The sequence below is a fragment of the Lotus japonicus genome, chromosome 3 (genome assembly GCF_012489685.1).
Source record: "Lotus japonicus ecotype B-129 chromosome 3, LjGifu_v1.2".
NCBI lineage: Eukaryota > Viridiplantae > Streptophyta > Magnoliopsida > Fabales > Fabaceae > Lotus > Lotus japonicus.
This window is the reverse complement of record NC_080043.1, coordinates 42,728,787-42,800,626: the sequence shown is the minus strand read 5'-3', so window position 1 is coordinate 42,800,626 and position 71,840 is coordinate 42,728,787. Positions and strand designations below refer to the sequence as shown.

General features: G+C 40.7%; 4 protein-coding genes and 1 long non-coding RNA gene across 6 annotated transcripts; 2 read left to right on the top strand and 3 right to left on the bottom strand.

Annotated features, from left to right (window-relative positions):
• Positions 1-20,435: 20,435 nt before the first annotated feature.
• On the bottom strand, positions 20,436-21,065 carry LOC130744183 (uncharacterized). Its single transcript, XM_057596374.1, has one exon. The coding sequence runs from the start codon at positions 21,063-21,065 to the stop codon at positions 20,436-20,438; it is 630 nt and encodes a 209-aa protein (XP_057452357.1).
• A 7,160-nt stretch (positions 21,066-28,225) lies between these two features.
• Positions 28,226-28,739, top strand: LOC130744182 (uncharacterized). Its single transcript, XM_057596373.1, has 2 exons — positions 28,226-28,324; positions 28,413-28,739. The coding sequence occupies exons 1-2, from the start codon at positions 28,253-28,255 to the stop codon at positions 28,737-28,739; spliced, it is 399 nt and encodes a 132-aa protein (XP_057452356.1). The 5' UTR covers positions 28,226-28,252.
• A 1,569-nt stretch (positions 28,740-30,308) lies between these two features.
• LOC130742829 (uncharacterized) lies at positions 30,309-34,107 on the bottom strand. The gene is made up of 2 exons (XR_009021277.1): positions 33,617-34,107; positions 30,309-32,498 (listed from the first exon to the last, which is right to left on the bottom strand). It is a non-coding gene; the product is annotated as an uncharacterized LOC130742829 (long non-coding RNA).
• An 11,793-nt stretch (positions 34,108-45,900) lies between these two features.
• Positions 45,901-47,839, bottom strand: LOC130742828 (sm-like protein LSM36B). The gene is made up of 3 exons (XM_057594930.1): positions 47,566-47,839; positions 46,187-46,300; positions 45,901-46,099 (listed from the first exon to the last, which is right to left on the bottom strand). Exons 1-3 carry the CDS (start codon positions 47,675-47,677, stop codon positions 46,053-46,055), a joined length of 273 nt encoding a protein of 90 aa, XP_057450913.1. The 5' UTR covers positions 47,678-47,839; the 3' UTR covers positions 45,901-46,052.
• Positions 47,840-49,018: 1,179 nt separating this feature from the next.
• On the top strand, positions 49,019-54,763 carry LOC130742827 (uncharacterized). 2 transcript variants are annotated; one of them, XM_057594929.1, is made up of 7 exons: positions 49,019-49,086; positions 50,235-50,336; positions 50,732-50,782; positions 52,817-53,169; positions 53,269-54,009; positions 54,101-54,199; positions 54,306-54,763. In XM_057594929.1, exons 2-5 carry the CDS (start codon positions 50,309-50,311, stop codon positions 53,953-53,955), a joined length of 1,119 nt encoding a protein of 372 aa, XP_057450912.1. In that variant the 5' UTR covers positions 49,019-49,086; positions 50,235-50,308; the 3' UTR covers positions 53,956-54,009; positions 54,101-54,199; positions 54,306-54,763. The 2 variants fall into 2 exon arrangements, with proteins under 2 accessions (XP_057450912.1, XP_057450911.1); XM_057594928.1 differs by lacking the exons at positions 52,817-53,169; positions 53,269-54,009; positions 54,101-54,199; positions 54,306-54,763 and adding exons at positions 51,097-51,725; positions 51,812-52,037; positions 52,135-52,719 and having other exon boundaries at positions 49,047-49,086.
• The last annotated feature ends 17,077 nt before the right edge of the window (positions 54,764-71,840 follow it).

Here is a 71,840-nt window from a genome sequence, read left to right as displayed (position 1 = left end):
ATCACAAAGGATTTCGAAGCATCGCAAGAAGGCCCAGCTGTTGGGATGGAGTTGACTGGGGGCGACGTTGATATTCTGGAGAACAGAACAGATGAAAGGGGAAAAGGGAAATTTGATTCTCAAGCTCGTGAACATATATCCGTAGGCGTAGAAAAAGTGAGGAGCACCCACGAAGCGATCTGAGGGATGGAGCCAAGGGCGTTCAGCGGGCGAGCAAGCGTTGAAGCGCATAAGGTTGTCAAGGGGGTTTTCATGGCAAAATCCACCAGATTCTAAGGAAACCTCCCAAATAGACGATTCCTGCTCTATGCTGGAGCGGTGGTTGGGCATCCCGCCGGGTAAGGCCATCAGGGTGAGGGCCTTCGGAAATTCCCAGGTCTTTATCCGAAAATAAGCGATGTCCTTTTCTTCAAGAGGGGCACCCCCCGGAGAAGGAACATACCGTAGGGGAGTGGCAACGGTGACGTCACGCTTGGAATTCTTGGTCGGACGTTTCGGCATCTTTACGAGAAGATAGTGAAGCGTGGAGGTCGCTATAGCAGCTGAGAGGGAGCGAAAGTGAAAGACTAAGGTTTGGGTTCTTTGAAAAGGGTTTAAATTTATGAAGGAGATAGGGGGGAATAGATGAGGTAATGATTCTGGAAGCGGGAGGTGACGTGTCAAGGAAGACGTGGGGGCAAGAAGAGGGGGATCGTGCCCCATGACGTCAGGAAAGGACATAAGGGTGGTTGCGAAATTTTGGGGAGTGGAAAGAATGCATTAAAAGAAAAGCTGCAACCGTCAACGCTGATTGGTTCGAATTCAAACTGACAGGTTCTGAAATGACCTGAAAAGACGTTCCAAAGATGGTGGGTTAAGTTCTGTGGATTTGCTGACTTTCGCATCATTTCAAAACGTAACGCGTGGCGCCACCTCAGTCTGTGATCGAAGTCATAACTCAGAACATATGCGTGGTCATGTTGGGGCGAATGGTACAAATGTTATCGCCACGAATGGATCAAATGTTATCGCCACGATCGGATCGCCCAGAAGAAGGGGGCGCGGCTAGAAGTCTAAAGCATAGGTTGTAGAAAGTTTTATTTAAAGGCCATGTTGGCCATAGATCTTAATTTTTTAAACATTAATTTCTAGTCTCGGTCGAACTTCCTTAGGGTTGTCGCCTCAGTTTCTACTTAAAGACACGCTCAGCTCTCATGCTTCGAGCTCGGTGTCTTGTGGACTGGGCGAGGCCCTAGGGTCCCTCGCCCATAAGGCTCAACCTTAGGCACGAGACGAAGCCAGGTCCTTTGGGCCCTGCATCCCGAGGCCCAACTGGCCCATTTGAATAGATAGAAGGTACGAAGGCCCAACCCCAAATCTATAAATAGGGGACGGTTACCAATTGTAAAGGACTCTTCGCTCATTTGTGCAATAACAACTTGGAAATTCAGTTATACTCTCTCTCTAGGTAGTTAAGAGCTTCTTTCTCTAAGAATTCACATCACATTCCACACACTCTTGGCACTATGCCTTGACTCTATGTTCCTGGAGAGAACAGCGGTTTCGGTGGAGGCGGAGACACAGCATCGGCGAGAAGGAGACATGTCAGTGCAGTGACCTCGGTGCAACAATACCAAGTTCCTTTTGGCTTCCAACATCCAGACATAGTAATCTCATCAGCGGATTTTGAGGGAGTCAAAATATATAAGGATGATCCGGTAGTCGTTATGGTTCGGATCAACAGTTTTAATGTTCGTCGGGTACTTTAAAATCAAGGCAGCTCCGCCAATATCATTTATGGGTACGCATTTGATAAGTTAGGATTAACACATAAGGATTTAATGCACTATACGGGGACACTAGTGGGGTTCTCGGGCGAGCAAGTGTGATTAGAAGATAACGCCAAGCTCCTTCGCGTAAGGTACCTAGTGATACAAGTTGTAGCTTCATACAACGTTATCATTGGGAGGAATACCTTAAACCTTCTGTGCGCCATCATTTCAACAGCCCATCTTGCAGTAAAGTACCCACTGCTTTGTGGAAAAGTGGGAAAAATCGTGGTTGATCAAAGAAGGGCGAAGGAATGCTACAATAATGGTCTCAGCATGTACGGGAAGAAAGGAGCAGGCGAAGGACACCGGTGTCACGAGATTGAGATCTAAGAGGAAAGTCAGGACAAGCAGAGTAAGTCAAGGTACGGGACGCAGGAGATGGTACGCGGAAGGGCGAAAAGACAGAGGAATAGCCAGAGACTGGTTAGGGAAGAAGTCGAGAGGACAGAGTGGGATGGACCATTCACAGACATTACAGCGGAGGAACGTTGGGCAGGCATAGTGGATGACTTAGAAAGGTACTAATTCAGCAGGGGAGTGTTGGCAATTGAGCCTAGGCTCACTCCTGAGCAAGAGAAGCGATTGGAAAAGCTGGTATAGGGCAATTTTGACCTCTTCATCTAGATTCCGAAGGACGTAACAATTTGGAACCTTCCGCGATTCAAGACACCAGCTCTTTTGAGCAAGGGACCAGGCGACTGGAAGGGGAAAGCGGCGATGAGCCGGTATGTGGACTCGTGAATTCCTCAGAGACAAAGTTGTGACCAAGGGTTAAGCGAGGTGCTTGGTCGTGCCCGAGAAAAGAAACGTTCAACACGCCGTGGCAAAGGCAAAGGGAGAGCTGAGGCGAGGGGAATGACCCTCAAGAGCAAGAAGGTCAAGGGGAATAAGCAAAAGAAAGAGTTTGAGGCGAGCCAGCACGTCGCCAATGAGTGGATAGCAAGTACTTCAGGGACAAAAGACGAGGTGCTGGGCACGATACTTTGATGTGAGGAATGAGCAAGTAGGACCGCGGCAGGCTGGATGGCGAGCAGGACTGATAAAAAGTAGGACCAAAAATAAAGATGCACTCTTTTTCTCCGACACGAGAGTTTTTTAACGAGGCATCCCTCGATGTAAAATTCAAACAAATCAAATACAAAAGGATATTCATTAGAAATACTCCTATCTCAAATTACTCAACTACGTTCGCCCGGTGGAAAAAATTCCCCGAAGGTGGCAATCCCAACACGACCTTGATGTCTGGGGATTGCTCCAGGAAAGTCCGGCGCGAACCAATGCTACTCAGATAGCAAATTCGATCATTATGTCACGTTCGCTCGGTGGGAAAAATTCTCCAAATGTGGCAATCCGAGCACGACCTTGATGTCTGGGGATTGCTCCGGGAAAGTCCGACGTAAAGCGCTGACCTCTCGTTGGTGATGTGTGCGGGAAATCGACTTATTCCCAAAATGGGGTGAGTCCTTTATCCCCTTAGTCTCCCCGAAATCTGGGAATAAGAGGCCTCCCCGAAATATGGGCGAGAACATAAACTAGGGGTAAGTCTGGGTAAACCCATATGGCCATTGGGCCCCCAGCAGGGTAAGCCCTTGACGGGACAAAACCGCCAAGGCCGCACCTGCTCTTACGGGAAATATTGGTGCGAGGGAAAGCCTTGGTTCAAAAACTGAGCAAAAGTCCTAGTTTCTTTGGCACACCTTCAAAATCGCTACACGAACGCACAAAGGAAAAACTAAGCCTAAAAGGCGAACGACGGACGCAAAGGAAAAACTAAGCCTAAAAAGGCGAATGATGGACGCAAGGCGAAAGGACTTAAAAGACGACGACGGAAAATCTACAACAAAACTATGCACAAAACAAGTTAAAGGAACATAAAAGTGAAAGTTAATTGTGAAAAAGAAAGAGTACATGCAGTTGGCGCAAATATAATTATGTTACATTAACAATTTCTCTCATTCTTATCTTTCTCAATTTCAGCAAAGCGCTCGACAGTGTAACCAGGAAGATCGTTAGGGCCAACGAGCCCATGTGGAGTGACTTTATTAAAAGCTCCCATACCCTCAAGATTGATTCCTTCGTAAAGATGTTGAACTTGAGCTTTGGCGAGGAAAAAACCGCGACCTCGCTATTCCACGACTTCGGCAGCAACGCCAGCCACTAACCTAGCTTGAGAGGTCTTGATTTTAGAGTCCATCTCCGCAAGGGCCCGGTTCTTTTCCTCGAGCCGCAACCTCACATCAGCAAGAGACTCGTTCGTTTCCCCAAGATCGCTGAGTAGGGATGCGATCTCTCGATCTTTGATGATGCAAGTAGCTCTACTGGCGTTAATCATCTCTGTTTTTGCACCGACTTCCTGTTGCAGTTCAAACCAATCCAACTCCAAATCTTCCATCCTGCTTCCACAAGCTGACAATTCTTCCTCGTGACGATTCAGCTCTACACCCAAGTTTGTTAGTTTCCTGGTTTGAGCCACCATTTGGGACAACATCTGGTCATACTTGTGGTGCGCTTCCCGCGCCGCTGCCTGGTAGCCTTCAACCTCCTGCTTAAGTCTCTCCATCTCTTGAGACAGTTGGGCGAAGAGGCACCCTGCACGCAGAAGGTAGGTAAGGGCTTCCTGCGCAGCCTGGTCAAGGTCAGGAGTCTCGGCCCCTCTCGTGCTCCTGAAGAAAGTGTCAGAAAGGACGAACTCAATAGGAGAAGGCCGTTGGTTTAAAGCGGAGCCTGTTTGATCATCAGTTGAAGTAGGATTGGCATCGAAAGAGGGTTGGCAGGGAGAAGGCGGGGTGCGAGGAGAAGGTTGGCCAGCAACTTCCGGCGCTGGGACGGTACCCGGTGTGGATCCTCTTGGCAGAGGAATGGTCGTCGCCACCTCAGTAGCAGGAGCAGAATCAGTCGAAAAGGATCCCCTGACTTTCTTCGGAGGAGGGGCAACAACCTTGGCGTCAGAACCAGCCACAACGCGTTTCCGTTTCAATCCTTCGGTGTTGAAAACGGGAGGAAATTCAGGGGAACCAGCGGTCAAAGCGCGTTGCAACGCGACTTCAGTAAAATGTACCCCCTCCAAGAGTGAGCGGAGGAAGTTGCTGCTGATAGCCTCCAACAATTGGGAGCACTCAAGAATGGGAAGCCCGACGAAAAGGCCGATGGTAGCTTTGTCCTCGTTGCTCAGCGACGAGTCGCTAGGTGGGGGAACATCACGAGGAATCTTAGTCCAGTAAAGGGGAAACAGAGTGAATCCGTCCTGACGAGTGAAGGCCTCAGGATACGATGGGTGTATGATCACACGGAAGTATCGACGCCCGGGCCCCTTTTTGACGTTACTCTTGTAGAGGTAGAAGCGTTGCCGACCTGGGCGAGATTTCAGGGAAATCCACTCGGGAGTTTCCGTCTTCAAGCATTTTGGCTCCACGCCATAGAAGTAGAAAAAGTGGGAAGCCTTCGCCTCGAGGCTGATGGTGTCACAGAGGATCTCAAAGCACCGAATGAAGGCCCAATCATTCTGATGAAGTTGGCAAGGGGCCACATTGATTTCCCTCATAACCTGGCAGAGGAACGGAGAAAAGGGTAGTTTGACTCCTAACTCAAGGTAGAGATATTCATAGATATAGAAGAAATGTAGATGGTTTGCGCCTTGTTCGACCCCGCGACACCTCCAGGGGCGACGGACGTCCAAACCCCGACCGGTGATAAGGACATCCTCCAAAGATTTCTCACGGCAGAGCCCTCCAACTTGGCGAACTGACTCGGCGATGGACTCATCGGTGGACAGCTCAGAAGGTTGACCGTGGACGGGGGAAGGGTGGTAAATATTCTTTGCCAAAAGGCATTTCTCTCATCTTCGTTGAGGGGAGATCCCCCGGCAGGAAGAGTAACCATTGGAACAGGAGCGAGGGATGCTTGGACATCGCTTCGGGATTGGGAGGACCCTTGAGTGCAGCGTTTGGGAGTCATCTTTGAAGGGAAAGTTGGGAAGGTAGAAAGGAGAATGCTAAGTTGACGATTCCTGAATGTTTGTTGGGTGTTCAAGTATGGCGAAGGTGGAAGAGAAGGGTTTAAAAGTTAATATTAAGAGACGGTTAAGAAATCGAGCCCATCATGACAAAAGTGGAATGATTACTTGGGAGAACGTGGCATTAATTTCGGGAAAATAAAGACAGCGCATTAGGTGAAAAATTGTAACCGTTGATGCTAATTGGTTCGAATTCAAAATGACAGGGTTTGATGCGACTTGAGAGGACGCTCCAAAGTTGGTGGTTAGGATTCTGCAGATTTTCTTACTTACGTATCACTCCAAAGCGTGACGCGTGGCGCAAACCCGACACATGCCAAAGGTCATGATTCAGATCGCGTGTACAACCATACCAAGGCGAACAGGTTATATGTCATTCCCGAGAGCCTGCTTGTGGACTCAGATCGCCTAGAAGAAGGGGGAGCGGCCAGAAGTCTAAAGCATAAATTGTAGAAAGTTTTATTTAAAAGGCCATGTTGGCCATAGATCTTAATTTTTTGAACATTAATTTCTAGTCTTGGTCAACTTCCTTAGGGTTGTCGCCTCAATTTATACTTAAAGACACGCTCAGCTCTCATGCTTCGAGCTCGGTGTCTTGTGGACTTGTGGACTTGTGGACTGGGCGAGGCCCCAGGGTCCCTCGCCCAGGAGGCTCAACCTTAGGCACGGGACGAAGCCAGGTCCTTTGGGCCCTGCATCCCGAGGCCCAACTGGCCCATTTGAATAGATAGAAGGTACGAAGGCCCAACCCCAAATCTATAAATAGGGGACGGTTACCAATTGTAAAGGACTCTTAGCTCATTTGTGCAATAACAACTTGGAAATTCAGTTATACTCTCTCTCTAGGTAGTTAAGAGCTTCTCTCTCTAAGAATTCACATCACATTCCACACACTCTTGGCACTATGCCTTGACTCTATGTTCTTGGCAAGAACACATTTGGACGTAAATGACTCAGCAGTTCTAGAGGAATTCTTTCCCAGGAAAAAAAAGAAAACAGCTGTAAAGGGCAAAGGAAAATGAATGGAGTCCGAACCAACTGCTTTCCCCAAGGAGAACGAAACTTCAATTTCTAAACAGTTGGCACCGTCATCGTCTAATATGCAACCTCAGCCACCTAGTCAGCAAGTTCCAAAGATAAAAATAACTGCTGGTGGAGTTCCTTTATCAACTGACCAACTAGTGTCGACTAGCTCGTTCTGGACAAGCCTCCCTAAGAATCTCAATAGTCCCACCAGAGGTGTCAAGCGCAGTAAAGAGAAAGCAACCTGAAAATCCAACTATTGCACCGTCTGCATCGATGAAAATTAAGAGAGTCATTTTCAGAGATGAAAAGGGGTACGTGTGAAAGTAATGCTGCTCAACCCTCAATTTCTGCCTCCAAAACTGAATCTGTAAGACCCAGATTTTTAGTATTAGAATTAATATTAATTCCGCCTGACGCCTATGTTGTTACTTTGTTGTCTTGCATTTTGCCAAAAACAACCGGATGTCGAAGCAGATGTCGTGGCATCTGATTCTGTGTTGCTAGGACATCCGTCCTCTGCTTGAAACGTGATAGTGGGCCCTTGAAGATTTTATGAAGATATATTTTTTTAGTTACTTGAGGTTCAAGTATCTATACCAGAAGGGTTTGATGTGTGGGTTGTTACTTGTTGAAACAATCTTTATTAAAAGATTGGTTTCTATCTTTACGTTTGAATTTTGCAACAATATCTTGGAGATTCAGTTTTGATTTGTTGATGCAATCTGTTAGTTCAGCCCAAGCAAACCCTAGTGCCCAAGCCACCGCTGCTGAAGTTTATAAAAGGACAAAGACCTAAAGTTGAACACTACTGAAGCTAATAGAGAGATCAAGTATTTTATGATTGTTATTGTTCTTTGTTCTTTGTTACTTGTGATCATACTTTGCTCACTGATTCTATAAAGCAAGGTTACGATCCGTGTTGTTTGAATATTCAAACTCTGATTGTTGATTGTTAGTTACCAGTCACTGAGGCAGTGATTGAAGAAAGTGAGAGGGGCTCTCATACTTAGGTTGAGATACTAAGTAGAAATACACTGGGTAGATTAGGAAATGAACTGTGAACTGTGGTGTTCATGAGTGTCTGTAATTCCTGAATCTAGAGATAGTGGATTTCCTTTCTTTGGGTGCAAACCCTCCAGACGTAGGTGAAGTTTTTCACTGAACTGGGTTAACAATTCTTGTGTCTTGTTTACTTGTGTTTTTAATTACTGCTGTTACTGTTAGACGCTTGTTGAACCTGTTGTCCCAGCATCGCGCAGGACATCTGGTCTTAGGGAACCTGAATTTCAGCCTAGGATTCTATGTAAGCGTTAGGGGAACTTTGACAAGTGAATGAAAAAACTGACAAGTGTAACAATGTAGAATATTCAATATATGTATAATTATGGAATTATAGTTATTTTGAATGATAGTCTGAGTCGTATTCACACCCGACTAAGGTTTGGAGTATTCGAAAAGGGCTTTTCCGCCACTAGAACATTGTTTCACCCAGATTTTGAATCGGCATGAGAGTAAGACCCTTAGGGTATTTTCTATGAATGTGTGTTCTATTCTGGAACTTTCGACTGTAAGATCGATAGGGTTCGCATTCCGGAAACCCGATAAAGCTATACTTAATCTCCGAAGGGAATTTAGTAAGCCCTTGGACCAAAGGATTTTGTGTTCGGAGCTCCTTACGGAGTTTTCGTTCGTGTTGTCTTAATCCCTACTCCTCTAGGAATCTTTTCCGTGTAGGAAGTTTTCTCCTCTGACGAATATTTCCTTAATCAATTCTTCGTCAGATATTGGAGCAGGCTGCTCCTGAAATTCTTTTCTCACATAAATGAACCCGGGGAAAGTATGGACCTTTTATGGAGGGATACTTAGCTTAGATACATAATTTGACAACGTCATATTTGTTCTAATTGTCTCACAATTATTCTTTAGCTCAGATTTTACTCATTCCTTGGTTCATGGATCATTTTAATTTTCTCAAAGTAATCCTAATTTATATTTTATTATTTCATAGAACTTCGTGAATCATTCTGCTAGGCACATGCGGTATGTTCGATACGATAACATTTTTTATGACAGCGGTGTGAACATCCTTGTGGAGGTGGTAGGAGTGTCCTATGTTTTGGATGGTTTTCCTTCTTAATCAAATAGCTACGTTGAGCGTGGCTTCATTAGGCATTTGCCTCCACCTGTTCAATTCAGTGAAAGAGACCTTCCATTCGGTCTCTGCGTTGCTGTGGATCGCGAGGAGGCTTGGTGGGAAGGGGTTGTATTCGATCACTCTAATAGAGCCACGTAGATGAGTATATTCTTCCCTGATTCGGGGGATGAAATCAAAGTCCAAATTGATCAACTTAGGATCACTCAGGACTGGGATAAAGCCACCGATAATTTGGAGCAGCGAGGGAATTGCGTGCTGCTTGAAATGTACGAGGAGCGTTATAGGGAATCCGATGCTCCTTTCACTATCAAGCAAATTTGGTACAATGTGAGGACAAGGGAGGATTTTAGCAGCATAGGAGAATAAAATCAAAATGTGAAGGAATTGTGGATAGACCTGTGCGGGAGGTTATTGATTTTTATTTTGAGATCACACTCAAAGAGCTTTTGTCGTTGTTAAAACAGGATTTCTCCAAAGAGACAGCAGAACCAGAATTATTATCTGAACCTGTTGATAATGTTCATGGTGATGGTGGTACTTGTCGTGGAAATTTTCATAGTGGTTCTTCTGTCATTAGAGCATCTCAAATGCCTGAGGAAAATGATGACACATAAAACTTACTTGATATCGATCAAACCTATGGTGATAGTCTTAAAAATGTACTCGGTTCTGACATTCGATTATCTCAAAGGCCCGATGAAAATGGCGACTGGTCAAACTTTCTTGAAATTGATCAAATGTGTGATGATAGTCTTAACAATGTGCTTGGCTCTGACATAGGATTATCTGAAAGGCCTGATGAAAATAGAGACTCAAAGAGATCCATGGAACAAGTCTAGAATCCAATAAAGTGTTCATCAGGCCTTTCAGATAATCCATTGTTAGAGCCAAGCAAATTGTTAAGAATATCACCGCATATTTGATCAATTTCAAGAAAGTTTGATGAGTCGCCATTTTCATCAAGCCTTTCAGATAATCGAATGTCATAACCAAGTACATTGTTAAGACTATCACCACAGGTTCGATCAATGTCAAGCAAGTTTGATGTTTCACTATTTTCCTCAGGCATTTGAGATGTTCCAACGACAGAAGAACCACTAAGCATATTTCAACGACTAGCACCACCATGACCATGAACATTATCAGTAGGTTCATAATATGATTTCGGTTCCGCTGTCGCTTTTGAGAAGTCGTGTTTTAACAATGATATAAGATCTTTGAGTGTGATCTCAAAGTAAAAATTAATAACCTCCCTCACAAGCATTCTCCATAAATCCTTCACATTCCGAGTACATTCTCCTATGCTGGTAAAATCCTCCCTTGTCTTCACATTGTATCAAATTTGCTTGATCGAGACAAGAACATAGGATTCCTGTAACGTTCCTCGTACAGTTCAAGCAGCTTCCACGTCCCTCGCTACTCATAATTCTCGGTAGCTTCATCCCAATCCTTAGTGATCCTCAGTTTATTAATGTGGACTTTGATTTCGTCCCCCAAGTCAGGGATGAATGTACTCCTCTCCTTGGCTCCATTAGATTAATAGAATAGAACCCCATCCCACCAAGCCTCCCCGTGATCCACATCGACTCAAAGACCGAATGGAAGGTCTCGTTCATTTAATTGAACCGGTGGAAGAAATGGCCTAATAGGACACCCTCACTACCTCCACAAGGTAGTTCACTCCGCCATCATCAAGAATGTTATCGTATCAGACATACCACCAGTGCCTAGTGGAACGAATCATGGTTTCCAGGTGCCACGAACCACGAAATCCTTCCTCTATACTCCTCACCTGAAAATAAAATCAAACACAAGAAGAAAATTAAAATTTTTTTACTAGAAATGTCAAAAGACAACACAAGACTACCACCACATTCATGTTTAACATTAAGGAATAATTAAAAAATGCAGATTGGAATAATGGAAAAAGTAGGGACCTACAAATTCACATTGAAGAACTTAGTGACCCACCACCATAAACTAGTATACACTTGCAGGAATGGCATAATAGGGCTAATGAGAAAGCCTACCAAATCACGAATGGGGATTAAATTACAAAACCAGTGATCAGAGTGGATACAACAACCAGAATGATGAACTCGACAACATGAAATCGCTAACAGAAAGAAACAGAGACAATGATAGGAAGGCATGAAAGCTTAAAGCTTGATTATCGATAAAAAAACAACCAGGTAATCAATTGAATAAAAAGAGAAACGAATCCAATCAAAAAACCCAAAAGGAAACATAACATCACATAAATCAAAACGATATCAACAGCCCAAATATTGAAACACGAAAATGATTACATCCTTAATACACAAAAAAAAAGATCTTGTGTAGTATTATTACCTCGAATTTCTCATTGAGGAGAATATTTTTTTCGTAAATCCTTTTTGACAAATCTTGTTTCCGGTAATCTTCCCAACACAAACCCCCATTGGAGGTTAATTCAGAGATGGGAAAATTCAGATAAAAACACAAAATTCTATCTACGTAGACATACGTTTGGATTGAATCGAATCAAAGAATCAGAAATGAAGGAAAAAACTGGAACGAGAAAATTTTACTACGTTAATCAAAGACACCCATTTCGGGTGCTGTGGATGTCGTCGTTGTTCATGTGTTTGTTCGCGTCAAGGAAACAAAACACACACGAAGAGAGAGAGAGAGAGAGAGAGAGAGAGAGAGAGAGAGAGAGAGAGAGAGAGAGAGAATCATAGGAGAATGGCTCCTATCGTACCAACTATTCGTTGAATTTAAAGAGAAAGAGTTAGAATAGGGCGTGGTTCGCTGTGCTGAGGTGCATGGTATTTATCCGGCACGGAGGCCACGTGTTATTACCAAATTGATTCTAAGTCAGTGATGGACCCCACTAGCGCCTCCTACAACGTACTTTTTTTCTTAAAAGGTACAATGTACCTAAAGTCAAAGAAACGTTTTTTTGCCTTTATCATGTGGGTCTTATCATCCACGTAATTCTCAACAGAAATTTAGGTAAAGTTACTTTGAGATATGAATACAATAAATTCATTCATTAAATAGAAAATTACTTTATATCTTTCGTTTTTACTATATTTCAAAGTTCATAACTAATTAATAAACCAACATTTGTATCTTCAACATTAAAAAAAAAACATATGTATAGATCAGCTAACATAGAGTTTTTCTATCTTATGCAAAGAGGTCTCAGGTTTGAGTAACTGTGTGTACTCGTGCGTTAAAAATGGTCAAGGCTAAAAAGCACAAATCACAAAGATGTACTCAACATTGTACAGAATCAAAAAGTGGCAACACCATGAAAGAACAGTTTTTTGCAAAGTAATCCTGTAATTAGAATTGAAGCAATAAGAAACAACCAACAATGCAAAAATTAAAAATACAAAATACAATTTCAACAGAATTGATGAAACACAACAAACATAAGAAATGAAAAAATGAATAGCAAATTTGGTATAAAATGACAATTCCTTTGGGAACTCCTTTACAAATTTGTTATTGAAAACTACTGCAGAATGAAGAAGTGAATTTCAAATTTAAGGCAAAGCAAGTGTGAAAAAAAAACAAATGAATAATAAAAACTATAGATTGAGAGTGTGGATTTCAACTTTGGTTGTTTGACTAAAATAAATTAGACCAGTAATTCCTTTCCACAAAACTTCTGAAGCTCTCGGACAAGCCTAATATGAATCTTCTGGAGACTCTCCTCAACCTGTAAGGGATATTGATAAAAACAACCTTGTGGTTCCTAGAAATATCAATTTTTCCGCAGAACAATAGTCATAGTTCATCAATTCCATCACGATATCTTACAACATATACATCTAGATGATTGCATAATTCCATCCAAACGTAGTTAAATATAAAGATTTTAAATACCCAACAAGTTGATCCAATAATAGTCTTGAAATGCCTGTTGAACGTAGTATATGAACAAAATGCAAATCAAATGAATGAAACTATATACTCAAAATTGCAACCAAATCAAGATAAATATAGTTTTCAAAAGATATTCAACCTCTTCAAATACAAAGTACAGTATTACAATTACTATTATGCTAAAGGTTGATTAGTATGATAGTGGGTAGATGAGTCACATCTAGTGGGTTGCTGCCCCTCAAAAATCATCAGGACAAGAGTGAATAATGAAATCGTTGATTTTGTAGTTCAAGAAGTTGTTGCTTCCTAGACTGGGTGAGGCCCCAGGGGCGCTTATCCAGGGCGACGCGCGCACCAGGAAGTTGAGCCTTCTCCCAGGAAGCCCAACTAGCCCACTAAGGATAGTTCAGGACACTAGGCCCAGCCCAAGTCTATAAATAGTGGACGGTTACCAATTGTAAGGGACTCTTAGCTCATTTGAGAAATAACAAGCTTGAAATTCAGTTACTTTCTCTCTCTAAGCGGTTACGCTCTAAACTCTCTCTAGATTCTCACATCACGATCCTTTCATTCTAGGTATCATACCTCATCTCTATGTTCTTGGATAGAACACTTGGCGTCGTCTGTGGGAATCGGTAGATTTCAATTCCCGGACAACGAGGATTGTGATTTGGTTGAGAGAAGTTTGATTTTCTGTGCAATTTTCTTCGATTTTCGGATTTTCGGTTGGATTCCTAGCTTGTGATTGGAATTTGATGGAGAAATACAGTCGAAAATGCTACAAAAGGCTGGAGAACGTGCGCGATCCACCACCACGTCATAGGGAAGAGCAGGAGTCTCCAGTGCCCTCGCTGGAGGCCTCAGACAGTGGATTTTTCGTCGTCTCGGGTGTTGTTCTCTCACACGGATTGGAGCCGTCTAATCCGCGACGTTGATAGCCGTCTGGAGTGGCATGGTGGAGAGATGCGGGAGGCTGAAGTTGTGGCGGAGCTCGAGCCGACTAGGGGAAAACGCCAGCAGAAGTCGCAACGGAAACGGAAACTTTCCCCTCGGGAAGGAAAGCCAATATCTGTGGAGAGCCCGAGCCAAACGGAAATCTTCTGAGTAACTCAGGCGAGGCGAGTGGATGGCGAGCCAAGGACACCCGGGCACCCAAGCAAATGGTGTAAATACCATCAGGTGGCGGGTCACGCTACGAAGGAATGCCAAGCTTTACAACGCGGGATCGACAGGTTGATGGTTGTAGGGAGGCCCGTGGGAACTCAGGGCGGTTACATTGTGACGTCTGAAGAGGTGAACACAATCGCCGGAGGCTTTGAAGGAGGTGGAGTCACAAATGCGGCGAGGAGAAGATATTCCAGGGCGGTGAATGCTGTTATAGAGGTTCCTTTCGGTTTTCTGCATCCTGACATTACCATTTCGTCTGCTGAATTTTTAGGGATAAAGCCACATTTTGATGACCCCATTGTAGTCCGGCTCTGTGTAAACCAGCTCAATGTACATCGAGTACTTTTAGACCAGGGGAGCTCGACGGACATCATTTACGACGACGCGTTTGATCGGCTTGGTTTGGACGAAAGAGACCTCACTCCCTACACAGGCTCTCTTGTGGGGTTCGCAGGCGAGCAAGTGTGGGTAAGGGGCGTCCTCGACCTTGATACTACATTTGGCGAGCTAGAGAGCGCTAAGGTGTTGAAGGTGAGATACCTAGTGAAATTCTAGTTCCCTTAGGACAATGGCGTACGCGATGTCAGGACAATCGATTATAACAACAATTACTCAGTATCAGTAAAGACTCAAACACAAAAGTAACAAGACACAAGAATTGGTAACCCAGCTCGGTGAAACTTCACCTACGTCTGGAGGGCTAAGCCCAAAGAAAGGAAATCCACGATCTCAAGATTCAGGAACTACAGACACACATAAACACAACAAGTTCATTGTTCTTTTCCTAATCTACCCAGTGTATTTCTACTTAGTATCTCAACCTAAGTATGAGAGCCCCTCTCACTTTCTCTCAATCACTGCCACAGTGATTGGTGATAACAAATAACAAAAGTGTTTGAACAACCAAACTCAACACAGAACACAGTCTTGCCTTATAGAATCAGAGAGCAAGACCAGTTCACAATTCACAAGAACAAAGCACAACTCACAATCCTAAAACAGTTGATCTTCAATCTCAGCTTCGGTGACTTCACGTTTTAGGTATTTGTTCTTTATATACTTCAGCAGAGGCGACACTAGGGTTGGCTGGGCCGAAGAACATGATTGATCCACACAAATTCAAACGTAATCTTCCAAGATATGATTTGCGTAACAACCAAGTAAAAGATAGAAACAAATCTTCAATCATAGATTTATTCCAACAATAAGCAACCCGCAAACAACTCCCTTTAATCAGTTACTTGAACCTAAAGTAACAACAACAAAAATCTTTAAACAGATAACAAAAGGGACCCACTTTGCACGTCAGTCAGTGGATGGATTGTTATGTTATGTAGTCTATTTGTAGTCCCCCATTGCTTATGTAGTCTATTTGTAAGTCCCACATCGCTTAGAATAAGGAGGAGGTTGACTTACTCCTACTATATATAGGCACCTCATTGTAAGCATTATACACACCAAAGAAATATTACTACCTAGTGTAGCCGTGGACGTAGGTACACACTGTGTTCTTAACCACGTTAAAAACTCCTGTGTGATATTTCTTTCTCTCTTCTCTCTTTTCTATTATTGCTCCCAACAACAGGTATCAAGAGCTTTTGGTTCGTGGGATAGATCCTCAGTTTAGAGGAAGAAGTGGGAGCAATGGCCCTGGAAGAAGGGAAGGTGAAGATTGAGAGGTTTGATGGCAGAGACTTCGGGTTTTGGAAGATGCAGATGGAGGACTATCTGTACCAAAAGAAGTTGTATCAACCCTTAACAGGGAAGAAGCCAGACGACATGAAGCAGGAGGACTGGGATCTGTTAGATCGACATGCCCTTGGTGTGATCAGATTGACGTTATCCAAAAATGTGGCGTTCAACATAGTGAATGAGAAGACTACTGCAGATCTGATGAAAGCTTTATCAAATATGTACGAGAAGCCATCTGCCGCCAATAAAGTACATTTGATACGACGTCTATTCAATCTCAGAATGGGAGAAGGTAACTCTGTAACTGATCATATTAATAGCTTTAATACAATTATTTCGCAGCTATCGTCAATGAAGATTACCTTTGACGACGAATTGATGGCATTGAGTCTGTTACAATCCTGACTGGATAGTTGGGCTGCAACTGTCACTGCGGTTAGTAACTCTGCAAGGGATAACAAGCTGAAGTTTGATGACATCAGAGACCTGATCTTAAGCGAGGATATTCGCAGGAAAGATTCAGGAGAGTCTTCAAACACTTCCGGTTCAGCATTGAATAATGAAAGTAGAGGAAGAGGTAGCCAGAAGAGTCACAATCAAGCCCAAGGCCGATGCAGATCAAAATCAAGAGGAAGAAGTCAGACAAGAGTCAGGAATGACATCACTTGCTGGAATTGTGACAAGAAAGGTCACTTCACCAATCAATGCAAAGCCCCAAGGAAGAAGAAGAATTACCAAAAGAGGCAAGATGATGATGAATCTGCTAATGCAGCAACTGAGGAAGTAGCAGACGCATTAATTTGCAGCATGGATAGTCCTGTTGATTCATGGTTTATTGATTCAGGTGCATATTTTCATACTATTCCTTCAAAAGAATTATTATCTAACTATATCTCTGGAAAGTTTGGAAAGGTTTATCTTGCAGATGGAAAACCACTTGATAGTGTGGGAAGAGGTGATATTGATATCAAATCCTCTAATGGAACTCTCTGGACATTGCATAATGTCAGACATGTCCCTGGAATAAAGAGAAATTTGATCTCCATATGCCAGTTGGATGATGAGGGTTACCACACCACTTTTGGCGGTGAAGCTTGGAAGGTGACGAAAGGCAATCTGGTTGTAGCTCGAGGAAAGAAACGAGGCTCCCTTTATATGGTTGCAGAGGAGGACATGATAGCAGTAACTGAAGCTGTCAATAGCTCATCTATATGGCATCAAAGACTTGGACACATGAGTGAAAAAGGAATGAAGATCATGGCATCAAAGGGTAAGGTGTCAAATTTGAAGCATGTTGATCTTGGTGTTTGTGAGCATTGCATTTTGGGAAAACAGAGAAAGGTTAGCTTCTCAAAAGCAGGCAGGAAATCAAAATCAGGAAAGCTCGAACTGGCGCATACAGATGTGTGGGGTCCAGCCCCAGTGAAATCTCTTGGAGGCTCACGCTATTATGTCACCTTCATAGATGACTCAACAAGAAAGGTATGGGTTTATTTTCTCATAAATAAATCTGATGTGTTTTCTGTGTTTAAAAGGTGGAAACAGAAGTTGAAAATCAGACAAGCTTGAAGATTAAGAGTCTGAAATCTGATAATGGCGGAGAGTATGACAGCCAGGAGTTCAAACAGTTTTGTTCAGAAAATGGGATCAGAATGATCAAGACCATACCAGGTACACCTGAGCAAAATGGTGTCGCGGAAAAATGAACAAGACCTTGAACGAAAGGGCTAGATGTATGCGAATCCAGTCCGGGTTGCCAAAAATGTTTTGGGCAGATGTCATTAATATAGCAGCTTACCTGATAAATCGAGGACCATCTGTTCCTTTGGATTATCAATTGCCTGAAGAGGTATGGTCTGGAAAGGAGGTAAGTCTTTCACATTTGAAAGTCTTCGGTTGTGTCTCTTATGTTCTCATAGATTCCGATAGGAGAGATGAATTGGACCCCAAGGCCATAAAATGTTTCTTTATTGGTTATGGGTCTGATATGTATGGCTACAGGTTTTGGGATGAACAAAACAGGAAAATCATTAGAAGCAGAAATGTCACTTTTAATGAAAGTGTGCTTTATAAAGGCAGGTCTTCTGTAGAATCTATGAGTTCAAGTAAACAGTTGGAACTTTCTGAAAGAGTGGCATTGGAAGAAATTTCATAAAGTGATGTAGCCAAAAGAAACCAGATTAATCCCGAGAACGAGGATGATGGGGTAGAAGTTGAGCTAGAACAAGAGCCAACAACAGTAATTGAAACTCCTATTAATCAAGTGAGGAGATCTACAAGAACGCCGAAAGCACCACAAAGGTATTCTCCTTCGTTGAATTATTAGTTGTTAACTGATGCTGGAGAGCCAGAATATTTTGGTGAAGCTATGCAGGGGAATGACTCTATCAAGTGGGAGTTAGCAATGAAAGACGAGATGATGTCCCTTCAAAAGAATGGAACATGGTCTCTGACCAAGTTACCAGAAGGAAAGAAAGCTCTATAGAACAGATGGGTCTATAGACTAAAGGAAGAATCTGATGGCAGCAGAAGGTACAAGGCAAGACTTGTAGTGAAAGGGTTTTAGCAGAAGCAAGGAATTGACTTCACAGAGATTTTTTCTCCAGTTGTCAAAATGACCACTATAAGAGTTATCCTGAGTATTGTAGCTGCAGAGAATCTTCACTTGGAGCAGTTGGATGTTAAAACTGCATTCCTACATGGGGATTTGGAAGAAGAGATTTAAATGACACAACCTGAAGGTTTTGAAGTTCCAGGCACGAAGAATCTTGTATGCAAGCTTCACAAAAGCTTGTACGGTCTGAAACAGGCACCGAGACAGTGGTACAAGAAGTTTAATGAGTTTATGAGCAACTCAAGTTTTAGTAGATGTGACATGGATCATTGTTGCTATGTTAAGAAATTTGCTGATAGTTATATAATTCTTGCTTTGTATGTTGATGACATGTTGATAGCAGGATCAAATATGATTGAAATTGACAGGTTGAAGCAACAGATGTCAGAAAACTTTGAGATGAAGGATCTTGGTCCAGCCAAACAAATCCCTGGTGTGAGGATTTCCAGAAATAGATCAGAAGGTGTTCTGAAGTTGTCTCAAGAGAAATATGTTGAAAAATTACTTGACAGATTCAATGTTGGAGATGCCAATACCAGAAACACCCCTTTGGGAAATCACTTAAAGTTTTCAAAGAAGTAGTCCCCAAAAACAGATGAAGAAGAAAATCACATGTCAACAGTTCCATATGCATCTGCAGTAGGGAGCTTGATGTATGCTATGGTTTGTACCAGACCTGATATAGCACATGTAGTGGGAGTTGTCAGCAGATTCATGTCAAACCCTGGGAAGGAGCATTGGGAAGGTGTAAAGTGGATACTGAGATATCTGAAGGGTTCTTCAAGAATGTGTCTATGCTTTAGAAGAAACGATCTCACTTTACAGGGCTTTTCTGATGCAGATCTAGAGGAGACTCGGATGGTGGAAAAAGCACCACAGGTTATATTTTCACTTTAGGAGGAACTGCTGTGAGTTGGAAGTCTAAACTTCAAAATAGAGTTGCTCTCTCAACCACTGAATCAGAATATGTTGCCATTTCAGAAGCAGCCAAGGAGATGATATGGCTGAAGAATTTTCTCAAAGAATTGGGAAAAGAACAAGATGTTCCTCCATTGTTTAGTGACAGTCAAAGTGCTATTTGCCTTGTAAAAAATCATGTCTTTCACTCCAGATGCAAGCACATACAGATGAAGTATCACTTCATCAGAGAACTTATCAATGATGAAGAATTATCTCTGTTGAAGATCTTAGGATCAGAGAATCCAACTGATATGTTGACCAAGACTGTTACAGCTGATAAGCTGAAGCTTTGCATTGCTTCAGCTGGCCTTCGAGGATAATTGAAGACGAAGGCGCTACACTAGGTGGAGAGCAAATTAGCTTATTGCTTACAAGAAGTACTACATTTAGACTCCAAGTGGGAGAATTGTTATGTTATGTAGTCTATTTGTAGTCCCACATTACTTATGTAGTCTATTTGTAAGTCCCACATCGCTTAGAATAAGGAGGAGGTTGACTTACTTCTACTATATAAAAACATAATTTCTCAAAAGAGACAGCGGAACCGAAATCATTATCTGAACCTGCTGATAATGTTCATGGTGATAGTGGTGCTAGTCATGGAAATGTGCTTAGTGCCTCTTCTGTCATTGGAGCATCTCATTTACCTGAGGAAAATGGTGACACATCAAACTTGCTTGATATTGATCAAATCCGTGGTGATAGTCTTAACAATGTACTTGGTTCTAACATTGGAGTATCTGAAAGGCCTAATGAAAATGGCTATTTATCAAACTTGCTTGAAATTGATCAAATCTGTGGTGATATTCTTAACATTATGCTTGGCTCTGACGTTGAATTATCTGAAAGGCCTGATGAAAATGGAAACTCATCAAACTTGAGGAAACTGCCATAAGTTTGGGAATAACAGTAAGCATAAAGTGGTATAGCTAGCTACTAGTTTGAGGAAGCCAATGGTTTGGTTTGGTTATATGATAAAGAGCTTGTTTGGATATAGGCGAAAGAGCATGGAGTAGCAACATATGCAGCTGGAGGTTCAGCAGGTTTCATCTTAGCCATACCGGCTTCCTCCAAGGTAAGCATGGAGCGAGCCTGATGAAATGAGGGGAGCGGATTGCTCTAACGAATCAAAGTAGCAACACCCTTATAAGCGTCAGTGAGGCCGGAGATGAGCTGCAAAACTAGACGGTGATTATTCACCGGAGCACCGACATCACGGAGCTGGTCAGAAAGCGTCTTCAGACGCTGACAGTAGGCGGCGACAGTCGGAAATGCCTCCATGCGAACATTGGAGAAATCCTGCTCTAGGGTGACAGCACGAGCGTTCTGATTATCCCAGAAAAGATCAGCCAAACGCGTCCAAGCAGTAAGAGCGGTGGAGTCAGGCTCCATGATGGTAGTCATCAGGTCAATAGAGATGGTGGCATAAATCCACTGAAGGACAGTGGCGTCCAAAGTGGTCCACAGCTCGTAAGTAGGGTCAGTGAGAGGCGGAGGAGGCTTGTCCGCAACAGGGACAATGTGGTGCAGAACCCGGTGAGAACGAGCATGTATGCGGAAAAGCTCCGCCCAGGTGCCATAGCGATCAGTCTCCACGTCAAGCATAATAGGAATGTGATTCCTAATGTTCGTAACAGTAAGCGCCGGGTGAAAATCAGGTTTAGCCGGCGGGGCAGAGGCCACGGTGGTGACTGCCGGAGAAGTGGTGGCAGCCACGGAGGTGCTGTCCGAGGAGGCTTGAGAAGACATGACGGCGATGAGGTTGGTTGAGAGTAAAGGAAAATATGGGTTTTTTTTTTTTTTTTTTAAATCTCTGGAACCGGTCTACCTGAACCGGTCTGGGAAGGCGACCGGCTGGGTTGACAAAACGCTGGTTGGACCGGCTGGAAGCTTATCCAGGAAGAGGGAGCGCCGGGTCGGGTCGGACCTGTTTGGCTGCGCGCGGATCTGGGGTGACGACAGCGGATCCGGCGGCAGGAGGGCCAAGGAGGCGCGAGCGGATGGCGGCGGCTCGGGTGGCGGCGGAAAATGGCCGGAACGGCGAGGAAGATGGCGCAGGTGGAAGCGCGTGGAGAGGGCAAGTGCGGTTGGAGGGCGCACTGAGGAAGGCAGCAATGGCGTGTGGGGAAACGCGGTGGCTGCGATGGAGTCCGGCAGCGCTGAAGAGGGGCGGCGGGACGGTAGCGGCGGCGGCGGCACAAGGAGAGGGGAGTGCGGCGGCGGCTGCTGTAGGTGCAGAGGGAAGAGGAGGGAAAAGAAAAGGAATTAGGTCAGAAAAGGGATCAAAATACTACTGATACCATGTAAGATAATAATATGATTTCAATGGTTGATTTCTCATTCATCAGAAATAGGTTTATATACAAATACAATACTATCAAAGTCAACTAGCTAATTATGTAAGACATAATTACAGGGATCTAATTGCTTAATTACAGGAAAGGAATATATGCATATCCTATTCTATCAGAGCACTTATTGAAGCTTATCTACTACTAAAAGCAGTGGATAAATGCTAATAAGTGTGCTCCTTGGTCCGCATCCAAACGGGCTCCAAGTTTAGAGTCATGTTCATTTAAGGGGTGGTAATTATTGTGTTCTTAAATAAGGAGTTACTGGTGTGGTAAACTGTTGACTGAAACCTGTTTCTCAACTTCATTTACCATTCAATTCTAGCAAACTAAAATCTATTTTTTCACATTATTGGGTTCTAGACTTGTTCCGTGGATTTTGTTTTATTTGTTCTAAGTTTAGTTTTGTATAGATGTTATTGAATAACCTTTGTTTCTTTTATTCTATGTCTTAATTTTATTCAATTTGGTGGCTTAGACTTTGAAATCCGCCAAAGACTTCTCTGATGAATCTTTCTTCTTTGGTTCCATTCTAATAAAAACGCACTTAGCTCTTTCTATCTTCTCTTAGATTTTCCTTTCTACCACTGTTTTGTTTGGGGTGTGAATTGATAAGCAATATGGGGTTCCATTCTTTGGTTTTGTTTCATTCTATGCTTGCAGTATTTGAGGTTTTTATTCCAGGTACCAGGATGGGGAACAATGATGTATCCATTCCCTGTGATAATTATATGTACCCTTTTGCCAATTTGTCCACATGTTGCAGGAAAACTAGTTCATTCAAGTATTTTTTTCATTTAATTGTATCTGTGCAGTGACAAGGATGCTTTGTTAAGTTAAAACGTGCATACAGGTTTCCTTCTTTTGATTTGTTTTGAAATTGCTAAACGTAATATCAATATCTTACATGACAATAATTCATAGTTGTGTGTCAATGGACTAAGTGCCCGTTTGACATCCCGTTAGAAACGTGGTGTTTGAATTAACATGATTTTGTTAAAATGGTTTTGAGTAAAATTGTGTTTAAATAAACGTGATTTATGTTTGGATGATTTGTAACAAATGTGATTTGAAAATAATGAATATCGTTTGGATGATTTTTAATTACTTACTTTTGAAAGATGTAATTAAAAAAATATTACTCCTTTTGCATTAAATCAAATTAAAGACATTTCATAAAACTTAAAATTAGCAAATCAACTCGTTCAAAAAAAAAATTAACAAATCAACAAATTAAGTAAGTCACGTTCATTAAGTTTGTTAAAAGAAAATTCATTAAATTGTTTTAAATAAAGGCTGAATAAAAATATAAACCGTGAAAAGACTTTGACAAAAATAAGAAAAAAAACAGAGAAAACGCGTAACAGTAAAAGGAAGGAGAAAGAAAGGACGAGTTGAACAGAGATGGAGTCGTCGAGCGTGAGCGGCGGACGGAGTTGGAGCACGAACGGCAGATCGCGAGCGGAGTCGCACAGATCTGAGAAGAACGACAGAGCATGAACGGAGTCGCACAAATCCAAGAAGAACGGCGGAGCGTAAACGGAACTACACAGATATGAGAAGAAGTGAGCGAACTGGCAACGACGGCGGAGAAGGGCATGACTGGTGGCTGACAGGATGCGTCGGATCTGGTTGGTGAAAGCCAGAAAAATCAACGTTGAATGTCAAACGCCCAACGCCACAGCTCCAATTTATCGATTCTAAAAAAACGTTGTTTGGGCCCAAATTCGCGTTCATGCGTTTAGAAAAACGCCCATCCAAACGGTGTGGCAAAGCTGGTGAACCGCGTTTCTCTCAACGCAACGCACGTTTCGCCCCTCTAACACCCATCCAAACAGGCCCTAAAGAAACACACTAGAAGATTATAGTTCCTTGGTGATGAGGGCAAGAGTTCATATCATTCTGATTTATCAAATGCAACCATTGAACTTTTTACATGGGTTGATCTATGGCTTTATTTATTGAATTTAATTGCTTTTAGTTATGTTTTCCTTGAATTTTATGATCTTGAAGTATTTCATCAATTAATTTACCTTACACTTCAAAGATCTCTTGAGTCTTACCCGGTGCAAGTGCCGCCAGACAATCTTTTTAGTGTTTAATTTAAATATCTTTGACAAAATAAAGGAATGTCACTAGTTCATAGTCTGACAAACGATTCTCTTGAATCTTATCGTCATCTTCTCCTTTGGTTCTTTTTTAGAACTGTTGAGACTTTCTTTGAATCGATATGAATGTATAAAATTGAAAATTGTCCACGAGTTCTAATGTTTAAGTAGCGCACTTCTTGCTATTGTTGAATCTAATAGACACTACCACCACGATTCATAAGTTTTCTCAAGAATAGGCCTTATCAGAATTCGGTTCAAATGTAGACTATTTCTCATGATGACTCTATTTTCCCCTTTTATAACCTCATTTTTTTGGAGAGTTCTGGGGCAGCATGAAACACAATTTCCTTTATTTTGTCAAAGATATTTAAACTAAACACTATCAGAATTCGGTTTCAAATGCAGACTATTTCTCATGATGACTCTATTTTCCCTTTCTATAACCTCATTTTTTTGAGAGTTCTGGGGCAACATGAAACACAATTTCCTTTATTTTGTCAAAGATATTTAAACTAAACACTCAAAAGATTGTCTGGCGGCACTTGCACTGGGTAAGAATAAATCCCAAAAGAGAGATTTTCAAAGAGCAAAGATGAGAAAATTAAGAAAAACCATGATCAGTCATGCTGATACATCCACCTGATATTGATACATGATGCAAAAACTTAGAGGCTATACAAATTAAAGCCGCTAAAGTCTAAACTGCCAAAATTCAACCTAAAAACCAACGGATTTTTAGCCAACAAGACCATTTGTGTGGTAAAACAAGGATCATTGTGATTGTAATAACATAGAGCTACACTACACCACAAATGTCTCTAGTTATTTAAAGTTCCATTAGAGTTTTATGATGAGTTTGGGTACCATGTGTCTCACATGAGAGTTTTCATGGACATTTTTCTTTCTTGGGAGCAGGGTTTTTAATTGTCGTAGCTTCTGGTTTGCTTTGTTCTGCAATTATCTTAAATTGAACTGCTTAAACATGTTTATGCTCCATGCACATAATTTTTTGTCTCTCTAGTTTAAAACCATTCCTTTTATCAAATGTTCTCTCAAGGTATTTATTCTAAAATAAAAACCCTAAGTATAGAACGGCTGAGCAAAAGAAACTTAGAGTATTATTCAGATCAGAAATTTGACCATACATAAAGGCATGGAGGTCCCCTTTTTTATAGTAGGTGGACCTCCTTACTCTGGGGTCTCGCCCATTACACAGTGAGTTGACTGAACAGGAAGACGACGTTGATCGAGGTATAGAATTAGCCATTTTAATAAACGGGTGACGTTAATTGGTTGACTTAAGGGATAAACGGCAGTGATCGCAGGATACGGTTAGTGGACTCATGCAGGTCTGCCATAGCATGGGGCTTAACAAATCAAAGAGAAGAGGAAGAGAGGTTCGATGGGAGGAAGAAGAGGTAAGGTTCGATGGGAAAGGAAAGGAGAAAGTGATGGGGGTCGTAACAAATCAAAGAGAAGAGGAAGAGATTAAGAGATTCAGCCATGACCTTTGGGAACCACATCGTTCCTCTTCCTAGATCAGGATAGATCGAAATCGCCTTCTTCTTCTTTTATGGGTATGGTGGGGGTTGAGACAAACTTTGGTTTACAGATCCGGAGAAGCAAAGGTGCACAGAGACTAGGGACAATATTGGATTGGGAGCTTTGATTTCTCTTTTTTTTTTTTTGAAAAATGCAGATCTGGGAAGGTCAACGGAAAAGATATTGAAGGTGGAGAAGATGAAGACATTGGAGATGATAAAAATGAAGATGAGATGAAGAAAAAAAAACTAATGTTACGTGGACAAAAAATGAAAAAAAAAAAAAAAACTGACATGCCAACACTTACCTGCAAGTTGGCATGCCTAGTAAGCATGAGAACCGGTAGTGACAGATCTAGAAATATTCAACTGTGGGGGCAATATGCACTTAAAAACTTGGCCTATTCCAGTTTGGGCCCCTGATGTTTCACAAATGTGCGGTCTGCACCCCCTGTGTTTAAAACGTGCGGTCAAGGTCCCTCATCTATCTAAAACGGTCGATTGAAGCCCTTCCGTTCATCTCCGTCAGTTGACTAAACGGAAATGCTGACTTGTCACTTATTTAATTCATAAAATATAGGCTACTAATTGGTGACGGAAATAATCCGTCACAAAACCCTTCAGTATTACTTCAGTTTGATGGCATTTGTTCTTCCTTTTCCTTCCAAAATTGATTCAGAATCTGAGTGAGGGGAATTGGGTTTGGGGCCCCCCCTATGGGGCTCCCCGCCCCACTTAAAGTGGGGAAATTACTGGAAAGCCCCCCTTTAATAGAATACGGAATATTAACTTCCGTATCCAATACGGAGGATAAAGTTCCGTACTATATTACTATGTAAACGACAGGGGTTTTTTCAAAACCCATTTCAGCGCTCCAAACCCATTTCCCAACCCTTGCTCTGCAATCTTTGAGACCGACGCTCTCCTTGCTTCAATCATCATCTGGACAGGGTACCATCGTCTTCATCATCAAACCCATTCTCCCCATTCATTGCATTGAACCTAGAGGTAAGTAAGTTTGGATTTCAACTTAAATTCACCATTTAACTTGAAATTATGGAATCTTTCAACCCTAGGGTAGTCGATTTATGCTTAAGTAGATGTTATGTTGGCTGAAATTGTATAAATTGGTCTTTGGGGCGAGCTCCAATCATGCAATGTCGTTAATGGAGTTCTAGTTCGATACGGAACATAATGTTCCGTATTCAATATGAAACTTAATGTTCCGTATTCAATACGAAACTTAATGTTCCGTATTGGATATGAAACTTAATGTTCCGTATTTGGTGTCTGTTCAGATTTATAAAATGTTTTTATAAAACTTAATCTAATTAGCTTAGTTAATTTATAAAATGTTTGCTCTGAATATATAGTGAGAATGAAGAACAGAAAGAGGTCTCGAGCTAGTGAGGATGCGGGGCCTACTGAGGATAGACACCGGCGCTTACATGCTTCTAGCCGACGCGGCGATCATGCTGCGACCTCTCAGGCGGTTGAGGCTTCAGCTCCAGCTCCAGTTGATTCTATGCATTCGCCCATGGTAGAGGCTTCAGCTCCAGCTCCAGTTGAGCCTACTGATCCAGTTCCTACTCCGCCGTCTCCCATGGTTGAGTTATCTCGCCATGAGTCACCAGGCGAGGAGTCATCAGGCGAGTCGTCATCCGGCGATGAGTCATCCGACGAGGAGTCATCCGGCGAGGAGTCATCTGACGAGGATAGTATTCCTCCTCCTGATGTTGATGCTGATGTCGTGCTAGAGGCACAGGGTGGCGAGGAGGACCTGATCCAGAGGTCGCCGCCGTTTCCGGGGGGGCCTGTTGAGCTGTCGCTTCTCACGCATTATGCTGATCACAAGGCTCCCTGGACGTGGCATGCACTCCTACGCACAGACGAGCGATATGTGGACCGTCAACACTTGAGGGTGGCCACAGCTGGGGGGAAGGTTTGGAACCTTGCTTGTGATGGTGATTTAGACAGTCACAGGAGGGTTCGAGAGCTGATTGAGCAGACGGGTCTTCATCAGCTACCCTGGTGCAGCTACCCGGAGACAGATGCAGGCCTCATTTTGGCCCTTGTGGAGCGATGGCATGAGGAGACTAGTAGCTTCCACATGCCGTTCGGGGAGATGACTATCACCTTGGACGACGTGTCGGCTCTTCTCCATCTCCCCATGGGGTCGAGGTTCTATACGCCTGGGAGGGGGAGAGGGACGAGTGTGCAGCGCTATGTGCTGAGTTGATGGGAGGATCTGCTGCTCGTTATCATGCTGAGTTTGATACGAACAGGAGCCAGACTATTCGCTTTGGGGTCTTGCAGACCCTGTATGATGCTGCGTTGGCGGGTATGTCTTAATTATTACTTGATTAAATTGTATCTATTATTATTGTATTGTTATAAACTGTTAACTCAATTCATTTCATTGTAGAGCACCGATATGAGGACGCTGCACAGATTTGGCTGGTGAACCAGCTAGGCGCGACGCTCTTTGCTAGCAAGAGCAGTGGATACCACACGTCATTATCCGGAGGGCGGATCCGGACTACTCGCAGGACCAGCCTAGGGCGCGGCGGTGGGTTACGTCCCGGGTCGGGCATGCAAGCCTCGATGAGAGGCGAGTCATGCTCGATGAGCTGACGGTGGATGACATTATATGGACCCCATTTGAGGACCATCGGGCTCATCGACCACGGGATCAGAGGGCCATGTATTCTGGCTACATCCGGACGCCATTTGGCCGTGTTGTTCGACGACATTTACCAGAGAGGGTTTTGCGCCAGTTTGGCTACATACAGGATGTCCCTCGACACCCCTCTGAGATCCAGACGACTGGGTCCCTTGCTGAGACCGCAGATGCTGCCTATGCTGAGTTTGCGCCGCACCTCCGCCCTCAGGGGATCCTTGCTACATATCCGGGAGAGGCTGTGGAGGATTACATGAGGTGGTACAGCGCTGTGTCCCATCGGTTCATCATCCCTGATGATAGGAGGGAGGAGTTCAGTGCGGTGGTAAGTTTGAATTTTATTTTCCATTCAATTGTGATTTTTTGTTCATGATATTTTATTTGTATCTAATGTATGTACATTATTTTTGCAGACTGTTATGCGTCGGGCCGTGGACTTGTTGGAACAGTCACTCGAGGTGCCAGATGCTCCTGCAGTGGGCACGCATTCCCGATCCCTCACTGAGAGGGCGCTGGATCTTATTAGATCTAGTGCCTTCATCGGTACCCAGGAAGTAGCCTTTGCTGCTGTCCGAGGAGTTGTAGCTGCAGGAGGCAGAGGTCGTGGAGGTAGAGCGCGTGGAGGCAGAGCCCGTGGAGGCAGAGCCCGTGGAGATGGTGCACCTGCAGAGGGCGCTCGTGGAGGCAGAGCTCGTGGACCTAGAGGTCGTAGGGGGGGCGGTAGGGGTCGTGGCGAGTGATTGACTGTATATTTGTATATTTTTTGTGTACTTTTATATTATGACATGTGACGCTTTGTATGGACTCTCTTTATATTAACCATGCTTTCTATTTCCACTTATTATATTTAGACTCTTATAATGAAAGGCAGGATAAGTAACATAAATAATCCATGGCAAGCAGTTCAAAGGGTACACGAAATTATTCAGAAGCAACACGAAAACTAAATTAATCCTTAGTGATATCGATGAAGTCGTGGGGTCCGTTATCCTGTGGAAATACTTTGACTACGTTGGGCAACGTTATATTCAGATAACGAACAGATTTACTCGGTGCAAACACAGCAACCTGCAAGTAAATTGCAGATTTAAAACCCACCATGCGTACTTGTTCAAAGGAAGCAAGATTAATGTTTAGGTAAGAGATGATAGACCTTTTGGAGAACGAGAACAAATCCAACAGTTATGGCATTTCCAAATTCGCTGTCAGTGAACGCCTTGCGATGGATGCTCGCGTCAACGGTGCCCGTAGGGTCCTAAATCGATGCAATCGTGAGAGAAAGGGAGGCAAAAAATGTACGGTTAAAGAACCTGGACAAAAGCGAGGAAATACCTTGAGGGTAACTTTGGCATCTCCGAAACCATTGGGAGTGCATGATTTAATAACAGCAACAACACTCTCTACTCTCTCAACATTCGTTGTGATCGTGCCCAGCGGAGTGGCAGATTCCACCAATTGCAGGGCTGAAAGCCAAGCATTTGAATTGAAATCAGGATCAGTTTCTGTTGATCTGTCTTCGAGCGCACGCCTCACAATTTCTTGGGTCGGAATGAGTAGTGTGTTAGTGTTGGATCTACGGGCATACATGGCAGCCTGGACGGCGCCAGCTGGGCCAGGAATGAGAGGACGAGAGCTGCTAGAAGTGTTGCCTTGACGTTTACAACGGCGGACGAATGCATTTAGGTCCTGTTCCATGGTATGTTTTTTTTAACTTCGTTGCAAGACAGGAAGAAAGGGATGAAGAAGACGAATAGGGAAACTAGAGAGATTTATAGCAGAATGGTTAAAAGATTTATGGTGTTTGGTGGATAGTACAAGTGTGGTTGGGGTTGTTTGGTGGTAGAGAGTAATGTCAGGTTTCAAGTTCGTCATTTAGTGGATGAAAATGACTAGACTCTGATGACGGAGTGGTTGGAAATGACATGACTCTGATGATGGAGTGCTTGGAAATGACAGGACTCTGATGAAAATGTCAGGTTGTCTATGTTAATTATCCCTGATGCTGTTTCAATCAACTGATGTTTAATATAAAATGTCCATCAAAATAATAAGGCCCATCAATATAACAATGACCAGCAAATTACTATTATTAAAAGCAGCAATGAATAACATAAGGGCAAGGCCCATCAGATTAATATTACAGAGCGTTTACAAATGAATATTACACAAAGTGTGGTGTCAGTCTGAGGTGATGTCTACATAGCTTTGGTGACTAAGAGGAACACCAAAAGTAACAAGCCAAGCTTCGAATTTGTAACACCCCAATTTCCGGGTGTCACTTTAGTAACCAAAAATAACTCTACGCGGAAAACAGGTAATTTTTTTTTTCGTTTGATTCCTTTTAAATCAAGCAATAGAAAATAAAGACATAACCCATCCACTAAACTAACCAATATACATCAAATATAACCATGTACAGCCGCAGCTGCACTTCCACGTCACGCGCACTCGCAGTGACTCCAAAGTAGTATGCCCGAAGGCAAATATATACAGAACCCGAAGTGTGAGTAAGAAAGTTTATAATTACAACCCACAAGAAGATAGTCGGCCTCAAAAATGGCCTAAGCAAAGACCCCCATGGTCCGACTGACTCACTGTGATCCCTCAGTAAGAGAACCACACAGAAGTCATGCGTCGGGAACCTACCCTGTCCCAAAAGCAAAACGAATCAGAGCTCTACACAAAACCTGACGCCTGCCTACACCTACCCTTCCAGTACCGCTCAAAGCTCCTCCTCCTCCTCCTCGTCACTCCTAACGTACTAGTCGACATCAGTGTCAGAGTTAGAGTCCAAGTCCACAGCGAACTAAGGTTGGCAAGTTGAAGCTCAGCTCCATGCGTCGTAAAGCTCCCTTCGATAGACGTCTACGCTCGTTAGTCCGGTCCTTCATGACCCTTCCCCGGTACGTCGCTCGATGACCCGCAAGATAGATCACCCAAGCGGTGGGGGCATGTCGATCAACCAGCTCAAACCTGATCCCTCCCGAGGGAAAGACCATCGAAACCCAATCCACCGTCGACGTCTGGCAGCAGGCCGACCGCTCAAACACAAACATGCAACCAAAGCCAAGGCGCTAGAGTCAACTCACAGAAATAAGTAGATATACACTCAACATGTGATATGGGGTATAGATATATGTTGATATATATATATATATATATATAAGCAATCCTAGCATGTTATGGCTCTAACAATGCTTCAATAAATCAAACAGCACATGATTCCAGTCAGAATGAATGTATGCGTGAAATGCACAATATGATCCGGATTGTGACGCGTTCCCGTTCGCCACAAGTGAAGCATTCCCGTTCTTCACTATGGATGAACCATTCCCGTTATTCATCCTTGGTGAACCATTCCCGTTATTCACCGTATGATGAACCATTCCCGTTATTCATCATTAATGCAGTGGTGAACCATTCCCGCTATTCACCATGAGATGCACAGGTGAACCATTCCCGTTATTCACCCGATTGATGCAATATGGTTAGCCAAACATCGAATCGTCCTCACCACACAAGTGTTTAGTTCAAACCCAAACTCAAAACAACCCAAGAGTTAGTGTCGGTCAATACAACACAACTCGGAGTTAGTGTCGGTCAATACAACACAACTCCAATAACAAAACCCAAAATCAAAGCCAGAGTCAGTGTCGGTCAATACAACACAACTCGAACAACAAGAGTACTAAAGTACTCGGGAGTTTAGTGTCGGTCAATACAACACACTCCAACAACCAAAACCCAATGTCGAAACCCAGGGTTAGTGTCGGTCAATACAACACAACCCCAACGATAAGAGTACTGAAGTACTCGGTGACTTTCAATCATCACCATAGCTCACCTTAGTGGCTTTCCCCAATTCCAATAACTCTCCAAACCCACAACAAAAGTCGACTTTTCCCCGTGTTTCGCAATTATTTTCCCCTTTAGTTCTCCTATGATTATTCGTTTAGTAAAACGTTTCGAATTGGATTAGTCAGGTTATGAGTTTATTTCTCAAAGTCTAAGTCTCCCAAAGTCTCTAGTTTTCGAAATTCTAATCTTTCTAAGTTTCCAAAAAAACCCTCCAAAAGAAGTTTCCCGGGGAAAGTCTAAGTATTCAAACGAATCCCAACGAATGGCTAAGTCTCAAACCCCACATTTGAACTTGCCTAGGGTTGTTCATCCAACCCGAAATATCAAAGATCACCAGATCAATGAATCTCCACTCCGAAGTCGCGTCAAAACGCACAATCCAACAATAGCACAATATCACAAGTTATGGAAAAGCATTATAACATCAACTCATCATCATAAACAACATCAGATAAAGCATAAGTCGAATTTATCGACACCTATCATGCAATCATAGCTAAATAGCAAGTTGCCCTAACCTTAGGCGCTTTCCTTACTAAGTTGCGACTCAAATCAAATCCAGTCATATCTTTGCTTTCCCGTGTTGGCTCACTTCCGTTTGTTCTTTGGCTTCGTCGTCAAGCGCTTCCGTCCTTCGTACCCTTCACAAGTTCACATACTAAACCTTAGTCTCTAAAGTCACATCTAAAGTTCCAGAACAAACTTAGCCAATCTTTCTAGCTCACTTGGCTAAATGCACAAACTTTATGTTTCAAGGACTAAAGTCCAAAGATAAAGTATTTGTGAGTTTTAAAGAAAGGTCCTTAAAAAAACACATTTCGCAAACAACTCCTCAACTTTTAAATAATTCAACCCTAGTCCCTTGATAAGCACATAATCACGAAAAGGTCCTCACATAAAAGTAAGTTCTTTTTCAACCCTGAATCTTTTATAAATTTATCAAACAAACCCCAAGACTTTTAAAACTCCGGTTTAACCCAAAACTTCTCAGCCTCTTGTGCTTTAATCCTAAAGTTTTCCCACAATAAACTTTTAGTCCTCAAACTTAACTTATGATTTTCACTAAACAAAAACAAGTTTTAGAATTGATTTTCCAAACCCAAAACACATGCCATAGGCTCGGCCACATCTACATAACTATGTATAAATTCACCTTTTTCCCCAAATCACTTCCAAATCCATTTTTAACATTTAAACACAACTAATCAAGACTTAAATTAAAGCTCTTAAAATCCCAAAATCTCTTAACTAAAAAAAAACAAGTTTTAAGAAAACTAAATGGTGAAATCCATAGATCCGGTGATGGGGAACAACGTTTGTAAAAGCACTTTGGAAAAAGCTCTAATTAAAAATTTTACAAAGACAATAACTCAACCTTTTTGGAAATAAAAACCATGGGTAACTAAATCATTTCCCTAGTCATAACATTTTTAACATTTAAACACAACTAATCAAGACTTAAATTAAAGCTCTTAAAATCCCAAAATCTCTTAACTAAAAAAAAACAAGTTTTAAGAAAACTAAATGGTGAAATCCATAGATCCGGTGATGGGGAACAACGTTTGTAAAAGCACTTTGGAAAAAGCTCTAATTAAAAATTTTACAAAGACAATAACTCAACCTTTTTGGAAATAAAAACCATGGGTAACTAAATCATTTCCCTAGTCATAACTTTAATGAAGACACTAGGTGTGGAAACTAAAAGGATAAATTTCATTGACTTATAAAACAAGATCAAAGAAACTAGAAGGAGTTTTACCATAAAATGAGAAGATGAAGATGATGGTGGTAGAGTGGTGGGGGATCTGCAACTGGTCTTTCCCTTGCACCACGAATCCTGCTGCTCGTGAGGAAGAGAGAGCAATATGGGTCTTATTTTAATTAAACAGACAAGGAACTTGCACTTTGCTTAGAGAGAAGTAATATGGAGAAGTAGAAGTGGAAGAAAGAAAGAATATGGGTCTTTTGGTTGCTGTACAAGGAAAAGCAACATGAAAATGGCGGAGAATGAGTAAGTGGGCGTGAGTGAGAGGTACCATGGTGGTGTGGGTGCTTCAACAAAAGAAAATGAAAGAAAGAAGAAGTGCTGCAGGAAAAGAAAATAAGGGACGTGAATGTGGGAGAAAGAAAGAAAATGAATAAGAAAAGAAAGCTGGTGGTGATGCTTCGGTGAGAGAGAACGTGAGTGAGGGAGGATAAGGACGGATGGTTTAGGTATTTAGGGAGAAGATATTTTTAAAACTAGTACAAATTGATTTAGACACCGAATGATTTAACTCATAGAGTTAAGAGAAAAATATAGGGGTGATATATTATTATCCCAAAAATTAAGAGGAATTCTATGAAATGATAAAATATAAATTTGGATCACTTTGGGCAAAATAAAACGATCCATCGACAAGAAAATGAGTAAAAACTGAGCTAAAGAATAACTGTTAGACAATTAGAACAAATATGACGTTGTCATATTATGCAATTAATCTAAGTATCGATCCAAGAAAGGGCGATACTTGCATCGGGTTCATTTAAGTGAGAAAATGGCTTGAACGCAGTATGCTTCAAAATATACGGCAAAACTACTTTTTGCAATTGATGTCGGATGAGAAAACTTCCTTCTGAAGAAAGATTGGAAATATCGAAAAAAATCTGGCAACGCGAACAGAAACTTCGTTAGAAGTCCCGAATAGAAAAAGTCTTCATCCATCGCTCGAATCTAGGGTTTCGAAGCAAAGAAATTAGCGTCGTCGAGCTTTCGAAAAGTGAATACTATCGTGCGTATAGTCCAGAGTTCCGAAATGAAACGCTGGTCGAAGGAAAAATAAAGAGAACCTTTAAATTTTCCAAGGATTCGAAATCTCATTTAAAACGTTGCTCTAAAAGCGAAATAGCCTATTCTGGACACGCTCGCCATAAAGCAGGTGTGCAGACGACTCGCACTAATTCCTACAGCGACTACGCAACATTCCTCAAGCAATTCCTGAACTTTCTTCTTCATTAATCTTTCTCAAATAGCAAACTCCTGTCACGCTTACACTGATTCTACGCGTGAGTCAGAAATTAACTTGTTCGGCAAATCCAGGTCTTACAGAATTCTGATGTGAACCTGCGTAAACGTGTATCATATGGGACGCACCAGCTTACTGATATAGGATCAACATACCGTTCCCACTGGAGAGCAATTGGCGGCATAGAATGTCCAGGAGTTAGATGGAGCTACATTATAGAGAATAACAATAAAATTAGATAACTTGCAAATACAACAAATTTATTCACAAATTGGATATTAGTGTAACGCAATAAAAAAATACCTGTACAAAGTGATTTATCACATGACCAACAGCTATAACACGATGTACAGGAGGTGGACCTTCTCCTCTTAGTGGAAGGTATGACCAACAACCCCCAGAGGAGATGGATATGAAAACCACTTGGAACCTGGTTGCTACAAGGTATCCCATCTCTGGCAGTTGCATCCATTTATCCTCGGTAGCCGGATGACCAGGATGAAGAGTGAGTCGGGAATGTAAGGCATTAACCACATGTCTGGACCACATTTTGTAACACCCCGATTTCGGTGGCGTCACTTTAGTAACAAAAGTAAACTTGATGCGGAAAAACGTGAATATATTTTTTTTTCGATAATGATAAAGACAAGACTGAATTAAATAAAACCCAAATGCGAAAAGCAATAAAACTAATGTACAATATATATAACAGCCCCCGCTGTAAGTAGCAACCTCGTCACGAGTAACCTCCAGTGACGGAAAGAAGAAACATGTAACGCCCGTAGGCAATATGTACAAACCGAATATAAAGGTGAAGTGTCCGCAACACCATCCCTCAAAACTGAGATTAAGCTGGCCCAGATGGCCTAAAAACAAGACCTCCTAAGTCCAACCAACTCTCTGTGATTCCCGTAGATAACCACACAAAAAGCTATAGGTGGGAAACTACCCTGTCCCCAAAGAAACAAATGATGTTCAGAGCTAAGACTCTACTCCTACTCTAATCCCATCTCAAGGAGCTCACACCAGCACTAAAACCCACATGCTAGTATGATCGTCGTCCGAATTCGAAATCCAGAACGACCTAGTCTATATACACCATCCGTCCTCCTCTCGCGACCGCGATGCGCTTCTATTCCAGCATCTCAACCCTAGTTCCCCCTGAAGGGTGAACCATCATGAATCAGCCCGCCAAAGACATCTGACAAAAGGCGTAGTCCGCCAAAGCACACACAGAAGACGCGAGGGTCAACTCCAAAGAATTATGTAAATAATACCACCAATAGATATAGATAAGAGAATAGCCACTTAGGCTTACAGCTAGGGATAACATCCTAGGGTTGTATATTTCACAATGAATATAAACGCAGTAATAACAGATAGCATGCATCAAATAGGATTAACAATTATCAATCACACTCAACAACTAAGTCAGTATGCATGTTGCATGAAATGCAAATGACGGTTAACCCAGTTAACCAAATGCATTCCGGAAACGGATGGACATCAAACGGATCAGCCCTAACACCAGCCACGGTGGGACCATTTCGGCCCGCGTGCCTCTTACACCACACAAAGGTAGTCAGATCAGCAGTAAACCCGAAGGTCTGCCATTTCGGTCTGCTACAAGAGTCGTCTACAAACGCTCTTACACGGCATTCCGGGTCTTATGACCATTTTGGAAACCGACGAGGTCCAGAGTACGTCCTGTGTTAATACCTCATTAATGTTGCATGAATGCAGGATGATTAGTCAAACAACGTCTCCGAATCTCACTCGACACGTCGCCACGTGTTCTAGTTAAATTAAAGTCTCTAAAAGCTTACCCTAAGGTAACAGTCGATTCTGCGACAAAAGACACATCTTCACAACAACACATAACTCATGATGATCTCCAAATCATCCGACTCATCTCAGTCCGATGGTCAAAACTGCTCAACGAGCAAGAGTATCAACATACTCGGAAACTATCAATTTCCCGGACTTATCCCCAGGATAGTCCAACAACACAGCTGCTCCAACAGCACAAGAGCATCACATACTCAATACTTCTCAACTTCCTCAACACTTGGATCCGACGACACTTCTCGTTTTCCAAAAACTAAGATTTGCATCCTAAGCTTCCTTTCGAGTTTGTTATCATTATTTGAAGATTTAGAGGTTGTTTAATGTCTTATGAGTTTTCTTTTCAAAATAATATCCTTTTAGTCTTATCGCAAAATCTTATAAGTTCTCGGGATCTCCTAATCCCCAACTGACTCCAGAGAATGTCTCGATCCATAAAACACCATAACAAGGCCCGAATCTCATTCGTCCTATCAAACTTTCTCAAAACTCTCAAAATAAAATCGGCATGACCTGCCCGCTATTCTCACTACTCAGAATCTCAGATTTCATTGCAAAAGCATAATTAACTCAGCACAATCAACCAACATGTCATATATCAACATATTATGCAATAACCACGTAGCACTTAGCATATAAAGCATGCATCACACATTCTAAATTACCCACATAGCACATAGCATGTAATTCACTCTCAAAAACATTCAGTAGATGAATCATCTACATTGTCAGCCGAAGCCTCAGAAAACATTTTTCCAATCAAACACAAACAAGTGCATAAACAGTAAACAATGTCGAAAGCATCGACCCTAAGCATTATCTAGAGATTCAGTGAGAAGCCCTCACCTGTAGGTTCTCCAGAGTGATCTTCGAACTCTTCCTCACAAGCAAAGCGTTGCTCCTCAGGAAATTCCTCAAAAGCACCTTTACAGTAAAACCACAGAATTCCATCAAAATCTATCGGAAACTAAGCTATCAATGCTCACTAAGGTTACCCGAAGTAATACATACTCCGAGATGCGATAATCTAGCGCGAAAGGACAAGTTTTCGGAAAAGGAAATTTTCCCCCTCCCCCCTTAGAGTGCTCGGCCACTTTTGGTAATTGTAGGGTTCGATTTTTCTTCGATCAAACTTGGTTCCTATGCTATCATTAGCCGTAACTAAGGGTATTCTAAACTCGGAAAAATTATCGGATCAAAAACTGTCGCAGGGGTATTTTGGTCATGATTTTTAACTTAGAATTTCAAAACTGAAATCCCAAAAAGAAAATTTGACAGGGACATCACTAACGACGTTTATGACAACTAATCCTACTAGCACTAAGCTAAGGCGATAGTTTTCAGCCCAAAGGTTGAAGCTTTACTCCAAAAATGGGTATTTGAGGCATAAATTGATTCCGGCGGAATTTCGGCGACATAACGGAAAAACTAATCCGACAGAAGTGATCTTGGGCATGTAAGGATGATGTTTAGAATCAAAAATGAAATATTCAGGATAGTTTTGCAAAAACCTCAAAACTATCAGCTCAGAAAAGTCTACAGAAAAGCTATGGAAAAAGCGATCAGAGGTAAGGATTAACAACTATACCTCGAAACCTTGAAGTAGCAACTGATTAATCGACGATCAAGCAAGGATTGAACAAAAACTCTTCTTCCTCTTCCTTCTATGGAGCTCGCGGGTTTGGAGAGAAAATGGGTAAGATATTTGCCATTTTTTCTCCTTTCTTGCTATATATAGAGGTTGGCAAAACGCGGTAAAATGAAAGTTTCGCAAATCTGATTTTTCCGGCGTCATTCTCCGTGAATTCTAAGATAGGTTTTGGCGAAAGAATTCCAAAAACAAAATGAGGTCTCCTTGTATTTTTGGCAACTAATGCAAAGTCGGTGTAAAACTATTTTACCCGATAAGTTGCTTTTTGCATCGAATGTCGGAATAGAAAACTTCCTTCTGAAGAAAGATTGAGATCATCAAGAGAAATGGGTGTACGCGTGTGGAATCTTCATTTGAAGCTCTGAATAGAAAAAGTCTTCATCGTCGAGTGATTCTAGGGTTTTGAAATACCAGGGTTTCGGTTTCGGCAAACTTCCGATGATTGGAATCGGACGTTCGTAGATCCTAGAGTTTCGCCTCGAAACGATTGTGATATATGGAAAAAGAGAAGTTCTAACATTTCTCTGAAGATTTTTGGAATTAACTTCCATCGTGCCTATAAGTGAAAACTAGCTATTTACTAGGGTTTCTGACCTAGGTTTAAGCGTGTAACGATCGTGCTATAACTTTTATCGATCATGATGCAATCCTTAGACTTTTCCTGAACTTTCTCCTTCATAAATTTATTTCATTTGGTAACTCTAGTTCAGGTTTCCCTTCACGATACATCAACCCTAATCGTGAATAGGATTCTATTCACTTAGCATAAGCTTAAAAACTTGGGTCTTACACATTTCATCATACAACCCTTTGTGTCGTTCAAGTTCGTCTATCAACGCTTCCCTAACCCATGACCAACCTTCCTCACCTGATGGTAGTCCCAGTAATGCAGCAATGACTCTATAGCCACAGTTACCATCATCCTCAACATTCTGAACTGTGTGTATATATGGGTGGAAAAAGGATGGAAAATTACCCATGAAATAGCTTGTATCAGACTTCTTCACACGCTTCTTCTTCTTTGGTGGTTGCGAAGCCTTCTTTGCCTCTTTGATCTCCCTATCAACATGTTCAAAACCTGAAGGATCACGAGTCAAGGATCCTATTGTTTTAACCTTGGGTGGTTTTCTTTCATTCGCCTTAAGAGTGCGCTTGGACCTTATCTGAACCTCAGGAGTACAAAGTGAACTGCTTTCAGGACAATAGATCGCTTGAAGCTTCCTCCTTACCATACTCTGCCCTCCAGTATCCAAAGAACTGAAATAATGTGTCAATGCCTCAACTTCTGGTTGCATATCTCCATGGTTCATGCCGCAAATATGGTTGCTGATAGTATCTGCAACAGGTTCAGGTACATGCTCCTAACTCAGTCTCTTCCAGAATGGATGAATTGCCTCATATGGAATTCTTTCATAACCTGCAAGTTCACAAAAGTGTCACTTTCAATAAGAAATAGAATTAACTGACAAGAGAGTGGTTGACTGGTGACCTGCAAGTTCACAACCGCAAGGTAGTCCATGAGTCTCTCTCAACAAGCAATCGCATCCGCCGTAGGACTTCATTCTTATATGTTCAGCATCAAGGAGCTGCAGGCATTTGTTTGACACAAATCCTCTAATATTTGTGTAAAATGGGCACATGAAAATGTGATCAATTCTGTGAATACTGCGCTCAAACGATGCTAATATTTCAGTATGTCGATTACATGTCAAACTATGCGACGCATCCCAAGAAGTGGCCAGGTCACCCTTGCAATCCCGCAGCATCTTCTTCAAACTGGCATGTGCACCCTCAGCCCTGCAAACAACAAACAAATATCTTATTAACTCTCCAATGTAAACAATCTATCAAATGAAAAACATATAACAAGGCATAAATTAAGCTCATATAATTTTTGTACCTGTTACTTGTTGTTGTTCCAAAGTGCATCACATGATTTGTCCATGCATTGGCAAATTTTTCCTTGTGGACCAACCATGTAGTAGAACAATAGGAGGTAAAGTTGCTGTATTTGTCCTTGCACATATTAAGCAATTGCATCCATTGAACTTCAAATTCTTCAACTGTTGCAGCATCCACCACCTCTCTCCACTTCCCCATAACCAATTCAGCAAAATCATCTGTACCAACATAGAGTTTGCACTTTGCCAAAACACACTTGTTGATGTGCCACAAGCATAATAAATGGGTAGTGTTGGGAAGGCTTTGCTTAGCAGCACTCAATAAGGCAAGATCCCTGTCAGTAACAATCACCTTAGGCAACATGGCTTGATCAGCTAATAGAGACTTCATACACTCCAGTGTCCAAACGTAGTCATCTGTGCCCTCATTAACAATGTAGCAAAAGGTTATGGAGTATGTCTTATCTATGGAAGTCAGTCCAACAATCTCAAGCAAGGGAATTTTATATTTGTTTGTCTTGTATGTGCAATCCATAATCACTACATATGGAAATGTGTTGAACAGTTTGATAGCATTTGGATGAGCCCAAAATACATCCCTAATGACTTCCGATCCAGGCTCATGTCTTTCAAAGTGGACGTACTTGTCACCGTCCAACTTCTTCAACAAGTGTTGCATTTCTGTCAATGACCCGCGGAGGGATTTTCTTAACCTCTTGCAAGCACCATAAATCTGAGATATGGTAGTCAAGTTTAAAGGATTGTTTTCCTTCAAAGTCAATAGCATCTTTCTCGGTGGAACCCAACTCTTTGTCATTTTTTCCACTTGCTCCTTCTCTTCGGAATTTAGACGACCAACAAAATTGTGGCCAAGTAGTGACCTAGCTGGTTCATGGTTGTGTGTACCTTCCATCACCTTTAGCCGCCAATTTCTATCTATGCCATTTTTCATAGGTCGTCCTTTTAGTCTAAAAGGACAATCTGTCTTTTGTGTTCTCGTTCCTTGAACAAGGTCAGAGTCTCTATAGGAAACATACTTACCATGCTTCTCGCACCCCAACATGACATAAGCTTTTCTGCTTCCATTCCCACCGCTATCTGACTTTGTGATCAACACAACATATCCATTTTCAATCGCAATTCCATGAACCCAATTGATAAGATCATCACGGGTAGGGAAAATCTGTTCAATGATGCATACCCAACACACAAACAAGGCATAAACAAGTGTGATCAAGACATAATAAGAATTGATATATTACACTTTTAAAACAATGCAAAAATCTGTTCAAAGAATACCTGATCAGTTGTAAATAAATGCGAGACATCTATACTTATACACGGGGGTACAAATGCTGGTGGTGGCACCTCTGTAGTGGCCTCTTCAGGTTGAGCATTGTTCAATCCAACTTCAATCAATTGTGATTCACGAAAGAAAAATGATTCTGCCATTTTCCTGGAAGAGAATAGGGAACTTTATTATCCATATTGAATACGGAACTTTATAATTCGTATTGAATACGGCATATAAATTTTCGTATTTACTACGGAAATTTATCTTCCGTATTTGATCACGTCTCAGAATTCAGAAAATCATCATTCTAACTACTTAAACTACTTAATCTAACAACTTCAACTACTTAAACTAACAACCAACAACACTTACCTCAAATGCTATCTTTTTGCATCCAATGGTGGAGAGCTTGCCAATGAAGGAGTTGGTGGTGGTGGTAGGAAGAATGGAAGTGAGGATGAAAGTGAGGTAGGAGAGGGTGAGAGAGAGGGTGGTCTGGAGGCATTGAGGGGGGGTTAAGGGGGCTGGTGAGGGGTTGGTGACGGAGGAGTAATGGTGGAGGGGTTGGTGGAGGGAGGAGTAATGGTGGAAAAGGTGATGACTGTCAGAGTTAAATACGGAAGTTTAACTTCCGTATTCTATTTTATTGAATACGGAAGTTTAAGTTCCGTAGGGCATTTATGGGTTAAAAAAAAAGAGGTGGGGCGCGGAGCCCCATAGGGAGGGCCCCAAACCCAATCTAACGTAAAAAAAACTACATCATCAAACACCTAAAACACCAAACCTATAGTAGTAGCAGAAAATCACAAACAAACATGGACAGACTCATAAGCCACACTCCGGTATCATCTCCCCTCTTGCCACCCTCACCGTGGAAATCACCTACCACCTCCCACCAGGCTCCAACCTCCCTCACTCCTTCCCCCACTCCGACGACTCCATCCTCCTCCACAGCGTGGTAGTCCCCGGCGCCGCCACCAAGGAGCCTTCCTCCATGTTAGAAGCCGTCTCCAACAACTGGTTCACCGCCAGAAAGAAGCAAGTCTTCAAGGAGTAATTGAACAAGGTCTGGTCGTTTCTGAATCAATTTTAGATCTGGATTTTTTTGCTTCGTGGGTCGGTGGGAAAATCAGGGCAAGATTGTGGATCCAGGTTCATATTTTGAGCCTGAGGAAGAACCAGATCTGGTTTCACCTATATCCACACAATTTCTGCAGAGATTCGTCAATTCCTCACATACCCATTTCCTAAAAGCCTCCAAAATATGATGGGTCGCTCATGTTTTCTCGCCCTGCTTCTTGTTGCATCGCTTCTCTTTCTCTCTTTTGGCCACAGATTCTGGAGGGTGGCACTGATGGAGAAGACTCATCTCTATTCTTCTTCACTTTGTTGCCTTCAATTCTGGGGATTTTTGGGTTTGGTTCTGGGGATTTCTGGGTTATGGGTTTATGGATTTGTGATTTATTTCATTTTTCGTTTTGGGTTCCTTACAATGAGAAGAAGAGCTATAATCGTTTCCCAAGAATATGTTGATGGTATTCAAAATTCTTTAATTACCAGAGCTTCCAGAAGAAAAACGTAGAAGATATGAGAAGATGGGCTTAACTGCTTAAGCATGCAAGATGTTCTTTTCTTGGCTAAGACCCAATTTGTTATCTGATGTTTACTAAGTTTATGACTTTTTTACCATTGTGATGCACATGACTGAAAATGGATGGAGGAACATGGATGATGGCCGATGGGTGATGATATGCAAATGATATTTCAACCATTTTCTTCTTGCTGATGTTAGATCTGAGGAAGAAAAGATGGATGAAGATGAATGTGAGATTGTGAGGGAGAGAAGAAAAACACGAGAGTGAGAGGGAGAGATTAAGTGCTGAAGGGTTTTGTGACGGATTATTTCCGTCACCAATTAAATAAGTGACACGTCAGCATCTTCGTTTGGTCAACAGACGGAACCTAGCTGAAGTTAACGGAAGGGCATCGTTATCACATTTTAGATAGATGAGGGACCTTGACCGCACGTTTTAAACATAGGGGGTGCAGACCGCACATTTGTGAAACATCAGGGACCCAAACTGGAATTAAGCCTAAAAACTTTACACTTATTTTTTCATTCTCAACACAATCAAATATTTGTGACATCATTTTTGTTAACCAAGCAAGATCTTTGTAAACACACAATTTTTATTTTATCACACAAAGAGGTTGTTTAGACTTGAACACGCAATTGTCACGGGTCCAAATCCTAAAAACATCTAGTGTCAAAAATAAAGTTAACATGCATACAATAGACCAAGTGATCGGACTCTTAGAACACTCGTGCACATGTGAAAGTTTTGTACATCGGACTACATTTTTTTAATATAAATCAATTTAATCAATATTAAATTTATGCAGTGATTATCTTTTTATTTTGAAGGTGTACATGGAAAGTAAGTGACAAAAAATGATAATATAATTTGTTGGTTTATAGCTAAATAGAAGAGCAATAAAAAAAGGAAAGCAAGTGATATATAGAAGCTCTTACATTTAGAAGTAATTATTACAAATAAAGTAAAAGAATGATCCCATAAATATTGTAATTAGAACATAAAACAAAGAATTAAAGTAGAAAACAATTTCAGGATCTCTGGAAATGTGGGGGCACTAACAATTTTGGTGTGGGGGCAATCTTATGATTTTAAAGTATATATTGAATATTGATGAATTGTTCACAAATCTCATGGGGGCATTTGACCCCTTTGAACCTGGGTCTGTCCTAAGAACCAGTAAAGGGATCAAAGCCAAACGGTTTTATAAGTTAAAGGATGGAAAGCAACAAAAATTTAATTAAGGGACGAATACCAATTTCCTGCTTATAGTTTAAGGACCCCGAACATATTTAACCCTAATTTTTTCTCCAAATGGACAGTTAATATAGAATGGACTTAATATGGAATGGAGGTAGTAATTTCCATTAGTCAATAATGAATATGAAAAATTGTTTCTTTCAAGGAATACTAAGACTGTTCACACACTGAATAAAATATCAGTAACAAAAAAAAACCAAAAACAATTTCGAAGTGATAGCATTTACTAGGGCTGAGCATCGGGCGGGTTCGGGTCAGACATGTCGGTTTTGGACGGTTTTTATCAAGGATATCTCAACCCATTTCCGACCAAATCAGGGATCGGATAACTCAGGTGCGGATTGGGTCGGCGGGCGGGTTGGACGGGTCGGAATGACGGGTCAAGGATATCTCATACTAGAAAACACAGGAGAAGAATGACAGAAGAAACATTACAGAGAAAGCAACATAATACTGTGTGGTTCTTGAAAAACATTTAGAAATCATATCAACGTAAAGCTTGCTCACAATCACCAACAACAACATAGACGAAAAGCTCTCATCTTGCAAGGTTTGTTGAAGATGATGACCGATCTGACTTCTCAAATCTCTTATTAGAGAGGATTAGCGAACCAGATGTGGGGAGAGGGAACCTTGGGCCATCCATGGTGGAAAACACAACTTCATTTGCCCTTGATGGTGGCAGTGATGCTCCCTCTGCGACGTCATGACTTGTGAGGAAGAAGAGTCTCTACCAGTTTGAGGATCGGCGCGGTGAGGATGTAGGAAGAAGATGGGGCTGAGTTTGTGCTTATTAGCTTTGGGTCTTGGATTAGAGGAAAGTGTTGAGGGTAGTGAGAGAAACAAAGTTGTTGTAACTTTATTCATTGCCGGTGGTGTTTAGCTTTTTCAAATAAAAAATTATATCTTTGAAAGACAAGCATTGAGAGTGCAAAAGGTACAGTTTATTTATTTATTTCAATGGAAATTATTACTCCCTCTGCAGCTTTGGTGCACAGAAGTCAAAGAGCTATGGTAGTAGACTAGTAGGTTGCAAGTTAGCTGTCAATTTTCATCAGTATTTTATATACTTTCGGTCGGTTCGGGTTCCGACGAGATAAAAAAATTACACCCGAAACCGACCGTACAATCCGTGTCTGCCTTTCTCCCTCCGACTGAATCCGAGCCCGAATTAATCCGACCGTTGACAGCTTTTTATGTTCGGGTAACTCAGGTTCCGGGACGAAAGGACTTTTCTGCTCAGCCCTAGCATTTACCATTACTAATCTTAAATTTCCAAATAAGCTAAAATATTCAGCCAAGATATATCAATAAGCATTAACAAACCGGAATGGATCCTCTCCATCAATGCTCTCTCCATCCACTCTCCATCCTCTCTCAATGAATCATTATAATGTGCTGGGCCCTACACTTTGATACAATCTAAAAGAAGATGATTGGTTGAATGCAAGTGTTTTGTGATGGAGAGGAAGGAGATACAGCTTTGCCTGAATATATAACCATAGCAACTCAATTATCATGACAAGTACGAAGTAAACAAGTTTCAGATAAATGGGCACAAGCTGTTAAATACAGATAGTTCACATGTTTTAAAAAGTCATGAACGTCTTTCAAACCAATAAATGTTTGTGTTCATCAACTTTTCTAAGCCCCTTCTGCTAGAGTCCTCTTTGAGGTACTGATGTACAGAACTGCATCAAAGAAAATAAATTTCCAATTATTTCTGCAATCAAATATCAACAGTGAATCAAGTACATAATATTTCAAGCATTATGTACCATTATTCCCTCGAATGAATGCATCACCATACTTGTTCTTCAGCTGTCCATTAACATATTCCTCTGTCTGTTCCATTGCAATATTCATATAGCCATCTAGACAAGCTAGGATACCTGCAAGATAACACCATGTTCACATAGAAGCACATGAAAATTACATGTTCCCCTGAGATAATATGCAAATCCATAATGTAGAGTCGAAAAATATGAACTTGAAAAAAATGTATAGTTGTAATTTCAATAGCTGTCCCTTGTTTACTCACTTCAATGTTCAATCCTTTTTAAACTACTCTCATATTTCAGAAATACTAACTACAACCTTCAACTGTTTCTTTTCCGTAAATATGACCTCCAACTATTTCACCCCTATGGAGTATGGGCATTAGAGCCTTTACAAGTTTCAAGTTAGTTAACACGACACAAGTTCCTTTCGTACAAAGCAAAAAACACAACATGAATATCAACACTACTAGAGCCACTTGCGCAAACAAATCATTTTCCTCACTCACACAAAAGGTACATTGTTCACTTTACTGAGTTTCATATATCATCCATCTGTAAATAATGCAAACTAATATATATAGGTAGGTCACAAGAAAATATGGTGTCCCAAAAGCCCAGTATATATGACTAAATACACGCCATGCAATGTAAATTTATCTTGAACTCAAATTTATATGAATAAACACCGAAATTCGGGCTCAGAATCCAATTCCAAAAACACCCAATATATATATGTAACGGAAAACAAACCAAAACATGACATGCAACGAAATTAATAGTCCTTCGTGATGATCAGTAAATTAACATATTATCATAGATGCTGTTAGCCTGTTAGAACTATTAGTTTCTGTTATTGATTAGTTTCTAATAGTTAGTTAAAGCATATCTCTTAAGCTAACTTCTTAGATGCTAACTTCACTGCTCTACTACACTCTTAGAAGCTAATTACACTGCTCTACTATATAAGAGCATTACGCTGTAAACTCAAAGATAATATGAAATATTGATTCTTTTCATATTCCTTCTACAAGATTTTCTGTCTAATTTCATCTTAATGGACGACGACTTTTACTGGGTTATGACAATCTTTGACTAATTTCTACTATCCTCAAGAATGCAGAACAATTACAAAAACACAATAAATAATAAAATTTAAGGTATTTTAACAATGGAATTGGGGGAAAGCGAGTTTCATATCATCCCCCAAAATTGGAAACAAAAGTGCAGTATTAGATGGAAATTGTATTCAATTTCATTACTTCCTATTCTAAGGATCCAAATAATGGAGCACATAACAATTCAATTCCATCCCATTATTTTCCATCAAACCAAACATACTACTATAGAATTAAGAAAAACCTAGAATTGAGACGAACCTCGATAGTCGACACCAGAATTGAGCTTCACGACAACAGGCCTTCCGCGAATGGATTTGAGGAAATCTGCAGGGGTTTTCGTGGTTCCGGAACCTTTCTCTGCTCCACTCATTTTCTTTGTTGAAGAATCGCAACACTCAAAACACCTTCAGATCGTTTCGGCGAGGAGAAACAGGGTGTGATGAAGCAGTAGAGTAGAAGCGTATGGGAATTGGGAACAGAGAGTGAGTGAGTGAAGGGTTTGAATGTTGAAGAGGGAATTAGGGTTTCCGGATACGCGGTTCAGGGTTAAATACAAAAAACTTGGATCCCGAGATCCAATTAATTAAGGCTTAATTGCACTCTTGGTCCCCTACTTTATTCAATCGTGTGATTCTGGTCCTTGGCAAAACTTATTAGCATTTTGCATCCCCACGTAAACAGCAACACTAATTTTATTTTTGGGCTTAAATAAGTATTGGATCCCTGCAAAATATATTATTTTTGTTTATCCATCCCTAGAATATAATTTTCATGTTTAACATCCTCCCAAAATTATACATTTTATTTTTAGTCATTTCTTTCACATTTTCTATCGAAACTAAACAGAACTAACACCATTAATGGAAGAATACAAATGAAAAAACAAAATGATCATTTAACATAATAACTATTTAACCCATGCCACATATAATTTCGTTTAATTTGGATAGAAAATGTGACAATAAGGACTAAAAATAAAACATGTAATTTTTTGATGTTAAACACAAAAAATATTTTTCAGGGATGAAAAACAAAAATGTATTTGCAGGGACCAAAAACTTATTTAAGCCTTTATTTTTTAATTTAATGTGCTTTAGGTCTAATTTTAAGGAGAAATTGAAAAATTATTGGAAAGAAAAATACTTATGATATTAAAAATGCAAACGGGTAATGAAGTTTTTAAAAATTAATTTTTTTCATTTTTAGTATTTTTAGCAAAGAGTTTTTTATTGGTTGAATTTTATAAAAACTTCACTAAATGATATGGAGACAAGTCTTTTTTTATCAACATTATCTACTTGCCTTTACTTATCCCAAGTGGAAATGATTTAATCATCTGAAAATTCCACATAGGCTCTAGACTCTAGTTAGTGAGTTGCCCAAGGAGGCTTGAAAGAGAGAATTTTCTAATTATCTAATCCAGTAAAAAAGAGAAGGAAGAAGTAGATTCTTTGGCAAAAGCTTTAACTAAGGCTTTGTTTGTTTCAAAGGAATCTGAGAGGAAAAGAAAGTGAAGGAAAGAAAAGAGTAAGAATATTCTGTTTTTCACTGTTTGGTATCACTGCAGAAAGAAAAGAAAAGAAAAGTTTTTGTGGGTCCCACATCAAAAAACTTTCCCTCCGATTCGGGCAGAAAATTGGAATGTTGGAGCCATTTTAATGAAAAAGACCAACCTACCCTTTAACCTCATTTTTTCAGCCCTCTTTTCTCTTCTCTTTCTTTTACCTCATTTCTTTCTCATTCCCGTTCACACAGCAGAAGAGAAGATACAAGCTAAAGGTACATTCACACCCTCAAATACAAGCCAAAGGCACTTCCTTTGTGTTGGTCATTGGTTTAATTTCACTTTCCCAATGTTTATGTTGTAAATCTCTCACACATGCGTTGTTTATTTTGTGCATTTTCATTTGTGCTGTGATGGATATTTTGTGCATTTTCATTGAGTGAGAGGGCCGAAATAGGTGGTATGATTATTCTTGTTGAGTTCCACTCCAACCGGTACCTACCCTCGCTTAGCTCGCCAAGCTATTTAAACCATCATTGATGTTTTCTGCAATTTCTTGCTTGTAAGCGTCTGCAGCTATTTGCATTGTTCCTACTTTAAATCATGTTTTCAGTGTAAATGCAGAAGGATTGGAAGGATAGAAACTAAGTAGCCAACTTTTATTCGAGAAGAGGGGGGTAACAGGATGATTTCCATAATACATAGACTAGTATAGGGTAATTGTTACATTTCACTTGTCATGGACATGTGATACATGGCTATATAGATTTTAATTGTGCAAAAAAAAAAGATTCTAAGATGTGGGGTTCTGGCATATGCTTCATGGATTGTTTAGTGAAATTATTATGGTTCAGTGCTTGCCCCTTTTGTCTATCTCAAGTTCTGTAGTAATCTCTTTTAGCTGTGGAAAGTTCAAATCTTGGGGAAAAACAAGGTTGATTGAACCCTCCATGTTTCAAGATTAAAACTTCAAAATGAAAACTGAAAAAGGAACAAGTTCCAGATAGGTTAAAATTAGTAAAATTACAAGAGAAAAAAAAAAGATCTTATCGGATAGAAATCAAAAGGGTTTAACACACTTGATGTTCAACTGAGTAAAGGAAGAGCAAAATCAAACCTTTGTTTAGCACTTTTCTTTTTTGGATCCGGAATAAGTTGAAAGGGGTTAGTTTCTCAATTTTTGAATGGAAAACAAGCCCTGTTGCGTGCTTGCATACTCTCTAGAGGGATGGGTTATTGGTTGTGAAAAGTTCTGCAGATATAGTTTTGGTGTACTGTTGTATGGGTGACTCAATTATGCGGGTATTGAGCTTTATGGGTCTAAATTATTGAGTTGTATGTGTACTGTTGGCTGGCCAAAGTTTTGTATTATTGGTTTGTTGAACTATTGTGCGTGTCTCCTTTATGTTGGCTGTGGTTTTAGTTGGAGCACTATCTTCTTGCTTGCAAGGCCTGTGACTATGCTTACTGTGGGGCATCAATGGTGGGAAGTTGATTATGTATTTTGATGGGGCAGATAGTTCAGGCTAGTAATCTATCATCTGTTTGTAGTTTGTTTTTCTTTTCTATCTCTGTATATGGGTTAGCACCCCTTGTGCTTATCAATATATTGCTTTGCTTATCAAAAAAAAAAGCAATTGTTGTGTTTTTTGGCTCAAATTGGAGGGACACTTGGTTTTTTATATACTGTTATCTTTTCTTTTTCTCCTTGTATTTAATCTGAAGTGGCGATGACTATAATTCTTTTGTATTTGGTTATGGTGTTATTTTCTTTTTCTTTAATAAATTTCATTACATGTCTGTAGCGTAATTGCTAATGTTTTATTGTTCTTATTTTTTATTGAGATCACATTTTTACTGGATCAATATCCTCACAATCTTTTTAATGTTATTTTCTTTATTTTTCTCTTGTCATCACAGGGATTTGGACAGATTTAGTGTGGTTCACAACTACTTCAAACGGCCTTATTGGTATGTTCAAGTTTATTTTCTCTTCTCTAATTATGATAATGAAATTTGGATTATGAGAGTTGCTACCAGTTATTGGTGTTATTGAGTTAATCATGCTTTCTAAATTGGTTTAATACCAATATGAAATCTTGCTTTGTGTGTGGTTATTAGTTCACATGTTTTCTTTTATGTTTGGCCTGAATTTTAAATTTGGATATTGTTGGTATGAGTCTTGAAAACTTACTATTAAAATGTGAATTATAATCAAGTAGTTTTGTTATGTCACCTCAAATATGTAAATTTCCTAATCATCGCCCTTTTCTTCATTGATATAGGCATGGATTTTGTTAATAATGAGGGAGACAACTTAGATGAAGCATTCAATGAGATTAGTGAAGTGCAATCTCAAGTGAGACATGCTAACAATGTTGGCATGCCACCTCAAATACAAATTTTAAGTCATTTTCGTCAAGAGTTAGAAAGGCGACATCGCCTTTGTTCTGTAGTTTTGTTATGTTACATAGTTCATGCATTACATATGCTTCAAATGATGTCACATCACATTCATGTTCCAATCAGTGATGAAAATGAACAAAGGGAGCGTAGGCGTCTCCATTTAATGAGACAACTAGCACATACTGAAAAATGTCGGGACATCATACGAATGGGACCTGAAGCATTTATGTTGTTGGTTCATAAATTAAGAGGGACAGGGATTGTAAAGGATACCATACGGTCCACAGTTGAGGAACAAGTTGCTAAATTCTTACATGTCATTGGTCACAATGTAAAAAATCGAACTGTCTCATTTTTCTTCCACCGCTCCGGAGAGACTGTCAGTCGTCACTTTCACAATGTACTACATGCTGTCATTTCACTTCATGATGAGTTCCTTGTCCAACCATCCGGTAGGGATGTACCTCCACTAATCTTAAACAATAGCAGATTCTATCCATTTTTTAAGGTAGCTTCGTCTTCACTTAGCTTATGTTATATTCGGTCCAAATATAAATGATATAATTATATTAATAATTTATTCAACGATAAAAGGATTGCATTGGAGCCATAGATGGAACCCACATTCGGGTGAAGGTCCCAAGAGAAGAAGCCCCCCGATTTCGTGGAAGGAAAGACTATCCTACACAAAACATTTTGGCTGCATGTAATTTTGACATGAAATTTACATATGTGTTGGCGGGGTGGGAAGGTACTGCTTCTGACTCTAGGATATTGAAAGATGCTTTAACTAGGGAAGATCGATTAAACATTCCTGAAGGTTAGTTATAAATTAATATACTTTAATTATTAAGTATTGCACGTTGTAGTTGAATCACTTAATATACTGGTTCATAACATATATATCATTCATGTAGGCAAATATTATATTGGGGATGCAGGATTTATGCTAAAACAAGGGTTACTTACACCGTATAGAGGTGTTCGATATCACTTGAAGGAGTATTCAAATCGTGGCCCACATAATGCTCGAGAATTATTCAACCTTCGACATTCATCACTTCGAAATGTTATTGAGAGAAGTTTTGGAGTTTTGAAAAAGAGATTTCCTATTATAGCTAGTGGCACCGAACCTTTCTACTCATTTGACATTATGATAGACATTATCCTTGCTTGTTGTATATTGCATAACTTCTTAATGGGTGCTGATGTTGATGAAAGTTTAATCGCTGAAGTGGATCGCGAATTGCTTCAACGTGATATAGATAGATCACAAACACAAGCACGTGATGAGGACTACAGACAAGGATCACTTTTAAGGGACAACATGGCGAATGAAATGTGGAATGCTTACCAAAACCGATGACACTACTTGTTCAACTTAGTTGTAATGCCCCGTAAAAGAAACTTAGTTGTAATGCAACATGTATTTGTGTTATGTTTAAATGTTATGTAGAACATATTTTTAATGTAAGTGATATTTGTTTATGGTTTGTGCTGAATTATGTGTAGAAAATTATGTTCTAGTTCTTTTATGAGATTAATGAATCCATTGTTGTGAAAATTTGTTTCTTTGTCTTTCCTAAAATTTTCATATAGATGATACAATGTCAAATGGGAAGGGCACTGCATCAAATTCTAATGAATCTTCCTATCTACATTGGAATGATGAGATGGATCGACTGTTTTTGAATGCTTTGCTTGAAGAGGATCATAAAGGCTATAGAAATGATGGTAATTGGTCAACAACTGCATATTGCCACATGGTTGATTCGCTAAGATCTACAATTGGCCCAATGATTACAAAAAAGCATTTAAAGCATAGACTGAAAACATTAAAAATTCATTTTGGAAAAGTTTATGACTTGTTTAACAGCTTAAGCGGATTTGCGTGGAATCCAATAACTATGAAATTTGAGGCAACCGATGAAGTTTGGGATGATCTCATTAAGGTATTTAAGTTTTCTTTTCCTTTAATTTGATAATTTGGTTTTATGTTTGTGCTTACACTACCAAATTCAATATGTGGATCATGATTTTTTTATGTGTAGGCTAAACCAGATGCCGCAAAATGGAGAAAGACACCCATTAAGAACTATGACATCCTGAGAGAGTTATTTGGAAATGATAGGGCAACAGGGAGAAAAGCTACAACAGCTTCAGATAGGTTGAATCAATGGGATAAAGAGACTATTGACTTGAATGATTGCTCTGAAGACAACAGAACTCATGAGCCCGATATTAGCATGTTCGATGGACAACAATGTTCATCCCCCAACTTTGACAACTTCAGTCCACATAATGGTCCTTCAAATCAATCAACAAGCACATCTGCTTCAAGGGGCACAAAAAGGAAAAGGAATGTGGTTGACTTGATGGAATCCCAATTTGAGAGAATGGATCAGCAAATTATGGGTTTAACTGAAGCAATGAAGGATGGAAATTCCATTTCAGCTAAGCTACAACAAGTTGCTGAGCGTCAGACTGAAGTGGCAGAAAAGCATGTTGAGATTGCTGAAAAACATTTGACATTGATGCAACAAACTCGACCTCGACATTATTCTGAAGCAGAAGTTTGGAATATGTTGGAGGAACTAAATGTTCCAGATGAATATCGTTTGTCATGTTATGATTACTTATGTGATCATGAGCAAAAAAAACGTAAGGTTTTTGGTGTTCCTCCACACATGAGAGTCCAAGCTCTCGTTCAAGTTATGAAGGATGCTGGATTGAATTGAGAGCAAGCTGCTGCTCTTTTTTGCTTTTTGGGGTGCATGTCTTTATGATTGAAGGTAGAGTACTTTTTGGCCGAGCATTGATAGTGAATCTACTTTTGTTGTTGTAGTTAAGATATCATAGTATGCTTATATGACTTTGATGTAGTAAATGGGATTATATGATTGAACATGCATGACAACTTTTGAGGAAGTGGTTACTGGAGATGTCAGACTAGTTTACTCTATTCAATGTGTATTTGAAGAGGTAAGTGAAATTATAAATTTCTTTGTTCTCTTATTGTTGATTTGGTAATATATTATGTTATCATTGATTGCTGATCTATTCTTGTTCATGCTCTCTCGCATCATAGGTTGCCTTCACTACATGGTGATGACGAAAGGGAAGCTGCATATAAAGGTATGAAAAACGGTAGAAGGGGGGGTTTGAATAACGTTTTAAAGATAAAACTTCCACCTTAAAGATTTTGGCAAATCTTTCGAAACAAACTATGTGCTAAAGATAAGAGATAGAAAAGCACACAAGGATTTTATCCTGGTTCACTTGATAAATCACTCAAGCTAATCCAGTCCACCCGTTAAGGTGATTTCTTCCTTCTTATAATGAAGGCAATCCACTAATCAGGTATGTGTTACAACTGCACTTGAAACCTACAAGTGACTAACAATACACTGACTTAGCTCACACTAAGATTCACTCTCTTAGTCTTCTCTAGGATCCGATCAACCTTGATCTCCTAAAGGCAAACTATACAACTGTATATGAAGTTCTTGTTTACAAAGAAAGTGCTTCTGAAAAGCTTATAGTAAACACAATGAAATTCAAGATGAAAGAAAGCTTAGAAGGATTTGAATATATCTTGCGCGTGTGTGAATGCTTCTAGCCGCTTCTTTCAATCTTCAGCCTCTATTTATATTCCAAGGATTAGGGTTGAACATTGCAAGGAAATGCTACCGTTGGAGGGCAGTTCTGGAAATTCCAGCTTCTGTTGTGGCTGAGGATGTTAGGTAGGTCGTCAGGATAGTACACTTTGCTTTTGTACTTTGGATAGTGACTTGACCTTAACCTCGTAGACTTCTGATCAGAGGAGCGCTTCGTATTGGGACTTGTGAAGCTGATTGATCAGAGTCAGAGGGAAGCTTGGATCCTCTGACCGTTGTACCTTCTGATCTTCACTTCAGAGGATCAATACATGGTCTTCAGAGCCAGTTGCTTCTAGACTTCAGAGTCTTCACTCTTCAGAGTCTGGATCGTCAAAGTCTTCTACACCATCAGAGCTTCTGAGCCTTCAGAGTCTTTTGGTTGTCAGATCTTCTGGATCATCAGAGCTTCAAGTGAGCTGAGTCCTTATCAGAGCTTGATTTACTTCAGATCTTCTGAAGCTTTTCCACTGTTCAGAGTGAACATGGAGAATGCGAAAGCGTTGCTTGGGTCACTCTTTAAGCACAATGCTTCTGATTTGTGTGAGATAAAATAGGGGTCAGAGCCTGTAAATAGCACACTCAGAAAAACACGTTAGAGTACCACAATTGTTCATATCAAAAGGTTAACTTGTTGTAATCATCAAAACATAGAGTTGTACTACTAGATCAAAACTTGATCTTACAATCTCCCCCTTTTTGATGATGACAAAACTAAGATTTTTGATGAACAATTCTTAAACAATAAACTGAATTCACTCAGAGTTTAGAGATATAGAAAAAGACTTATCCTGATGTGAATAGTTTATCTTGCTCATTCTGAATTCAAGTCACTACTTGATTCTGAGCTTAGCTCCCCCTGAATCTAATACTTGATGAAAACGTTAGTAAAGTCTAGATTCTGAGCTAAATTATATAAGAGTTCAGAGTGAAAAACTTATGACATAGATGAAATAGAATAATCAGAGCGCATAAGTAATCAGAGTCAATGGACACGGTATCAGAGTCCTGGGTATCAGAGTCAAACTAAGATCACTTCAGAAGAAGTGAAATGTATTCCTTGTATTTGCCCAGTGACACATCTATGGTCATAAAGGTGGAACTCTTAAATTCTCCAAAATAAAAATAAATCACACTAACACAGCTTACACATCAAAAACTGGTTGTACTCCCCCTTTTTGTCAAAAGCAAAAAGCCTGGGGTGTGAAAAACTTAGTTTGAAGTACAAGGTACTCCCCCCTTAGAGAAGGTCTAAGTTTCAAAAGAAATAAAAATGATGCATGAGTCAGAGTTAGGCGAATTAAAGAGAATAGTTAATGCACAATAAGAACGTTTACCACCGGCCAAGGGAGTAAAGAGAAGTTTCAGTTACCAAGAACTTAACCTCGAGAAACTGTAGGAGCATTAACTTTCAGAGAGAAAGTGAAGCCTATATAAAGCGATGGAGAATAGGGTAAGCTTCACAACTCGATCAATACCAAAAAAAATGGCATCATACAAGGTAGCACTGGAAGAACTCAGAAGGAAGGCCTTTGAGGAGGACTTGTTCCTTAACATAAGGCATCCAGGGGGTACAAGGACCATACCAGAGCTAGCAAGGACACTGCTTGAAGAGGACCTTTGTCCAGAGCTGAAGAATGACTTGAAGGAATTCCTTGCCTTCGTGGAGGAAGTGCAAGAACTCAGCCAGCTTGAGCTGAAGCTGCTGGAAGAAAAGGAAATCATAGAGAAGAAGCTCGAGACAACAGAAGAGATTCTGGAGAGGAATGAGCTAAACGTCAATCTCAACAACATCCAATATGCATTGGATCGTCTGGAGAAGGAGAGGTCAGGGCAGCGCCAAGAGTGCAGAAGAATGAGGAGGGATCCTCCATTCTAGACTTTAGGAAAGAAAATGTATGATGTAAAAGCATAATGATTATGAATATCGAAAATTTTGCAAACACATGGTGACAAATATATATATATATATATATATATATATGTGCAAGCATAAGAACAACTAACAAAGCAGAAAAACTAAAATAACTTAAGGAAAATAAGCAGAAGTTAAAATAAAACTAAGTTAAGAGGGAAAACGAAGAGATCCTAAGACTAGGGTTTATCAGAGCGACGCAGAAGTTCCATCATCATTTGCTTCATGTCCATTAGCAGAGACTCATGAGTATCAAGACGTTGTTCCATGATGTCGAGTCTGGACGTGCTTGGCTGTGTGGAACTGGAAGGTACAGGCTGAGCAGCTTGATGAGCCGGAATGGAAGCAGAAACAGCAGGAGTAAACACTACTGGTGCAAGTGCTTGGCATCTAAGGGCTTCAGCTTCAGCTTCAAGTCTTTCTGCCTCTAATCTTGCTTGTTCAGCTTGAGCTGCTGCTTGACGTGCAGCTTCTTCTGTCTGCTCTTGCTTTCTTCTGGCCTCTTCAACAGCTTCAAGGAGCTTATGTCTCTGTTGTTGTTCATGAAGAGCCACTCTTCTTGCAAACCGCTGCTTTGCAGCCTCGATCCTCTGATCCCTTTCTGTAGTCAGATGCTGCATCATAATAGGAACCTGAGCTACTAGCCAAGTACTCAGACTATTCCACTCATCAGCAACAGATTCAGCATTCTCACTCAGGTCAGTGTGACCTTGCACGTTGCGTAGCATCAAAGAAGCTTCATGATTAAAAACATTGATGCACTCAGACAGAGAGGTGGGTCTGAGGTAAGTGTAGGGAACTATGGAGAGGTTGGTTTCTAGAGAGGTTGGGTGATTGCTACTGTTAGCTTCAGAAGCACCTTGAGGAGAACCAATGTTAAAGGTTTGAGCATTTGGTTCAGAGGCTCCAAGGTTTGGGTTAGAAGTTTCAACCAGAGGATGTGGTGATCTAACCGAAGAGTGGTTAGACACAGAGTGTTCTGGTTCTGGTTGAATGGGCTCTTGATGGACAGGGTCAGATTGAACTTGTTGAGTTAAAGGATCTGCCTCATGTAAAGGGTCAGCCAAGATAGGTTCATCTGGGTCAACTAGACGTTCAGGTCTAGGTCCAGGGTATCTCCTAGGGCTTGGGACCGTGAGGTAATATTCTGGGATGGCAGACACTTTTTCTTTTCTGACCTCCATGAATTTACGATGTGACTCAGAGTTGTTTGAAGGTGAGGAGTCAGTAACGTTGATTGGGAATGATACAGGGGTATAGACACTGGAAGAATCTGTATCAGTGGTTCTGGCAACCAGACGTTCTAATGCTCTGGGAACAGAGTGATCAGACGTTCTGGGTTCAGGTTCTGATTGGACAGGAATTGTGAGTTCAGGTTCAGAGGGTTCAAGAATAATGGGTTCAGATGTTAATGGATTGTATTGAATGGTAATGGGTGAGGTTGGATCAGAGGTTCCGGTAGGTTGGTTCTGAAGCATATTCCAGAGAGGTGCTTCATTTGGAGAAGGTTGGAAGAATGAAGACCTTGGGGAATTTGGTGGAGAGGTGGCTTGTGCAGCTGATTGGGACTCTGGGATAGGAGTGAGTGGGTTGAAAGATTGTTTCAGCATAGCAGAGATGGGGAGTGCATCAAATGTATCTAAATCATCATCAGAAGCAATAGCAGACTTACTTGATGATCGCACTGAAGACCGAGTCACTCTGACAGGAGTCTCAATCCTTCTGATCACTTGAGCAGCCGGTTCCACACGAGTAGGCTTTACCACGATTCTGACCTGTTTCTTCTTCTTCTTGGGAGGAGAAGGACCATCTTCATTATCACCATCATCACCATCATCTAGCTTGGTGGTTTCAGCATGTTTCCTCTTAGGCTGGTCAGCCTTCTTCTTCTTCTTCAGAGGGACATCAGATTCCTCAGAGGATTCTTCTAAGACCATCTTCCTCTGAACTTTCCTTTTGGGAGGAGAGTCAAACTCTGGAGCTGGTGGCAGTCGCCTGAAGAATTTATCTAAATCAATTTCAAGGCCTTGTGCTCTTAGGTCTTCAACATAGCACCTAATAGCTTCTGGGTTGTCTGCCTGTGTCCACAGAGGATAGTCATTCAGAGGGACTCTTCTTCTTCTGACTTCATCTGAAGTGTCTTCATGAGCAGGGTCTATCCTCTTCTTGACCAATCCCATCTTCTTCAGAGATGTGGATGTGAAGACATCACTCACAATCATAGTCAGATCCTCAGTGCAGCCAGCATTGATCATATCTTCCACAAGTTTGCTTTCAATGAAAAGGTCTGACAGCAGTCTTCCAAACGGAATGTACTTGATAGCAGACTTGATGGATGCAGTAGTTCTGGACTTCCTGATGCATTCTTTCAGGTAAGAAAATAAGAAGTAAGGAAGGCATATCTGCTTCTTATCCTGAATGAAGAATAGCATCGCCTTCTGGCAGAAGTTGATGTAGTCAGGAGAACTGCCCTTAGGCCTCTGGTTGATACAGTTGAGCAGATTCTTGTGCCAGATTCTGAGCTTGGGATGAAGATCCAACACCTTGTAATCGGTCTTGCCCGGTTTGTAGTTGGTGTAGAGAGCCTTGTTGGTTTCTTCCCTTGTTCTGGGTTTCAACTTAGATTCAGTCAGTTGAAATCTATACCCAGTTCTCGTGTGTGCACCCAGCAGATTCACTATAGACTTCTCCGTGACGATTATCCTCCTTCCAGCTATGTACGAAACCACCTGAGTATCATCACACTCAGCGTGTTTCCAGAATTCCTTGACCAATTTGTCATAAATTGGTCCTCTTAGCCTGTTGAAATACTCTTCCCAACCCTGAGCTTGAACTTCGGGACGAAGATCATACCCATTTGCAGCTATATTGTCCAGGTCGAATCTCCATTCAGCAAGCACTTGGAGTTCTTCCGGAGTATAAACACAGTGAACGGCACAGCCCCGTTCTGCAATCGGAATCATCTGCTCTTGATCCGGAGCTTGAGTCGGAGTTTCAGGACCCAATTGACCTGTAGCTTGCCCTACTACCATGTGAGGAAACCTTGTTGCACCTGCAGCTTCGTTTCTGGTTTGTCTTGCCATTTGAGCGGTTGAAGGTTTTGGGTAGAGAGGAAGGATGAAGATAAAGAATTGAGAGAGAGATAGATCGTGGGTGAGAGGTTTTGTAAAACTGAAAAGAGAGAGAGAGAGAGAGTAAAACCTTAAGTGTAGGAGATCGTGTGTGTATAGTGGGTTTTTAAAAGTAACCGTTGTTGATCAAAAAGCAAGTTAAAATCAACGGTTGAAAATTAAAGACATCATAGTAACAGTAAATACACATATCACACGCAGGAGAGAAGCACATCTACACACATTATGACAGACTGTCACACGGGCACGAGGAACTATGCATCAGAGATACTGACACACGTTTACTGTCTCAGTTTCAGAGTCAGCACCAATGGGTACATACACTCTGATAGAGTTACCTTCTGGACTAGACATCTTCTGATCAAGAAGTATCATAGTCAGAGGTTCTGATCCATCTTCACTCTGGACAAAAGTCCATGTTCAGATTTTTCAGAATAAAATGAAACCTATCCTCTGCTAAGGGCTTTGTAAAGATATCTGCCCATTGATGGTCAGTATCAACAAACTTCAGAAGAAGTACGCCCTTCTGTACATAATCTCTAATAAAGTGATACTTTACCTCAGTGTGTTTTGCCCTTGAATGTAAGATAGGATTCTTACTCAATGATATTGCAGCAGTGTTATCACAATAGATTGGGATATTGCTCTCAAGGATCTAATAATCCTCCAGCTGATGTTTCATCCAGAGCATCTGAGTGCTGCATATTGCTGCTGAGATATATTCTGCCTCTGCAGTAGATAATGCAATTGTTGATTGTCTTTTGCTTGCCCATGAGACTAAGTTACTTCCCAGAAATTTACAGTTTCCAGAAGTACTTTTTCTCTTTGTTCTATCTCCAGCATAATCAGCATCACAATAACCTGAAAGCTTATACTCTGATGTTTTCTTATACATCAAGCCAAGGTTAGTGGTGCCTTTCAGATACCTTAGGATCCTCTTAACAGCAGTTAAGTGGGTTTCCCTTGGATCTGATTGGAAACGAGCACATAAATGAACACTAAACAATATATCTGGCCTAGATGCAGTTAAGTATAGAAGTGAACCTATCATACCACGATAGAGCTTCTGACAAACTTTACCACTTGCATCTTCTTTCTCCAGAATGCATGTAGGATGCATTGGAGTCTTAGCAACTGTAGATTCCAGCATATTGAACTTCTTCAGAAGTTCTTTAGTGTACTTGCTCTGATGGATATATGTTCCTTCTGGTGTTTGATCAACTTGTATTCCCAGAAAGTATTTGAGTTCTCCCATCATACTCATCTCAAATTCAGCCTGCATCATCTCAGAAAATTCTTTGCATAGAGATTGATTAGCAGAACCAAATATAATATCATCAACATAAATTTGCACAATTAAGATATAATCTTTATAAGTTTTGCAAAAGAGAGTTGTATCTACTTTACCCCTTACAAACTCATTCTCCAGAAGGAATGAGCTGAGTCTCTCATACCATGCTCTGGGAGCTTGCTTCAGACCATAGAGTGATTTCTTCAGTTTGAACACATGGTCTGGGTTCTTCTCATCTTCAAAACCTGGGGGTTGATGAACATAGACTTCCTCTGAAATATAACCATTTAGGAAGGCACTCTTCACATCCATCTGATGAAGAACTATGTTGTGATTCACTGAGAAAGAGATCAACAGTCTGATTGCTTCTAGTCTTGCTACTTGAGCAAACGTTTCAGTGTAGTCAATTCCTTCTTGCTGACTGTAGCCTTGAGCAACTAGCCTTGCCTTGTTTCTGACTACATCTCCTTTCTCATTCAACTTGTTTCTGAACACCCATTTGGTTCCGATCACATGAACACTTTCAGGCTTCTTCACTAAGCTCCAAACATCATTCTTGGAAAATTGATTCAATTCTTCTTCCATAGCCAGAATCCAATCCTTGTCCTGAAGAGCTTCATCTATGGACTTGGGTTCAATTAAGGACACCAATCCTTTCAGACTGAGCAAGGTCTCTTCAGAGGGTCTGAAGGCTGATCTGGTTCTGACTGGTTCATCTTTGTTGCCCAGAATCAATTCCTTAGGATGTGATGCAATGATTCTGCTTTTCTTCTGAGGTTGTAAATCAGAGGGACCAGCTTCTTCTTCTGGATCATCTTCCTCTGGCTCAGCTTCCTCTGGAGCTTTGCCTTTGTCAGAAACATTAATACTTAAATCTGCAAATTTCTCAACTAGCTTTGACTGATTAGAGTCAAGCTTATCGTCAAATCTAACATGAATAGACTCTTCAATAGTCTTAGCATCAGTATTATAAAATCTAAAACCTTTAGATCTTTCAGAGAAATCAAGTAATAGACATTTAGAAGACTTAGCATCAAATTTATGCAATCTATCCTTAGTATTAAGAACATAACAAACACAACCAAAAGGATGAAAGTAAGAAATGTTGGGTTTAATGTTCTTCCACAATTCATAAGGAGTCTTATTCAGAATTGGTCTCACAGAGATTATGTTCTGAATGTAACATGATGTATTTACTGCCTCTGCCCAAAAGTGCTTAGCCATGCCAGTTTCTTGGAGCATGGTTCTAGCCATCTCTTGAAGAGTTCTGTTCTTCCTCTCAACAACACCATTTTGTTGAGGAGTTCTGGGACAAGAGAAATCATGTGCAATTCCATATGAATCAAACAGACTCTCAAACTTGTCATTCTCAAACTCTCCACCATGGTCACTTCTGACACGCACAATCCTACAAGCCTTCTCGTTTTGCACTTGGGCTATGAAGGTAGAGAACACAGCATGAGACTCATCCTTGCGGGTTAGAAACTTTACCCATGTCCAGCGGCTATAGTCGTCAACGATGACCATCCCATATCTCTTGCCACCTATAGACTCAGTTTTCACTGGTCCAAACAGGTCGATATGCAGAAGTTCCAACGGCCTTGAGGTTGAGACAACATTCTTTGCCTTGAGGTTGAGACAACATTCTTTGCCTTGAAAGGGACTTTAGTGAATTTGCCTTTCTGACATGCTTCACCAAGAGCGTCTGAAGAGAACTTCAGAGTGGGTAAGCCCCTGACAAGGTTTAGCTTACTCAGCTGAGAAATCTTTCTCATACTGGCATGCCCTAACCGTCTATGTCATACCCATTGCACTTCATTAACAGACAGAAGGCACTTCACATTCTGAGCCTCCAACTCAGATAATCTGATCTTATAAATGTTGTTCTTCCTCTTGCTGTTAAACAGAACAGAGCCATCGATTTAACTTACAGCCCTGCAAGACTTTTGATTGAAAATAACATCATAACCCTTGTCAGCTAATTGACTTATAGACAATAAGTTATGAGTTAAGCCGTCTACCAATAACACATTATCAATGCATGGACTACTATCTACACAAATAGTACCAGTACCAACAATTTTACCCTTTTCATTGCCACCAAAGCCAACTTCGCCTCCAGGCTTAAGTTTCAGCTCTTGGAACATACGCCTTTCTCCCGTCATGTGACGCGAGCATCCACTGTCCAGATACCATGATTGGTGTTTCAGTGGAGCTATCAAGGATATCTGCAACATAGATAATCTTGTCCTTAGGTACCCACTTTCTGGGTCCTCTCTTGTTAGTTACCCCAGAGGTTCTGATCACCTTAGGTTTCTCAACATGATAATGTAAAGGAATTTTTGCATGATATTTAGACATGGAGAAAGATCCCTTTTTAAGAGGAGGTTTAGCAACTTCAACAGGTAAAGGATCAGGCAATATGGTACCAGAGGGAACAAAGCATTCATACAAAGATTTAGCTTTAGGCATAGAAGGCTCATTTCTAATTGGTTTAGAATAGCCAATGTCATGCATTCCATTTCTGCTCACGCCATAGATCATTGATGTAACACCCCGATTTCGGTGGCGTCACTTTAGTAACCAAAAATAAACTTAATGCGGAAAAACGTGAATATTTTTTTTTTGATAATATAAACAAGACTAAAATAAATAAACGCAAATGCGAGAGACAGCAGAACTAATACACAATATATATTACAGCCCCCACTGTAAGTAGCAACCTTGTCACGAGTAACCTCCAGTGACGGAAAAGAGAAAGATTTAACGCCCGTAGGCAATATGTACAAACCAAATATAAAGGTAAAGTGTCCGCAACACCATCCCTCAAAACTGAGAATAAGCTGACCCAATGGTCTGAAAAATAGACCCCCTAAGTCCAACCAACTCTCTGTGATTCCCGTAAAGAAACCACACATAAAGCTATAGGTGGGAAACTACCCTGTTCCCAAAAGAAAACATAACGGTCAGAGCTAAGACTCTACTCCTACACTAATCCCATCTCGAGGAGCTCACACCAGCACTAAAACCTACAAGCTAGCATGATCGTCGTCCGAATCTGAATTCAGAACGACCTAGTCTATGTACACCATCCGTCCTCCTCTCGCTACCGCGATGCGCTCCTGTTCCAGCATCTCAACCCTAGTCCCCCCGAAGGATTAACCATCGTGAACCAGCCCGCCAAAGACATCTGACAAAGGGCGTAGTCCGCCAAAGCACACACAGAAGACGCGAGGGTCAACTCCAAAGAATTATGTAAATAATACCACCAATAGATATAGATAAGAGAATAGCCACTTAGGCTTATAGCTAGGGATAACATCCTAGGGTTGTATATTTCACAATGAATATAAACGCAGTAATAACAGATAGCATGCATCAAATAGGATTAACAATTATCAATCACACTCAACAACTAAGTCAGTATGCATGTTGCATGAAATGCAAATGACGGTTAACCCAGTTAACCAAATGCATTCCGGAAACGGATGGACATCAACGGATCAATCCTAGCACCAGCAACGGTGGGACCATTTCCGCCCGCGTGCCTCTTACACCACACAAAGGTAGCCAGATCTGCTACTAAGAGTCGCCTAACAGCGCTCTTACGCGGAAATCCGGGTCTTATGACCATTTTGGAATCCACCGAGGTCCGGTATCACGCCGTGTATTAACCTCCTATGTATGCATGAGTGCAATGTGATTAGCCAAACAACGTCTCCGACCTCACTCGACACGTCACCACGTGTTCTAGCTAACTTAATGTCTCTATAAAGAATACCCTAAGGTAAAAGTCGATTTCTGCGACAAAATACAATAATCATAAAATGAGTGCAACCACTCACGATAACTCTTCGAGTCATCAATGCTCTCACGAAGTCTCACGCTTCAGTGGAGTCTCACACATTCACAAAGTCTCACGCTTCAGTGAAGTTTTATGCTTTCACGGGGTCTCACGCCCTAGTGAATTTACACAATTACACACTTGCACGAAGTCTCACGCTTCAGTGAAGTTCCATGCTATTCACGAGGTCTCACGCCTCAGTGAAGATCCATGCTTTCCACAAGGTCTCACGCCTCAGTGGAGTATCCCGCATTCACAAGGTCTCACGCCTCAGTGAAGCTTCATGTTGTTCACGAGGTCTCACGCCTCAGTGAAGATCCATGCTTTCCACAAGGTCCCACGCCTCAGTGGAGTATCACGCATTCACAAGGTCTCACGCCTCAGTGAAGCTTCTCGGCACATCCCTTGGATGGCTAAACAAACTGCTCCCAGAGCGAATGAGTATCAACATACTCAGAACTCACAATCTTTCTCAACCCTTGGATCCGACGACACTTCTCGCTTTCCACAACTAAGATTCAATCCTCAACTTGCACTCGAGATTGTTATCATTATTTAAAGGTTTAGAGGTTGTTTAATGTCTTATGAATTTTCCTTATAAAATAATATCCTTTTAGTCTTATCTCAAATCTTATGAGTCTTCAACATCCACCAAAATCCCAATTAACTCCCCGAGAATGTCTCGATCCATCATAACCATAACAAGGCCCGAACTCCGTTCGTCCCGTCAAACTTTCTCAAACTCTCAAAATAAAATCGGCATGACTTGCCCGTTATTCTCACTCCTCAGTACCACAGATATATGTGAAATAATACAGTTAAATAAGCGCAATCCAATAAGCATAAACAGCATATTCCAACACATCCTAAATTAACCATTTAGCACATAACATGTGAATCATTTAGCACACAATATCAAGGCATCATGAAATCAACAAGCTCGGCCGAAGCCTCAGAAATCATTTCATACATTTAGCAATTAAGTGCATAACACATAAATCAAGTCGAATTCGTCGACACCTAAAACATTATCTAGTAATTCAGAGAGTAGCCCTCACCTTAGCCAATTTCCAGGGTTCTCTTCAAACGCTCCTTCACAATCAGCTCCTCAATCTTTCCTTCACAATCTCCCCCCTCGAATCCACAAAGTTCCTTGTTCTTCGGGAAATTCCTCAACGAACCTTTAGAGTAAAACCACAGAATTCTATCAAAATCTATCGAAAACTAAGCTATCAATACTCACTAAGGTTACACGAAGTAGTATGTACTCCGAGGTATGATAATCTAGCGCGAAAGGACAAGTTTACGAAAAAGGAAATTTTCCTCCTCCCCCCTTATAGGGCTCGGCCACTTTTGGTAATTGTGGGGTTCGATTTTTCTTCGATCAAACTTGGTTCCTATGCTATCATTAGCTGTAACTAAGGGTATTCTAAACTCGGAAAAATTATCGGATCGAAAACTGTCGCAGGGGTATTTTGGTCAATATTTTTAGCTCAGAATTTCAAAACTGAAATCTCAAAATGAAAATTGGATGGGGACGTCACCAACGACGTTCAAGACAACTAATTCTACTAGCACTAAGCTAAGGCGATAGTTTTCAGCCCAAAGGTTGCGACTTTGCTTAAAAATGGGTATTTGATGCTAAAATTGATTCCGGCAGAATTTCGGCGACATAACGGAAAAACTAATCCGGCAGAAGTGCTCTTGGGCACGTAGGGAAGATGTTTAGACATAGAAATCAAGCTATTTGGACAATTTTCCAAAAACCTCAAAACTTTGAGCTCAGAAAAGTATAGAGAAAAGCTATAGAAAAAGCGATCAGAGGTAAGAATTAGCGACTATACCTCGACACCTTGAAGTAGAAACTGATTAATCGACGATCAAGCAAGAAATGAACAAAATCTCTGCTCCTCCTCCTCCTAGCAAACTCGCGGCTTCAAGAGAGAAAATGGGTGAGTTTTTGTGTTTTGTGAGGTTTTTGGTTTCAAGCTTCACATATTTATAGGGAATGAAATGGAAGATATTTATCAAGATTGGATAAGTATGAATAGATATTTATCAAGATTGGATAAGTATGAAAAGATATTTATCAAGATTGGATAAGTATGAATAGATATTTTGAGAAGATATTTTGTAAACCGGTACAGATTTGTTTAGATATCGGAGGATTTAGCTCATAGAGTTAAGATAAAAATATGAGAGTGATTTCCGATTCTTCCTACTGATTCCAACGTATTTTAGACACGATATTCTCCCCGCTGAATCTTCTAATTCTTCAAAGAAATATCGGTATGATTTTTGGTTTTCGAGGCTTGTTTTTAATGCTATATATAGAGGTTGGCAAAACGCGGGAAAATGAAAGTTTCGTGATTCCGATATTTCCGGCTTCATTCTCCATGAATCCTAAGATAGGTTTTGGCGACATAATACCAAAACTCAACAGAGGTTTCCTTGTATTTTAGGTGGCTAATGCAAAGTCGGTGTAAAAACTATTTTACCCGATAAGTTACTTTTTGCATCGAATGTCGGAATAGAAAACTTCCTTCTGAAGAAAGATTGAAATCATCAAGAGAAATGGGTGTACGCGTGTAGAATCTTCATTTGAAGCTCCGGATAGAAAAATTCTTCATCGTCGGTTGATTCTAGGGTTTTGAAATACCAGGGTTTCAGTTTCGGCAAACTTCCGATGATTGGAATCGGACGTTCGTAGATCCTAGAGTTTTCGCCTCGAAACGCTTATTATATATGGATTAAGAGAAGTTCTAACATTTCTCTGAAGATTTTTGGAATTAGCTTCCATCGTGCCTTTAAGTGAAAACTAGCTATTTGCTAGGGTTTCTGCCCTAGGTTTAAGCGTATATCGATCGTGCTATACCTTTTATCGATTTTGATATAATCCTTAGACTTTTCCTGAACTTTCTCCTTCACAAATTTATTCCTTCCGATAAACTCTTGTTCAGGTTTTTCCTTCACGATACGTCAAGCCTAATCGTAAATGGAGATCTCTTCCACTTATTTTAAGCTTAAAAACTTGGGTCTTACAATTGAAGCCATTAAGCTTCTATCTACGCTCTTAGCCAGGAATCTTTGAAAAGACTTTTCATACTTAGATTCATTTCTACAATCAGAGGCATCACAAGCAACTATTTCTTCTAACTTAGCAATCTGGTTCTTAAGCACAGAGTTAGAATTTACCAAAGCATGATTATCATTTTTCAAATCATAAATAATTTTCTCATGTTCAGAAGGAGTCTTTGAAGCAGCAGATAAGTCCTTTTTCAACTTTTTATGCTTAGACAATAAGGAGTTATACTTATCCATAATATCAGACAAAGCATGTTTCAGTTCAGAGGTAAAGAAAGAAGCGAATACCTCATTTTCATCGTCTGAATTAGGATCTCCTTCTGATTCTGAGTCAGAGTCAACAGCTTCCTTTGACTCTGCTCCTTTGTCTTTGACAATAGCCATGAGTCCTTGGACTTCACCATCAGAGTCAACATCTTCTGATTCTGATTCATCAAATGTCACCATCAGACTCTTCTTCGTCTTGAAGTGCTTCTTTGGCTTCTTGTCCTTCTTCAACTTTGGACAATCACTTTTGTAGTGCCCTAATTCTTTGCACTCAAAGCATGTGACTTCCTTAATTGATGACTTCTTCTGGCCTGAAGATTCAGACTTTCCTTTTGCCTTTCCAGAGCCTTTGAACTTGCTTTGCTTGTGCTTCCAGATGCGGTTGAGTCTCTTGGAGATCAGAGTCAGCTCATCTTCATCAGAATCTTCTGATGCTTCTTCAGATTCTTCTGCTTCAGCTTGGAGAGCCTTTGACTTCTCAGCCTTAGCCTTTTCAGATTTGGATTTCAAGGCTATAGACTTTTTCCTCAGATCTTGCATCTCAGAATGCTTCAGCTCATGGCATTTCAGAATGCTAATGAGTTCTTCTAAACTCACACGCTCGACATCTCTTGTGAGCTCTATTGATGTCACTAAAGGCATCCAGCTTTCAGGAAGACACCTGATGACCCTTATGGCATGATCTTTTGTTGTGTAGCTCTTGTTGAGAGGTCGTATTCCAGCTACAAGCAATTGAAATCTGGAGAACATTTCTTCAATGGACTCATTTGGCTCCATGATGAAGGATTCATACTTTTGGATCAAAGACAATGCCTTTGATTCTTTGACTTTCTTGTTTCCTTCATGAGACATCTTCAGAGATTCAAAAATGCCTTTTGCAAACTCACGATCTGTAATCTTCTGGTACTCTTCATAAGAAATAGCACTTAGAAGAATTGCTCTTGCTTTGTGATGTTGTGAGTACAGCTTCTTTTGATCTGCAGTCATCTCTGACCTTGGGATCTTCTTGCCTTCTTCATCAACTGGACGCTCATAGCCATCCACAATAATATCCCAGAGATCTGCATCAAAACCCAGAAAGAAACTTTCGAGTTTATCTTTCCAATATTCGAACCTTTGACCGTCGAACATAAGAGGCTTTGCGTTGTATCAATCTTTCTGTGTTTCACTGGTGGTAGCCATTGTTTTTCACACCGGCCCGGATCACTGAACACTGTTAGGTGTGGTAATCAGAACTTGCGCTCTGATACCAATTGAAGGTATGAAAAACGGTAGAAAGGGGGGGGGTTTGAATAACGTTTTCAAGATAAAACTTCCACCTTAAAGATTTTGGCAAATCTTTCGAAACAAACTATGTGCTAAAGATAAGAGATAGAAAAGCACACAAGGATTTTATCCCGGCTCACTTGATAAATCACTCAAGCTAATCCAGTCCACCCGTTAAGGTGATTTCTTCCTTCTTAGAATGAAGACAATCCACTAATCAGGTATGTGTTACAACTGCACTTGAAACCTACAAGTGACTAACAATACACTGACTTAGCTCACACTAAGATTCACTCTCTTAGTCTTCTCTAGGATCCGATCAACCTTGATCTCCTAAAGGCAAACTATACAACTGTATATGAAGTTCTTGTTTACAAAGAAAGTGCTTCTGAAAAGCTTATAGTAAACACAATGAAATTCAAGATGAAAGAAAGCTTAGAAGGATTTGAATATATCTTGCGCGTGTGTGAATGCTTCTAGCCGCTTCTTTCAATCTTCAGCCTCTATTTATACTCCAAGGATTAGGGTTGAACGTTGCATGGAAATGCTACCGTTGGAGGGCAGTTCTGGAAATTCCAGCTTCTGCTGTGGCTGAGGATGTTAGGTAGGTCGTCAGGATAGTACACTTTGCTTTTGTACTTTGGATAGTGACTTGACCTTAACCTCGTAGACTTCTGATCAGAGGAGCGCTTCGTATTGGGACTTGTGAAGCTGATTGATCAGAGTCAGAGGGAAGCTTGGATCCTCTGACCGTTGTACCTTCTGATCTTCACTTCAGAGGATCAGTACATGGTCTTCAGAGCCAGTTGCTTCTAGACTTCAGAGTCTGGATCGTCAGAGTCTTCTACACCATCAGAGCTTCTGAGCCTTCAGAGTCTTTTGGTTGTCAGATCTTCTGGATCATCAAAGCTTCAAGTGAGCTGAGTCCTTATCAGAGCTTGATTTACTTTAGATCTTCTGAAGCTTTTCCACTGTTCAGAGTGAACATGGAGAATGCGAAAGCGTTGCTTGGGTCACTCTTTAAGCACAATGCTTCTGATTTGTGTGAGATAAAATAGGGGTCAGAGCCTGTAAATAGCACACTCAGAAAAACACGTTAGAGTACCACAATTGTTCATATCAAAAGGTTAACTTGTAATCATCAAAACATAGAGTTGTACTACTAGATCAAAACTTGATCTTACAACATAAAGTACACTTCATGGCAATCTCTCTTCCAAAAGTGAGAATTGGAGTTGTATATTCTAAAGCCACTAATTACAAGTAACCTTTGTTGTCAAGATTTGCATGTTGGGGATTTAATTATATTATGTATTTTGGAGGTTTTTTGTATGTACTCTGATGAATAGAGGTTCTAAGGCTTGATGGCCATGTGCCCAACTTTTGTTCATGTAGGTGGCAATGTTGCATGCACAAAATATATCAGACATTAATTAACTTATAAATATATTATGCAGACTCTTGGCACAAATTTTTAGCCACGTCTATGGTAGTACTTCAACAGGTTATGTGGTCATCTCTTTTAGCCACTTTAAACTCATAATAAAAATCTTAATAGTAGAAAAAAATGTGTAAAATTATTTGAGTTTTGCATTAAAATTAAAAATAACATTGTAAACTTGTGCTGGAATTTTTTATATGGTACTGGAATTTTTAAAATCATAAGAATGATTTTAATAAAAATATTGATTAGATAAAAATCTCATGTAAAAGTTATTGGTTCAAACTTCAAAGTATAATTTTTAAGTAGGGGCAAAAAAGTCATCTTACAAAATTACAGTTTTCTTTCCTCCTATTCTTTCCTTCCATTTCTATCAAATCAAACAACTTAAAAATTTCTCTCACTTTCCTTTCTCTTCCTTTCCTTTTCTCCTCCTTTCCTTCCACTTTCCTTTCCTTTCCTTTCCTCCCCAACCAAACACAGTGTAAGAGTTTACTCATCAAGTGATAGTATATGGGTATCACAGTTAATGAGTCCAACTCCTGAACATGTGAAATTCAAATAAATTTTAGGGTTGAATATGTTTCTAGTCCATGTTTGAAATTGATCCCTCCAAATTTTTATAGATTTTATCCTCCAAAATTAATGACAAATATGAAGGGGTTCTCATTGGATTCCCAAAAACCCTTCCTCAAGCCGAAAATTCAACTAGCATCCTAAAGGGGAAC

Bases quoted from the DNA above. Each gene is read 5' to 3' on its own strand.
- LOC130742828 (XM_057594930.1), bottom strand. From the start codon at position 47,677: ATGAGTGGAGCAGAGAAAGGTTCCGGAACCACGAAAACCCCTGCAGAT. The intron at 46,301-47,565 runs GTTCGTCTCAAT...GTTATCTTGCAG, and splicing joins TTCTGGTGTCGACTATCGAG to GTATCCTAGCTTGTCTAGAT. The intron at 46,100-46,186 runs GTACATAATGCT...TCTTTGATGCAG, and splicing joins ATTCATTCGAGGGAATAATG to TTCTGTACATCAGTACCTCA.
- LOC130744182 (XM_057596373.1), top strand. From the start codon at position 28,253: ATGAGGTGGTACAGCGCTGTGTCCCATCGGTTCATCATCCCTGATGAT. The intron at 28,325-28,412 runs GTAAGTTTGAAT...TTATTTTTGCAG, and splicing joins GGGAGGAGTTCAGTGCGGTG to ACTGTTATGCGTCGGGCCGT.
- LOC130742827 (XM_057594928.1), top strand. From the start codon at position 50,309: ATGTATTTTGATGGGGCAGATAGTTCAG. The intron at 50,783-51,096 runs GTATGTTCAAGT...TCATTGATATAG, and splicing joins TACTTCAAACGGCCTTATTG to GCATGGATTTTGTTAATAAT. The intron at 51,726-51,811 runs GTAGCTTCGTCT...CAACGATAAAAG, and splicing joins GATTCTATCCATTTTTTAAG to GATTGCATTGGAGCCATAGA.
- LOC130744183 (XM_057596374.1), bottom strand. From the start codon at position 21,065: ATGTCTTCTCAAGCCTCCTCGGACAGCACCTCCGTGGCTGCCACCACT.